Source organism: Rana temporaria, chromosome 5, assembly GCF_905171775.1.
Source record: "Rana temporaria chromosome 5, aRanTem1.1, whole genome shotgun sequence".
In the NCBI taxonomy this organism is placed as follows: Eukaryota; Metazoa; Chordata; class Amphibia; order Anura; family Ranidae; genus Rana; species Rana temporaria.
The window spans coordinates 260,339,916-260,412,004 of record NC_053493.1 but is presented as its reverse complement, the minus strand read 5'-3'; the positions used below and the strand labels follow the sequence as shown (position 1 = coordinate 260,412,004).

General features: G+C 41.6%; 1 protein-coding gene across 1 annotated transcript; it reads right to left on the bottom strand.

Moving 5' to 3' along the window:
• Positions 1 to 39,207: 39,207 nt before the first annotated feature.
• Positions 39,208 to 47,311, bottom strand: ID4 (inhibitor of DNA binding 4, HLH protein). The gene is made up of 3 exons (XM_040353781.1): positions 46,767 to 47,311; positions 43,351 to 43,411; positions 39,208 to 41,264 (listed from the first exon to the last, which is right to left on the bottom strand). The coding sequence occupies exons 1-2, from the start codon at positions 47,112 to 47,114 to the stop codon at positions 43,364 to 43,366; spliced, it is 396 nt and encodes a 131-aa protein (XP_040209715.1). The 5' UTR covers positions 47,115 to 47,311; the 3' UTR covers positions 39,208 to 41,264; positions 43,351 to 43,363.
• Between the last annotated feature and the right edge of the window lie 24,778 nt (positions 47,312 to 72,089).

The window sequence follows — 72,089 nt, the reverse complement described above, 5'->3', positions numbered from 1 at the left end:
CCCCCCCAGCAGAGGCAGCGGATGGGGATGTTTACATGCCACGACCACGATGCTTCGCACCAGTAAAGTTCACCTAACATGTAGCGATCAGCAGGCGGCAAGCATTTGTTGGTAAATATTTGGTTAACACAGGTAGTAAGGAGGCATCGCATCACTTCCTCACCATCTGTTAGTAGCCTCTGGAGCTCAATCCGAACACAGATCGAGCTTCAGAGGCAAGGGAGATTAGGACAGATGGGGTAGACTCTGCCAGTCCCCCTGCTCAGCAGAGAATCTCTGTGTTGATCCCTGCGGAGCAGGCAGATGGCTGGTCCGTGTCCGCTCCGCTTATGGGTGTTCGGATGTAAGTGGAACACCTGTCTGTTTTCACTCGACTGCCATCCGATCCAATTCGCTAGATGGATGGGGGGTGAATAAATTAACCCTAAAGGGCTTATAACCCTCCCTTACTCTATCCAAAATAAAAAAAAGTTTGTCTATAGTTCTACTTAAACCACTTCAATATAGGGCACCTTCCTAACCAGACCAATTTCCAGCTTTCAGCGCTATCACATTTGCACGGTCATGCAACACTGTACCCAAACAACATTTTTATTAAAAAAAATCCCATAAATAGAGCTTTCTTTTGGTGGTATTTGATGACCTCTGGGGTTTTTATTTTTTGTGATAAAAAAGGAGTGAAAAAAAAGTTTTTCTTTGTTTCTGTTACAAAAGTTTGTAAATAAGTCTGTGTTCCCCTTGTGGGCACTGATGAAGTGGCACTGATGAGATGGCACTTATATACAGCACTGATAGGCACTGATAGGCAGCACTGATGGGCACTGATAGGTGGCACTGATATACAGCACTAATAGATGGCACTGATGGGCATTCATAGGCGGCACTTATAGGTGGAAATGATGGACACTTATAGGAGGCACTGATGGGCACTGATATGTGGCACTGATTGGCACTCATAGGTGGCACTGATGGGCATTGATGGGCCCCGATAGGCAGCACTGGTGGGCACTGATAGGTGGCACTGATGGGCATTCATAGGTGTCACTGATAGGTGTCACTGGAGGGCACATATAGGCAGCACTGATGTCTTTCAGCACGAGTATAGGAAAAGATGATACATGGCTTTCCCTGTTTACACTGTGATCAGCTGATCAGGGTCAAATAGAATCCCAGCCTACTCATAGAATACAGTGCACACATTTGCCACAGTTCTTGCATCCACAAAATACTCACATAATATGCACATGATTCTAAAGGAAAAGCCTTCTTAAGCCAGACAGATAAATTATTATTAGCTGTGCCTCAACAACTTTATACATGGAGAAGTGTCCTAAACATTGGTGAAAAAAAAGATACAATCTTATCTTTAATAACATTAGAGCTTAAGTGGACTTAGGCTGACCATACACAGAGTGAATATCTTTCCCTTGGGTTGCAGGAAAGAAATTAGCTTGATTCCATCATCAACACAGACAGTGTTGATTTCGGAATCCCTCCTGCTGGGGGGCAGGGAAAGCCGTCCCCACTGGGAGAAGACAGTGACTGTCGGTAGCGACTATAGCAGCCACTAGCGATAATCGTAAGAGAATCCGGCAGGCTGATTCTATACAAGTTGATCGATCAACTTGGTACATTCAGGCTTCCCAATAACGTTTCGAACCATGCATGGCTGGTCGTAGTCACTGAATTTGTTAAACGGATCTGTATAGATAAGAATGAGATCATCTGTAAAAAAAAATGAATAAATGTGATAGCAAGGAAACCACAAGAATCGTAAACAAACAGCACAAGGCAAAAGACTGTGAAAGCAGTAGCTTTAAAGCTAGTGCTCGGCAGGAGGAAAGTCATGGCGATTGAGAGGCACGCCACACAAACTTAGCAATCAAACACTTCTTTGACCTTGGGATTAGGGTGAGTTTGTAGATTGAAGATACATACACATATTTCATATTAAATTATACTGTATAAGAACCATGGGCAAACTATGCTCAGATACTCCTGCACTTGGCTGACCATTTGATACCAATGTCCGCCCCCCCCCCATATTTTTTTCTCTCTCTTTCCCTTTTTCTTCTACCTCTTTTCTTTTTCCTGCCCATGCTTTGCTTTGCTTCTTTTCTCTCCTGTCCCACTTTTTACAAAACTATGGGGCAATTCTCTTTAGTTCACCAACCTAATGTGTACACAGTTGATCTCTCCAGACCATTTTAGATGTATTTTATTACCTGCTTTGGTCCCTTGGAGATGTGGTCCTTTGTGTCCTGTTAATCCTGGTATTCTTTTTTTTTTTCATTTAAAGTTTATATTTTTAGAATAATAAATAACAACAGTTAGGCCTCGTACACACGACCGTTTTCCTCGACAGAATCCATCAAAAAACTTGGTGGCAGAGCTTTTTTGCCGAGGAAAACAGTTGTGTATATGGTTTTCATCGAGAAAACTGTCGAGGAACTCGACGAGAAAACAAGAGAACAAGTTCTCTTTTTCGTCGACGGGAGTCTCAATTTCCTCGTCGTGTTCCTCGTCGGGCTGGTTTTCGACGAGAAACACGTTCGTGTGTATGCTAAGAAACCTGCGCATGCTCAGAATAAAGTATGAGACGGGAGCGCACCTTCGATAAAAGTAGCATTTGTAATGGAGATAGCACATTTGTCATGCTGTAACAGTCTGAAAAGTGCAAATCATCTCTTACCAAACTTTTACTTAACATGCAGTAACATGAGATTAGCAAAAGCAGCCCCAATGGTTGTGCCAGTGGAATCGAACTTCCCCTGCCGTTGTATGTGTTATACGTTACCGCGTTTGAGAACGAGGAGATTTGGTCTTGACAGTGTGTACGCAAAGAAAGCTTGTCAAGTTTCTTCAAAAGCCTGACAAGGAACTCGAGCAGGAAAATTATGTTTCATTTACAACGAGTTCCTCGGTCGTGTGTACGAGGCCTTATGCCCCGTACACACCATCACTTTATGTGATAAAAAAAAAAAACATTTTCTGTGAAGTAAAAAATTACGTTTTTGAAACTTCAATTTTCAAAGACGAAGTTGCCTACACACCATCGTTTTTCTCACAATGTTCTAGCAAAGCGAGGTTACGTTCACCACGTTTTTCCATTGAAGCTCACTTCATAAGTAGCTTCTAGGCATGCGCGGGTGAAAAAACGTCGTTTTAAACGACGTTTTTGCTACACACGGTCAATTTCTGTGAAGTAAAAAGTGCACTTTTGAAAAACGACACATAAAATTGAAGCATGCTTCAATTTTTTTTGGTCGTTTTTTAGAAGACATAAAACGACGTTTTCCCCCACACACGGTCAATTAAAGTGACGTTTTTAAAAACGTCATTTTTTTTCTTCACATAAAGTGATGGTGTGTACGGGGCATAAGAGTACATCTGATGTTGACAAAATACAATAATGTCATACAGATCAATATAGATATAAGTATTGTAGTATATTTTCTGTTCATGTGGAAGAACTCAATATAGAATAGGTTTTGGTCTACACCATAGAAATAAGAGAGAAGAGAGCGAATAGTACACCATGTAATATTGAGAGATAGTATAACAATAAGAGTCAAATTTATATATAATTAATAGTTGAAAAGTTTGGTTCTTCTAAAAACTAAGGATAACATGGGTCAATTGATTTGAAGATTTAGTCTATCCAGACCAAAACCCTAATTATCATATAGTAAAAACATATACTCTAATATATAAATAGAGTGAGTTAATATAGGTAGGGGTTCTTGAAAAAACAATAGGATAAAATAAAAAATAAAAAAAAGGGGGGGGAGTGGGGACTAATGGATGGAGAGGGGAGGACCACAGCGCTCCGAAGGTAGATTTCATGTATGTTATTTTCTTTGTATCCATGAAAAAGCATCAACACCATGATGAGAGAACTCGTGTATCAAAATTATCTGGCGAATAATATATGATCCATGGTTTCCATATGTTGTCAAATTTCTTCAACTTGCTTTTATCTAGTGCATCCATTTTAGCGTGTATGAAGGATTGATTCATTCTCTTTTTGGCTTCCAACAGATGTACTACAGGTGATTTCCATGCGCTAGCTATTGTCTGCTTTGTCATGAATGAAAGGAATAATTTATATTGATTCTGAGAAAGGGTTACTGGTTTATTATTGAGAAGGGCTGTCATTGGATCTGGTAAAATAATACAGTCGAATAATTTAGAGGCAATCCGGAAAATCTTTTCCCAGAATCTGCGCACGAGTGGACACTGCCACCAGATGTGCATATAGGTTCCTTTATCTGGACAACCGGGAAAACAGAGATCTGAGCTGTTTGCTGTAAATTTAGCTAACCTGGCGGGAATCAAATACAAATGAGAAAGTACTTTATATGATGCCTCCGTTGCTAATACATTTTTAGAAGAAGAGCTAGTGTTAGACGAAATATTTGTCAAAGTTTTATTATAAATTTTACAGTCGAGATCTGATTCCCACTTAGCAACATAAGAGGGTAAGATTGTATTTGATTTAGTGATAAGTTGAGAATAAATGATTGGGATGCGACCTTTAGCATGTGGTTCTTTTAGGCAAATTCTTTCAAATTGGGTAATATTGTGTAGATTAGGAGAGGATTGTAAAAAAAATTGATTTGCAAATATCTGAAAATTTCTGATTTGGGGAGTCCATAAGTCTCACATAGTTCTGGAAAAGGTTGTATTGTGGTTGTTGATGTTAAAGCGGTGGTTCACCCTGCTGAACAACATTTCAGCATACAATTCGGCATCGTAGCGCGAGCTACAGTATGCCGGTCTTACATTTTTTATCCCCGTACTCACTGTTTAATCGTACCTAGACGATTCCGTCTGCCGCGGGGAATGGGCGTTCCTAGCAAGAGGGAGGGTGATTGACGGCCGACTCTGGCACGTCACGCTCCCCGAAGACAGCCGAAGTAGGTCTCGGCTCTTCACGGCGCCTGCGCACAGGCTATGCGCAGGCGCCGTGAAGAGCCAAGCCTATTTCGGCTATTTCCAGAGAAGCGTGACGCGCCAGAGCCGGCCATCAATCACTTTCCGTCTGGATTGGAACGCCCATTCCCCGTGGGCAGTCGGAATCGTCTAGGTAGGATTAAACAGTGAGTACGGGGATAAAAAATGTAAGACCGGCATACTGTAGCTCGCGCTACGATGCCGAATTTTATGCTAGAATAAAAATTTTTTTTTTTTTTTTTTTTTAATAGGGTGAACCCCCGCTTTAAGTTATATAGACACATAATGCCAACCTTGGACCAAGCTTTGAAGGGGTTGTAAAGGTTCGTCTTTTATTTTCTAAATTGGTTCCTTTAAGCTAGTGCATTGTTGGTTCACTTACCTTTTAGTTCAATTTCCCTTCTAAATGTTTTTTTTCTTTGTTTGAATTTCTCACTTCCTGTTTCTCCTCAGTAAGCTTTCCAACATCATCCGAGCAGTGGAAAGTCATTTAGAACAGCTTACTGAACACCTTACTGAGGAGGAACAGGAAGTGAGAAATTCAGAAAAAGAAAACAAAGAAAAAAAACATTTAGAAGGGAAATCGAAGGAAAAGGTAAGTGAACCAACAATGCACTAGATTAAAGTAACCTATTTAGAAAATAAAAAAACAAACCTTTACAACCCCATTAAAAGTTCTTGGAAATATCCAAGCTGGATAAAAGGCTGGGTTTTTATGAAAGAAAAGAAGCGGGTTATGTGGAGATTGTAGACCATGTGAGCTTTTGTGCCTATCCCATAATGATAAAGAATGTTTAGAGATTGGATTCTTTAAAGTTCTACGATCTGAAGAACGTAGCCATAAAATATTATTTGTAGGAAGTGGGTCGAAATCTATTGCTTCAATAAGTACCCACAAAGGGGTCTCCGTGGTCGAGTGATATTTTGATAATTGTGCCATTTGAGCTGCTTTATAATAAGTTGCAAAGTTTGGAAATCCCAGACCACCCATCAATTTGGGTAGGATTAACGTTTTTTTGGGCAGCCAAGGTTTTTTCTTACCCCAAGTGAACGGTGTTACTTTTTGTTGGATCAATCTAAAAAAAATAAGCAGGAATATGGATTGGAAGCGTTCTAAAAAGATATAAAAACTTGGGGAGTATAGTCATTTTTATTATGTTAATTTTTCCGAACCAAGAAATCGATAGGACAGACCAGTCAGATAACAAACTTGTGATGCTTTTCAATAAAGGTGGGTAATTGGCAGCAAATATTTCTGAGGGATTGGCCGTAAGTTGAATACCTAAATATGGTAGGCTGCGATCTACCCATTAAAAGGGTAGCGAGTTCTGTATATTCTGTTTTACTGTTTCACTGAGTGCGATGTTCAATGCCAAAGATTTTTGGTTGTTAACTGTAAGTTCTGAAATATGTGAGAACTCATGTAATACCAGCATAAGATTTGGAAAAAATAGGAGTATGTCATCCGTAAATAAACATATTTTGTGATGACACCCACCTAATTCAATACCCGTGATTGTTGGTTCCATCCTTATTCTTTGAGCCAAAGGTTCAATAAGTAAAGCGAATAATAATGGCGAGAGAGGACATCCTTGACGTGTCCCTCTCTGTATATCAACTCTTCCGATTTGAAACCGGCATATTTGATGTAAGCTTTGGGTTTGTGATATAATGCAGAAATCTATCCCATAAAATGAGGACCAAAGCCCCACTTTCTGAGTGTGAAATGCATATAAGACCATGATACTGTGTCAAATGCTTTCTTAATGTCGGGAGAAAGAAAGCATGAGGGGATTCAACGCGTTTTAGCGGCATTTGTCTGTTATTGTCGCCAGGTTGTCGAATGAGGATGAAACCAGCTTGATCCCGGTGTATTAGTTTGCCTATAATCTTATTTAATCTGCTAGAACCTTGGCTAGAATTTTAACATCAATATTTAACAATGAGATGGGGCGATAGTTTGACCAAACCGAGTCATCTGTCTGCGGTTTGGGAAGCATGCAGATAATCGCAGTCAAAGTTTCCTTCCTAAAAGAGTGATTATCCAAAAGGGAATTGAAAGTATTTGTTAAAACCGGTGATAGGATATCTGCAAAAGTTTTATAATAAAGAGTAGAAAATCCATCAGGACCAGGTCGTTTGTTCACTTTCAAATTTTTAATAGCCTTGGATACCTCTTCACCAGACACCGGTTCCCCCACCACTTCCAATTGCGTCTTGGACAATGTAGGAAGGGAAATTTGAGAAAAAAAGTTATTTGCCTTAGATTGATCCAACTCGTTATTAGATTAGTATAGACTTTTTATAATAAGACTTACGTCCGGCGTAAAGTTATTCCCCATATAGGAGGCGCAACTCATGCAAAGGTATGGATCAGGGAACAGACCCGTCGTATTTTACATCGTTTATGTAGTACGTGAATAGGGCTGGGCGTAGGTTACGTTCACGTCGTAGGCAGTGATCCGTCGTATCTTAGGGAGTAGTTCCGACGTGATTCTGCGCATGCGCACTGGGATGCGTCCATGGGACGGCGCATGCGCCGTACGTTATTCGTATCTTTATGACGCTCAATCCATCATTTGCATGGGGTCACGCCTCATTAGCATGGCTCACGCCCACTTCCACCTACGCTGGCTTACGCCGAGGAAACCTAGCGTATCTTTAAGAGCGAGTGGGAGCGAGTGCTTTGTGAATCCAGTGCTTGCATCTGTGCGGTGCGTCGGCGTAGCGTATATTAGATACGCTACGCCCGCATAAATATGCGCCGATGTATGTGAATCCGGGCCAATGTATGTGTGAAACGTCGTCACCCCTTGGTCTGTTGCTTTAGTCCTGGTGGCAGTCTTTCAATAAACCTGTTGGACGGATGTTGGTGTGTAGCTAATTTCTTCCCACTTGATCCATAATAAAAGGTAGCCTTTCCTGCACATACTTCCTGCCCTCATACCCTTTACACTCCTCTCCTGCACTCCTCTTCTGCACTCCTCTCCTGAACTCTGCATTCCTCTTCTGTACATACTGCACACTGTCAATCCTTTTACATGCTAACATATCCTTTGCACTCTATTCCTGCACATACTGTCCACTGCCATACTGTCCATACTCCACTCCTACACATACTGCCGTCATCATACCCTCCAAACTGCTCTTGCTTCAGTATGCCCTATGCTCTCCTTTCCTGCACATACTGCCCATCATCATACCCTCCATACTCCATACTGCTCACTGACATACCCTTCACACTCCTCTCCTGCACATATTGCTCACTGACATACCCTTCACACTCCTCTCCTGCACATACTGCCCACTGACATACCCTCCTCACTCCTTGCAGCTTCTTGCAGCAGTGTGGTATGGCAGCACTAAGCAGAGTTCGCAAACATCTGTCAAATAAACCTTCAACTGACCACTGGAACACTCTGCAGCAACAGCAGCTCACTGGAGCATGTGGTCCTAGCAGCTTTTATCCCAGCACAGCATCAGTCTCTCCAGCTTGGGGCAGCATCTGCAGCCCAAAGACCCTTTATCCTCTGGGAGCTCAAAGGGTTTTCTCCTGAGTCGCCCTGTACTACTATGCAGGCCAGCTTCTCCCCAGCTGCACACTTTCCCAGACAAGTGTCCTAAGTGCACGAGTATGTTTATTGCTCCCATAATGTATTTCTGGAACAATGACTCCACCATATCTTCTTGTGAAGTAGCATCCGCAAACTTCCAGGTAGGTGATGGAATGCACTAAGGACAGAGTGAGGACAGGAGGAGCATGCACACTTGAGGACACACGAGGGCAAGGAAAAGTGATTTATTTTTGCTCCTAGGCAAAGCTAGGCAGTGTACCCTCGCTGGGTGTGTGCATGCAAGGATGTCTCTATTGAAAACATCAAGAGGCACAACATAAGGTAGGTTTTTACACCAGCATTAGGGTAATAAAATACATTTTAGTGTCACGTTTATTAAGTTAAAGGGTAACTCCACTCCAGATTTGTGGAAGACAATATATAGCAAATAAAAAAAAAGTCTATAGCATATAGCCATATACAATTGCTACACAAGCCAAACTGTAATTTAACCACTTGGGATCCGCGCTATGGACGAAAGACGTCCACAGCGCGGCTCTCAAGTGCCGAGTGGACATCTTTGGATGTCCTATTGTTGTCATTCCCCGTGCGCGCCGCTGGGGGCGCGCAGCGGGAAAACAACGTGCCCGGCGCATCGCTCGGGAGCCGATGCGTGTGCCTGGCGGCCGCGATGTCCTCCAGACACCCGCGATCGGCGGTGACAGCAGGGAGGTGGAGCTCTGTGTGTAGACACAGAGCTCCACGTCCTGTCAGGGAGAGAGGAGACCGATCTGTGTCCCTTGTACATAGGGACACAGCATCGGTCACCTCCCCCAGTCAGTCCTCTCCCCCCACACAGTAAGAACACACCCAGGGAATACATTTAACCCCTTCCTCACCCCCTAGTGTTAACCCCTTCACTGCCAGTCACATTTATACAGTAATCAGTGCATTTTTATAGCACTGATCACTGTATAAATGTGAATGGTCCCAAAATTGTGTCAAAAGAGTCCGATACGTCTGCCGCAATATCGCAGGCCTGACAAAAAAATCGCAAATCGCCACCATTACTATTTTGTAGGCGCTATAACTTTTGCGCAAACCAATCAATATACGCTTATTGCGGGTTTTTTTTAACAAAAATATGTAGAAGAATATGTATCGGCCTAAACCAAGGGAATTTTTTTGTTTTTTTAAATTGGGATATTATTATAACAAAAAGTAAAATATATTGTGGTTTTTTTTTCCAAATTTTCTGTCTTTTTATGTTTATAGCGCAAAAAATAAAAATCGCAGAGGTGATCAAATACCATCAAAAGAAAGCTCTATTTGTGGAAAAAAAATGATAAAAATATAATTTGGGTACAGTGTTGTATGACCGCGCAATTGTCATTCAAAATGCGTCAGCGCTGAAAGCTGAAAATTGGTCTGGGCACAAAGGGGGTATAAGTGCCCAGTAATGAAGTGGTTAATGTTAATAAAAATGATTTTTTTAAACTTCAGAAATTTTAATTTTCTGTAAAATGCAATATGTAACCTGGAGGCCTTCTGTACAAAGTTAGTGCCAGTCAATATCAGGTACCCGCTCCCTCCCTCCCAAAAAATAAATAAAAACATTCCAAATGTGGTAGAGGAGGGAGTGTTCCGCTTTAAATTCCAGTGGAGTTATGTCCTATAAAGAATAATTGAGACAGAAGATCATTTCCCTTCATAGTAAGCAGATGTGTAAGGATTATTTCTATGGGACATGCAGATCTTTACATTCTAGTTACATGAACATTGTAGCAACTGCACTTAAGCTGCACTGAATATATAATTAAATGCATTGTAAATAGTCCAGAATACATTAAAAAAAATTCCTTTAAATTGTTTTGCACATTACAATAATATCATTTTTTTTCTTTCGAATAACTGAAAGCATATATGCAGCTCAGCTCTTCCTCTATTCAGGATTCAGGATTCAATTGCAGTGAATGAAATAAGCATTGGAGAAGGGAGGTGTTCATGGAGGAATTTGAGACAGGGATCTGCTGGCATGTCTGCCTGTAATCCAGGATTGTTTTGCATCTAGGAAAGTGACAGGACTACAGGCAATTTTTATTTCAATCTATGTGTGTTGTCATTCGAAAAAAAGGAAGTGACTGGACTAGTGTGTTTCTGGCAGGATCAACAGATATGTTATGAAAAAAACTGGGAACGGAGAGGGAAATAATAATGCTCTTTGGAGACCATGGCTACATCTTTAGAAATATATCTGCCTAGAAAAATGATGACGTGTTCACTACCTATTTTACCCACTGTGTATACATAGGCGTGCACACGGGGTGTGCCTGGGCACACCCTAATCCACCTGTGCTGTCTCCCGAGATCTGCCCTGAAATGTTGCATCCAACAGTTTCACAGGCAGCAGATCGTGAGGCTTGCCATAGCCGCTGAGTGTGTGAAACTGTCATGTAATGTAACTGCATGCAGAGAGAGGGAGACCTTATGTCACAGCTCAGCAGTGATGTCGGGGGTGGGCGGGATCGAACAGCTATCAAACACCAGCCAATGGGATGGGGTCTGGGAGCACCCTTTCTTGAGCAGCCCAATCATTGGCTGGTGTTGATAGCTGTTCAGTCCTGCCCACCCCCGACATCGCAGCTGAGTTGTGACATCTGGTCTCTCTCCCTGCATGCAGTTACATTACATGACAGTGTCACACACTTAGCGGCTCTGGCAAGCCTCATGATCTGCTGAATGTGAAACCCCCCCTCTACCCTATCAGTGCCAACCAATACTGCCAATCAGTGGCACCTAACAGTGCCAATCAGTTCTGCCAATCAGTGGCCAGCAGTGCCAATCAGAGCCCATCAGTGCTGCCTATCATTGCCAATCAGTGCCCATAAGTGCTGCCTATCAGAGCCCATCAGTGCTGCCTATCAGTGCCAATCAGTGCTGACAATCAGTGCCGCCTATCAGTGCCCATCAGGGCTGCCTATCAGTGCAAGTCAGTGCCGCCTATCAGTGCCAATTAGTGCTGCCTATCAGTGCCAGCTAACAGTGCTACCAATTAGTGTCCATCAATGCTGCCAATTAGTGCAGTATATTAGTGCCCATCAGTGCTGTCAATCAGTGACACCTATCAGTACCAATCAGGGCCCATCAGTGCCCAATAGTGTGGCCTATCAGTGCTGCAAATCAGTGAACATCCGTACTGCCTATCAGTGGCAATCATTGATGTCTAACAGTGCCACCGATCAGTGCCTATCAGTGCTGCCAATCAGTGCTGCCAATCAGTGCCCATCAGTTCTGCCAATCAGTGCCACCTATCAGTGGCAATCAGGGGCACCTATTAGTGCCCATCATCATTGCTGCCAATCAGACCGATCGTTCGCGTGAACATTTAGAACCCCAATGACGTCTATGGGACTCGAACAATCGAATTCAAAAGTGCTAATTTTAAGGCCTAATATGCAAGTTATTGTCGTAAAACGTCTATGAGAACCCGGGTCTTGCCCCAGGGAACATGTATCAATGGAAAAAAAGTTTTAAAAACTGTTGTTTTTTCTGTTGCAGTGATTTTAATGATGCTTAAAGTAAAAAAAAAAATGAAAAATTCCTTTAAATATCGTACCTGCTGGATGTCTATAGTATGCCTGTGAAGTGGCACGTGTTTAGAACTGTCCCTGCATAAAATGAGATTACTATAAGAAAAAAGTAATTTAAAACTGCTTGCGGCTTTAATGTAATGTCTGGTCCCTGCAATATGGATGATAATCATTGAGAAAAATAGCACAGACACAGACAGTACCCACACCTCGTAGCTTTAGGAGCACACTGCAGAGGACACGGGCAGTACACACCACTTAGCTTTAGGTGCACACTGCAGAGGACACGGGCAGTACACACCACGTAGCTTTAGGTGCACACTGCAGAGGACACGGGCAGTACACACACCACGTAGCTTTAGGTGCACACTGCAGAGGAAACAGGCAGTACACACCACGTAGCTTTAGGTGCACACTGCAGAGGACACAGGCAGTACACACCACGTATCTTTAGGTGCACACTGCAGAGGACAGAGGCAGTACACACACCACGTAGCTTTAGGTGCACACTGCAGAGGACACAAGCAGTACACACCACATAGATTTAGGTCCACACTGCAGAGGACACGGGCAGTACACACACCACATAGCTTTAAGTGCACACTGCAGAGGACACAGGCAGTACACACCACGTAGCTTTAGGTGCACACTGCAGAGGACACGGGCAGTACACACCACGTAGCTTTAGGTGCAAACTGCAGAGGACAAAGGCAGTACACACACCACGTAGCTTTAGGTGCACATTGCAGAGGACACAGGCAGTACACCACGTGAGAACACTGCAGCTAGCACAATCACCTGCCTGCCAGTAAATTAGGAAGAGCTGATCTAGCTAAACTATACAGTGTATAAATATGTATACAACACCTGGGATGCATATATATCTTCTACACACTGTAACTTTAACTGACTAGCCTGCCTGCTCTATATACCTACTAAACATGACACCTTCTCTCTCTCTGTCTTCTCTCTTTTAACCACCGCAACACACTACACAAGGCCGACTTGCAGGCGGCCTTTTATAGTGTGGGGCATGTACTAAACCCCCTGAGCCATAATTGACCAAAGCCGCCTTGGCTTTGGCCAATTATGGCTCTCCGTTTTTTGCAAGCTGTGATTGGCCAAGCATGCGGGTCATAGTGCATGCTTGGCCAATCATCAGCCAGCAATGCACTGCGATGCCGCAGTGAATTATGGGCCGTGAAACGCAACTCGAATTTGGTGCGAACGGCCCAAAACGTTCGTAATTCGACGAACGATCAAAAATATGATATTCGAGTCGAACATGAGTTTGACTCGAATACGAAGCTCATTCCTACCTATTGCTAACAATTTTCTCATTTCATGTTTGGGACTTTGTTTTTATTTTCTCACACAGTGGTTATCTAACACACAGTTACTTTGGTAACATTTGTTTTCTTTCACTGGTTTATTTGTGCATTGTATATGCACAAACATATTGAGTCAGCTAATTTCACTTAAAGGAGTTCTGCAAGCTAAAACTTTTAACCGCCGCTGTGCCCGGGCTGTAAAACTATACAAAATAAACTTTCACTTACCTGCCTACGATCCCCCGTTGTTCCGTTATCACCGCCCGTGCTCCGGTTCCTGTCAGCTTCCTCTTCCTGCGGGTCGGTGACTCACCGTGCGCTCAGCCTATCAGCGGCCGCAGCAATGTCCCGTCGCGGCCGCTGATAGGCTGAGCGCACGGTGAGTCACCGACCCGCAGGAAGAGGAAGCTAACAGGAACCGGAGCACGGGCGGCGATAACGGAACAACGGGGGATCGTAGGCAGGTAAGTGAAAGTTTATTTTGTATAGTTTTACAGCCCGGGCACAGCGGCGGTTAAAAGTTTTAGCTTGCAGAACTCCTTTAATAATTTTTTTGGTTGCGCGCTTGTTTATTATTTGTATGTTTCTCTGGGCTTTAAGTATTTAGGCTTTCATGAGCAGCAGTACCATTTTTTGTTAGATACATTTTTTCACTCTTACTATAATTTTTATATTGTTCACCAATTTTCACTTTCACTTTTTATTAGGTTAAACGCAGAGTTCTTTTCTTTTTTTGATATTGGCTCCCACTGCTGTCAATCAAATCAATGAGGTGGCGCGCCGGGGGGTGGGGGAATTTGTATCACAGGAGCGCAAGCTAAAACCCTTGGGAGAGAGCTTTCAATGAAGGGGGTTAGCTGATGCGGGGAGGAGCCAAGACAGCTGCCGAGGGACCCCAGAAGACCAGGATCAGGACCACTCTGTGCAAAACGAGCTGCACAGTGGAGGTAAGTATGACGTTTGTTATTTAAAAAAAAAAAACGGGAACCTTTAGTGTCCCTTTTAAGAGTTTCCTTCACTGGAACTAAGAAGCCAAGACCAAACCATGAAAAACAACTTCACACCACAATCCAGTGGTCATCAACCCTGTCCTCAGGGCCCACTAACAGGCCAGGTTTTATGTATTACCTTGGGGAGATGCAGACTAGAATACTGCAATCACCGAGCAGCATATCACCTGTGATTTATTTCAGTTATCTTGCAAACCTGGCCTGCTAGTGGGCCCTGGAGACAGGGTTGATGACCACTGCCATAAAACAACCCCACACCATACATAACCCCCCTCCACCAAATAATTGGACCAGTGCACAAAGCAAGATCCATAAAGACATGGATGAGCGAGCCTGTTGAGAAGGAACTTGACTGGCCTCCACAGAGTCCTGACCTCAACCAGAAAGAACACCTTTGAGTGGAGACTGCGAGCCAGGCCTTCTCGTCCAACATCAGTGCCTGATCTCACAAATGCTTCAGGAAGAATGCTCAAACATTCCAATAGACACACTTCTAAACCTTGTGGACAGCCTTCCCAGAAGAAATATATATATATATATATATATATATATATATATATATCTGACTGACTTACCTAGTTCCTTAGATCCATCCTGTGGTTGTCCATTGTTTATACAGTACAGACAGTACAGTCATTTTACTTAGTAATGTGTAGCACATGTAAAGAATTATTCTGTGAAAAACAAATAAAATGAATATTGCACAGGCTGGAATAAACACAGCTGTCATAGCCAAGTAGCATTGCATTATTGAAGCCCAAACAATGAAACTACTAATGTTACAGAGTGTCAGTTGTATCTTACTTGACAAAGCTGATCCTATATGCAAAGTGACCTTAACAGCAATAAAAACTGTTTAACTGTTGGTTGTATTGATACGTGTACCAATGCGTGGAGATATCTTCTGCTGTGATCTGGTGCATGGTAAATATATCCAAGCGACATTGGATGACTCTCACCTGAATGAACAATGGATTCATTTCTCCGCAGACAGTTCTATCAGTATCTGGGGAAGATCCAGGCTGATCATTGGCTGATTTTTTCCTGAGATAAGGTTGGTGCCAGAAGTATCTGATTAGAGCTTTGTCATGCAAGCTTGTGGAATACTATCATGAATGCCTATGTAAAAATTTGTAGAAAGAAACAAACAAGATACATGCACATAACAAGGGACAGTCTGTGACCTCAATGTGGACCTTCACAATTTAATAAGATGGTAAAATGCGCTGCTCTGTGCAGAAAGCACAACGATGCACGAATACGCACACATGAAAGACGTGTTACAGTAGTGCAACAGAGGGCAGACTTATATCATGTGATAAGCTCATTAGACTATTAATCACTTCAATACTGGGCACTTTCACTCCCTTCAGACCAATTTTCAGCTTTCAGCGCGGTCACACTTTAAATGGCAATTGCGCGGTCATGCTTCACTGTAACCATATGACGTACATTCAGGATGGTAAAGCCACCACCTGGTCACCATGCTGCAGTAGGCCAGGTGGGAAGGTGTTAACTTGTGTTAACCAAGCAATGTACAGATCCCTTTTCAAATCATCAAAAGGGACCGTTCAGTTAAAGACTAAATTCAGTTTAGGCAAAAAAAATGCAGAAAGGATTTTCCCTGGAAGCTAGTACACATATAATGCATTATACTCACCTCCTCTCCTTAAGCCTCGTACACACGCTCGGTTTTCTTGGCAAGAAACGCTGGCAGAGCTTTCTTGCCGAGTAAACCGAGCGTGAGTACGAGGCTTTCAGGTTTCTCGTCTGGAAATCTGCCCAGAATTTTGACGAGAAAAATAGAGATCCTGCTCTCTATTTTCTCATCGAGATTCTTGTCGGCCTGTTTCCCGACGAGAAACCCGAGCGTCTGTATACTTATCTGTCGCCGTGGAAACCCGTGCATGCTCGAAATGACTTTGACGCATGTGCAGTAGCTTCCACATCATAGGTAGGGTGAAGCAAGATGGCGGCGACAGCATAGAATGTGACGAGCGCATGCTCGCCGTACGCGATGATGTCACCACGTTCTTTCGGAGCTCCGCTGCTCTCCCCTCTCTCCGGCTGGCGCCTCCATTCATAATGTGGGCACCCGGCCGTGACAGCTTTCGGTTTCACGGCCGGGCACTCACTGCGCTCTATGGCCCCGTACACACGACCAGTTTCCTCGGCAGAATTCAGCTTCCGACCGAGTTTCTGGCTGAATTCTGCCGAGGAAACTGGTCGTGTGTACACTTTCGGCCGAGGAAGCCGACGAGGAGCTCGACGAGGAAATAGAGAACATGTTCTCTATTTCCTCGTTGTTCTATGGGAGCTCTCGTCCCGCCGAGCTCCTCGGCGGCTTCAGTGCTGAACTGGCCGAGGAACTCGATGTGTTTGGCACGTCGAGTTCCTCGGCCGTGTGTACGAGGCCTATGAGTGGACAGGTGATCTCCTGGGACCTGTCACGTGTCCCTGGAGATCGCCTAAAGGGAGGGGTCGCCTAAGGCAAGGAAAGAAGTCACTGAGGCGGTCCCTGGGTGGAAGGCGGAAGTGGGACAGGAAGTCCCACTCCTACCGAAGCCCCCACTTCCCCCCCCCCCAAAAAATTACATGACAAATGTGGCATGTAAGGGGGTGAGGAGTGCTTAAAGCGGAAATTCCACTTTTGGGTGGAACTCCGCTTTAAGTGACAGAAATTGAAAACCCAAATGTTTTTATTTCATCTTGGAGAAAGCAGAGAAGGGTTAGAATCTCTGTCCGGTTTTCATTAAAATCTGTGTGCCTATTAAGCAATTTTCCCTGACTTCCTGTCAGGAAAGGAAGTCTTGGGAAATATCTCCATTGGGAACACAGATGACAATGAAACACTTTTTTTTTAAGTATTAGAATTATTTACCAATGTTTTATTAATGCTCTTCCTGTCTCAGTGACTATCACAAGGAACTGAGAGACATTTTTGCCAATGGGGTCACAGACAGAAATAAAAACCTAATAAAAACTTTCACTATTCCTCACTTTATCTAAACCTTTTAAAATAGTTTGGAGGTAAACCTAAACAGTTCCAGTGTTCGGGCTAAATAAACAAGATACAGGAAAAGCCATAAGCACCTAAAGTGTATTTAAAGCTAAAACTGTCTTCATTTTGGATACCATATGGGAGTGTTAATACCCCCAGCCATTGGCGTCTGCAGAACTTTTTACAGGGGGGGGGGGGGGGGCATCATTTTAAAGTCACCCATGCTCTGCCCCCTTTTGACAATGTCATGAAGGGGAGGTGCTTAGCCGCGACTTGCAAGTATTTATTTTTAAAGGGGAAACGGCAGCCTATGGCGGACACCTTGATGATCCCTGATTCCAGGGGGGGCGCTTTCCCCCCTTGCCCCTACCTGCGGACTCCCATGCCCCCAGCTGGTCTTTACTGCAGTCTTTGTCTCTACTAGGAAGAATCACCCCCTCTATTTGTCTTTGAAACTATTGCCTCAGAGTTGTCACAGGAAATGGGGACACCTGTTTAGGGGTCAACTGTCTAAGAGATGATATTCCCCCACTGTGGAGAGTCTATGGGGCAGGAAGTGAAGAGAATTTTTCTCTATACCTGGGACAAACAAAACAAGGGTCCTAACCCCTCCTTACTCTATCAAACGATAAAATAAAAGTTTTGGCTTTACATTCGATGTAGTGAAAAACATTAATAATAACAATTATGACAAAAGACACTAAGGTGTTCTCTTGGCAAGCCTTGGCAGATACTACTTTTTATAATACCCTGATTCCTATAGTCAGCTAATTTTGAGGTTCCATTTGTTTTAAATAGAAAACCAATATGTGGATGACAAAGTAAGGTATAAATTTATTATAGTATGTATTTTATTGGTCCATTTACGCAGTGCCTTGCAAAGAACACTGAAGCGTTTGCGTCGGTCCCTGCCCCCAATAGTGAGCATTTTCAACCACAGCTGTTCTCGGCGGATAATATCTTTCCCCCACATGTCCAAGCCAAAATCACTTAAACTGCTGATCTTTTTGAGACATAAGCAAATTGAGCTGTCTTCAGCACTCCTGATAAATGAGTCCCTTTCCTTGTGCATTTGATGTCCCATTTCTGGTCATGGCAGATAAAATATCAAGCAGCAGGGCCAGCAATGCATTTATACGTTACTCTAAATATGATTGCTTAATTCAGGTATCACACCCATGTGGCACTTCCTAATAGAAAACACGAACAGAATACGATGAACCGAAAATTATTTTCTCCACCAGCTGCATTCTGCTCAAGTTTTTATTCTTCTTCACGGTCTTAACGGTAAAGTATTTTGTATTTAAAATGAGTGCATGCTCTGAATTACTGTTACAGTTTTTACCTTAAAAAGACACTGTCAGCTTCCTAATTTAAGACAAAGCTGCAGCATCTGTGCAAAGCCCACCCTTCAAAAATGTTAACTCCTATCCAGCATTCCCCCACTGTTCCTTTTTGAGGAATATGTGACCTGAAGAAAGGGTTAATTCTCGAAACATGTAGTCCCCCATTGTTCAAGCCCCTGGCAACATGTTAAAGTCTTCTCCGTGTTCCTCCTTCTCCTCCTTCTGCCCCTGTGTTACATGACTCATCGCCACCATCCATGATGACACTACAATTGAGGTTCAAAAATGAGATCCCATTGGACGTGGCTGGTCAGGAGCTCTGGTCCACGGAGACTTGGACGTTGCTGCGCCCAGTAGTGTATTTAGGTTTTGTGCTGCCCAGTAGTGTATTTAGGTTTTGTGCTGCCCTAGGCCTGACTAAACTCATACACCCCCTAATTTAAAGATGACCCACCCCTTCCTGTCAAGGCCACACCCCTTTCTGACCCACCCTGAAATTTTTCGAGGGGGGGCACTAGTTCTTAGGGCCTGGGGGGGGTGGCAATGGATTCCTTTAATTTGCATAGATTTCCTCTCACTTCCTGTTTGGCTATGGGGCAGGAAGTGAAGGGAAATCTCTGCAATGGGACAGGGATGGTAAAAAAATAAACTGACAGCGGCTATATAATACTCTATCCAAAATGAAAAAAAAAGTGTTGCCTATAGTTCTACTTTAAGCACAAATTTCTGATCATTTTATGGAGAGGACTAAGAAGATATAACCAGGGCTCAAGTCCTGTGGGAACGCGTGGCAATTGAGTCCCTGCACTTTTTTCACAGCAGGAACTCAGTTCCCTTTGCAGGACTAGAGCAGCCGAGCCGCCCGAGCCAATCCTTCACTAAGCGGCGATGCCCAGCTCGAGTCACTGTCAGGGGCAGGCGAACCTTAGTAATCCTTTATGTTACTGGCCGCTTCCTGTATATGGATTCATCACGTAGTGTGCGGGTATTCCGTCACTTCCTCGATGCCGCAATGTCTCCTGGGAGCTTTTGTCATTGTTCCCAGGAGACATTGCGGAGGTCTGCCGCGAGTTATGGCGGGATTTAGAAAGAACTTGCATGTGGTTTAGTAATTATGTATATGAGCGTATCATTTTTTTTTTGGTGGGGGAGTGGATCTTGGTTGGGAGTTCCCACACTTTTTTCCCCAGGACTTGACCCTTGGATATAACTGTGCCAATGGTACAGCAAAAAAAAATATAGCACAGTAAGGAAGGTTTGTGGTCCAGGCTGATAGAAAATTAGTGTAGCAGAAGCCGGCAGGGACTCTTTCCGTGCTGCCCCCCTGCGAAGTGCTGCCCTAGGCCTGGGCCTTGTTGGCCTATGCCAGGATACAGCGTTGGCTGTGCCTGCCAGTTCCCCTGCTTTACTGGTTTGATCACCAGCATCGCCCCATTGCTCAGATCATCTGCTAACGGAGCTGACATTGTCCTCTTTCCCTCTGGCCTGCCTTGATCCAGAGACCTTGGGCTCATGAGCTGTCCCCCTCCTGCTGTTGTTGGAGAGGAAGTCAGGAGGAACAAGGTTCCTCCATGGTTTCCTGTGTCACTGAGCTATTGGATGCTGTTACTCCATGTGACTCAAGCTGGTATCTTGGGTCAGCCAGAGCCTATAGCAACGTATCAACATCGAAGAAGAGAAGAGGGAAGAAGACAACAGAAGACCGGGACCCCCGCTGGTAAAAGAGCTGCAAGAAGACAGCGGGGGCCCTGGGAGAACAGAACAAGACATCGGCGAAGACCGGGCCCCCCCCAGCAGAAGAGAACAGAGAAGACGGTGGTGAAGACCGGGTCCCCCCGCTTGTAAAAGAGCTTAAAAGAAGAAAGCGGGGGCTCCGGCAGAACGCCCCCCGAAAGAGCGGAGAAGTCGGAAGAAGACTCCCAGAGCTGACTAATAAATTACTTTAAAAACCTGTGTAGCGTGTTTTTTTGACATTGTTTTTCCTCCGGGTGAATGGGTAGGGGTACCCCCTACTCATTCACCTAGGGCGGGGGGTCGGGATCTGGGGGCCCCCTTATTAAATGGGGCTCCCGGATTCCGATAAGCTCGAGTGTGAGCCTCCCTTAGATCAGAGTCTCCCTTAAATCAGAGACCTCCTTAGATGAGGAGTCCCCCTGAGATCAGAGTCCCTCACCTTAGTTGGGGGGCAGGCAGCTAGAACATGGAAGTGGAGCAGCTCTACATAGAGGAAGCTATATCCAACTCTGCATGCTGAGGTGTGTGTCAATGGTTGCCAGGATGCTGGCGGGCCTACCAACCAATGACGGTAAAGATGGCAGTGGTGGCAGAGGGTACCTGTACTGGAGTCTTCAATCTGTGTAGTGTATAAGAGCTTAGTGGACCCCATCACCCTTGGGTCCCATATGCCTAGAACACACTGCACAAATTGAGGAAATACCACTAGGCTGTGCTAATAATCTGATAAGGTTAATCAAATAAAACACTGAAAAGACTATGCAATTCTTTTAAATACCAAAACGATTTAATATATTATACTATAGGTGGTTAAATAGAGCCAGTCTGTTTACATTTTGGATAAGCAATACTGCGGTCGGTTCCAGTGACTTTTAAAATCTTAATACCCTGATGAAAGTTGCTGGGTCAGCTTAAACATTGGCAAAAGCTGATTTCATTAAAAGATTATTTGGCAAGTCTGCAACTAAGACTGGCATACATATCTGTCTCCAAAATCCATTTAGCCATACACTAGTTTGCTTGGCTTAAAAAAAAAAGTCACACACCCTGTACTCTGTCTTTGTATGTATATGTATATATATACATATACAGTATATATATACACAATTTACTGATATTTGCACACAATTTATTCAGTGTTTTAGCACAGCCTGCTTTTAATATTAAATATAAAAAAAATCTCTCAGCCACTTAGACTGTTAGCACTTCACAGACTGACTGTGACAATTTCACACTCAATGTGCAAACATTTTATAAATGAAAAATGTATTTTCTGAATCTTTTTAATGGAATAATGTATTTCATTATAATGTTTGGTTCTAACTGAAATAGTACTATAGTTTTTAGTAAATTGGCCCACTGTAACGCAATGGCTTAGTGGTTAGCATTTCGCCCTTGCAGCACTAGGCTTCTCGGTTCAGATCAGAACCAAAACACTGCTTGCATGGAGTTTGCACGTTCTCTCTGTGCTTGTATGGGTGTACTCTAGCTTACTCCCAAACTACATAGACATGCTGTTCATGGCCATCTTTAAGGCAGGGCAAAAGGGGAAGCTGCCTTGGGCTCTGTCATTGTTGTGGGGCCCAAAGAAGATGCCTCATACTTGCCAATATCCCAGTTAAAATCCCCTTGTCCCTTGAAGTTTTAGTTTTAGTGCTGTGTCCCAATATCTCAGTGTGAAGCGCTGATACTAATGCTGCCCAGGTATGCCCTATTGTTGTGTACAGATGACTTACCCACAGACCCTGGGTTTACATATAAATAACCAGCATTTATACGTAAATAGCTGCGGCATTCATGTGTATATCATGCCCCCCTGCAGTGAGGAGATGATGTGCTGTAATCTCTAGCAACTAATCAGTGAGCAGTATTACTGTACAGTAATCTCTAGCAACCAATTAACAAGCAGAAATCCTGTGCTGTAACCTCTAGCAACTAACCATTGAGCCGTAATGTGTGCTGTAACCTCAACAACCAGTCAGTAAGCAGTAATGATATGCTGTTACCCCTGGCAACCAATCGCAATTGCTGCCTGGTCTGATACAGTAAACTGATTTTAAGTCTAGCTGCTATTTATTGTATGTCTCAGAGCAGGTGTAGCGATAAATTGCATGGGGGGGCCCAAGAAAAGTTTTGCAGAGGGTCCAATCAATATTAAAGATGGCTCTGATGTTGTTAATTCATTTATTGTCTCCTGTCTAACTTTGTCCAATTATGTGTCTGTATGTATTAGGCTTCATGATCACTACAGCTGCTAAACTTGAGTTTAGGAGCATTTGGCGATTTTTTTTTTTTTTTTGGCCAAAAATACAAATGTTTTGCATTTTCCCATGGCTGCCGGTCATAATATACTATGGAGTAGATTCAGGTAAGAGATACGACGGCGTATCTCCAGATACGCCGTCGTATCTCTGAGTGCGCGGTGTTGTATCTATGCGCCTGATTCATAGAATCAGTTACGCATAGATTTGACTAAGATCCGACCGGCGTAAGTCTCTTACGCCATCGTATTTTAGTTGCAATTGTAGGCTGGCCGCTAGGTGGCGCTTCTGTATATTTACGCGATGAATATGCAAATTATGTAGATATTCCAATTCAGAAACGTACGTTTGCCCGGCGCTTTTTTTTACATTGTTTACGTTAGGCTTTTTCCGGCGTATAGTTACCCCTGCTATATGAGGCGTATCCTATGTTAAGTATGGACGTCGTTCCCGCGTCGAGTTTTGAAAAATGTACGTCGTTTGCGTATGTCGTTCGCGAATAGGGCTGGACGTAATTTACGTTCACGGCGAAAGCAATGACTAATTGCGGCGGAATTTGGAGCATGCGCACTGGGATTTTTTTAAGAACGGCGCATGCGCCATTCGTAAAATACATCAAATACGTGGGGTCACAGTAAATTTGAATAAAACACGCCCACACCATCCACATTTAAATTACGCGGGCTTACGCCGGACCACATACGTTACGCCGCCGTAACATAGGGCGCAAGTTCTTTCTGAATACAGAACTTGCGCCCTAAATTACGGCGGCGTAACATATCTGAGATACGTTACGCCGCGCGGAGAGATACACCAATGTATCTGAATCCGGCCCTATGTGTACATGAAGCCTAATGCCACGTACACATGATCGGAAATTCCGACAAGAAAAATCCGATGTGAGCTTTTGGTCAGAAATTCCGACCGTGTGTAGGCTCCATCAGACTTTTGCTGTCGGAGGGCTTAACAAAAAACACCTGACACCTCAGGAGGATCCGATGTACTAACTTTTCAATGCTAGTACAGCAATCACCCCTGCTGTGCTATTGTGTTCTTACAGGGTGACACCCCGCCCCCCCCCCCCCCCCCTCGGCAAGAACACTCCAGTCAATACTCTCAACCATTAGATTAGAGCGCTGATCAGGAGTCGATCGGCAAACCTTTTTTAGTCCTGCCTCATGCCCTAGACCAGCTGCAGTACACACGGGCCGAATGTCGCCCGACATTTGGTCGGTGTGTACTAGGCTTAAAGTGGCTGTATACCCGAATTTTACCTACAGGTAAGCCTATAATAAGGCTTACCTGTAGGTAAAATTAACCACTTGTTGACCGCCGCATGCAGATGTACGTCGACACAATGGCACGGGCAGGCAAAGGGGCGTACCTGTACGTCCCTTTAAATATGCCAGGTGCTTGCGTGTGCTTGCGGTTCCTGGGAACTCGATGTTCCCGGGCAGCCCGTGATTCCGGTTGGCAAAGGCAGAACAGGGGGATGCCTTTGTAAACAAGGCATTCCCCTATTCCCCTATTATCACTGATGGCTTTTCCCCCGTGATTGGTCATCAGTGACGTGTCACTCGTAGCCACACCCCCTAACAGTAAGAATCACTCCCTAGTACTGACTTAACCCCTCCAGCGCCACCTAGTGGTTAACTCCTTCACTGCCAGTGGCATTTTTTACAGTAATCAGTGCATTTTTATAGCACTGATCGCTGTAAAAATGGCAATGGCCCCAAAAATGTGTCAAAAGTGTCCGATGTATCCGCCATAAAGTCACAGTCACAATAAAAATCGCAGATCACCGCCATTACTAGTAAAAAAAAAATATTAATAAAAATGCCATAAAACTATTCCCTATTTTACATAGACGCTATAACTTTTGCGCAAACCAATCAATATACGCTTATTGCGATCCTTTTTACCAAAAATATGTAGAAGAATAGGTATCGGCCTAAACTATATATTTTTGGGGATATTTATTATAGCAAAAAGTTTAAAAATATAGAATTTTTTTCAAAATTGTCGCTCTATTTTTGTTTATAACACAAAAAATAAAAACCGCAGAGGTGATCAAATACCACCAAAAGAAAGCTCTATTTGTCTGTTAAAGCGACGCAGTGCCGAATCGCAAAAAATGGCCCGTTCTTTGGCCAGGGAAATGGTCCGGGGCTGAAGCGGTTAATATCTCCTAAACCTGCACTGTTTAGGAGATATTCACCTTGCATGCAGCCGCTGACGTCAGGAGCACATGCACTCTGAAGGTCCAGTGGATGCTGCCTGACCTTGCCGGAAAAAAGACTCCCGCGCGCATGGTGACGTCACCATGAATCTGGCCGCTAACAGCGCCAGAGCCACGAACACGGAAGGCACGCAGAGGGAAAAATGTCAGCTCCCTCAGCGGTGACCGGGATCCAATGACGACGCCTCGATGGAAGGTAAGTATTTCATAATGAGCTAGTATGAGGTGCACACTAGCTCATTATGCCTTTGCCTTACAGTTTTTTTTGTGCGGGTATACAACAGCTTTAAGTGTACTTTCAGTTCTAAAAGGGTGTACTATGAACACACAGGCAGCAGCATCCACAGTGTAAGAACTGTCGTTTATTTAGTGCCCTTTTAGATATACATTTGATAAAGCTTGAATTGAGGTAAATTATATTTTTGCATGTCCTGAGCAAATACATGTATTTCTACGTGCAGTTTGTAATTACACATATAAACTCTCCGCTTCCTGCTTTGCTGTGCTATTTAGTTTTCCGTTTTTCCTGCTCTTATCTCTCAAAACAAGTCAGTGGCTGATTTACTAAAGGAGCCCAGTGAACCTGTGTTGAATCATGCGCAGGGAAATAATATTTTTTTTTAAATAAAACTGCTTTATTGGCCTAAATGAAAAATAGGATATTCTATCTCAATAAATTTTAGGCAGGCTGTGATTGCAGTGAAATACAGATCTCCTTCTAGTGGCTAATATGCAGATCTATATATTTAATACAATAACAAAAAAAGGAATAATGGAACTGTTACAAAGTAATTGTATATTTAAGATTTAATAACTCACATATATGATATATGGTTAAATTAAGAGAGTTCTATTGTCCAGAGCAAAAGCTTTAACATAACACACATTTATTAGAGAAAAAGATATTAGTCTATCTAACACACAGAACCTATCTATAGTCTCAAACAAGACCGTAGGTTAAAATACATACATTTACATGAAGGAATCTAGAGTATATTCCTCTAAAACATTTGATTACAAGCGTGTGCAGTTGCTACATGTCATTAAAAACATGCCTATACCATAGTTGACCTTTTAACCACTTAACCCCCGGACCATATTGCTGCCCAAAGACCAGAGGACTTTTTGCGATTCGGGACTGCGCCGCTTTAACTGACAATTGCGCGGTCGTGCGACATGGCTCCCAAACAAAATTGGCGTCCTTTTTTTCCCACAAATAGAGCTTTCTTTTGGTGGTATTTGATCACCTCTGCGGTTTTTATTTTTTGCGCTATAAACAAAAATAGAGCGACAATTTTTAAAAAAATGAATATTTTTTACTTTTTGCTATAATAAATATCCCCCAAAAATATATAAAAAAATATTTTTTTTCCTCAGTTTAGGCCGATAAGTATTCGTCTACATATTTTTCGTAAAAAAAAATCGCAATAAGCGTTTATTGATTGGTTTGCGCAAAAGTTATAGCGTTTACAAAATAGGGGGTATTTTTATGGTATTTTTATTAATATATTTTTTTACTAGTAATGGCGGCGATCAGCGATTTTTTTCCGGTACTGCGACATTATGGCGGACACTTCGGACACTTTTGACACATTTTTGGGACCATTGGCATTTTTATAGCGATCCGTGCTATAAAAATGCATTGGATTACTATAAAAATGCCACTGGCAGTGAAGGGGTTAACACTAGGGGGCGGGGAAGGGGTTAAGTATGTTCCCTGGGTGTGTTCTTACTGTGGGGGGGGTGGCCTCACTAGGGGAAACACTGATCCTCTGTTCATGTTTACACACACAGCTCCCGGTCCCCGCTCTGTAACGAGCGATCGTGTGTGCCCGGCGGCGATCGCGCCCGCCGGGCACAGGTACGGGAGTCGGGGGCGAGCGGGGGCGCGCGCACGCGCCCCCTAGTGGCGGCTCAAAGAGCCGCCGTATAGCTACGGGCTCTCGCCCAGGAGAGCCGACCTGCCGCTGTATAATGACGGTGCGCGGTCGGCTAGTGGTTAAGACCCATGCTTTTAGGCCATCTCTCCATCAAGTCATCCTTTCATAAAGTGATGCTTCCATAAAAGTGAATTCCCTTTCCCTCTGCAGTCGAGTATATCTCTCTATGCTGACGTCCCATTGGTTGGCCTAGCTAGGATCATGATTGGAGGCCTGACTACATAAGTCAGCCCCCTTTCATGCAAATCCTGGTGACTATATCCGGCAGCAGAGTAAAGTGAACTTTCCCAGGTTTAAAAAGGGTGGGGCTGTCTTGATTGAACATCCCAGCATGGGGTCCATCGCATAAGGTGGTTTAATTCACTGACTCCGAAATGTCTGGTAACAAACAAAGAACTTTGCTATGTGCTAAATGCCATGAATTATCATGCTAAATGAACAATATACTATGTACTCTGACTGAAATGTCTTCAGCCACTACTAAGAGAAATATATTCATAATTACAATATATATATCTATATTCATACACAGACACAGCCATATATATATATATATATATATATATATATATATATATATATATATATATATATATATATATATATATATATATATACCCACATATCTCTATTGAATCTAGATTACCCAAAAAACATATGGCAACAGAACACATAAAAAGCTCAAAAATATAGTCTACAGTACAATGTTGACTCAAAATATGTGCTCATTAAACATACACTACAGCTTCTCTTTAGGATTTCTGATGTCTTCACCACTGGTCTTGTAGTAGGGCAATGGGGCTCACCTAGTCATGCATCCTTTAGCCCACCCTGCAACCCTTTAAACTCTACTAATGCATTAAAAGAGGGATAAGATTCCAGCGTTGCATAAAAATGCACAGTCCCCATGTTGTTTAGCAGCCATGTTTGTTTGTTACAATACAGTTCAGAACAGAATAGACACTTTCAGCAACACAATCATGTATTCATTTAATGCCAAGAACTCATTCTGACTTCTGAAAAACAGATGCAAAGTTTCCAGTGTGTATTTTCTCAATACCTGTCATATTTGTACTGTTTGATTCTTGTAATATATTAAAGTAGTTGTAAAGTAGAGGTGCCCAACCAGTGGCTCAGGGACCACATGGGGGCCTCTGATGTGGCCCGCGACCTCCTGCTATGGGATGGCTGGTTGGCAAGCCCAGATCGAGGATCGCCGATCCTTCATTCCAGAGCATCAGTGTTGTGAATGAAGCCGATGGTAGAGAAAGCAAGCGGTTGCGGAGCAGAGCCGCATAAGCTGATGCTTCCTGTATAGCACCGGCTCCTGTCACAAGCGGAGTGATACCAAATATGGGCTTATCTGTTCTGCAGTGGTTACTGGACTGCTTCAAAATCTGCTGGTGCACCGCCTACCACCTATCGGATCTGCTATGCAAACCAGAAGGGGATCCATACCCTTCCACCTGGGTGGATCGGATGGCCCATAAAGTAGAGTCGCAGAGTGGACACAGACCTGTCATCTGCCCGCTCCACTCATTGTGGCTCGCGACCGACTGCCAAGTCACTTAAGTGACCCTCGCTCTTAAAAAGGTTAGGCATCCCTGTTGTAAAGACTTGTGTTTTTTTCACCTTAATGCATCCTATGCATTAAGGTGACAAAACACCTGGCAGTGATTGGCCCCCCAATTTTACTTACCCGAGCCCCGTATTTTGCTAGGCGAGGACACGATGTCTCCTCTCTCCACAGGGTCCTGGCTCTTGATTGTATAGATTGATAGCAGCGCAGCCATTGGCTCTTGCTGCTGTCAATCAAATCTAATGACGCAGCGCCAGGGGGCATGGCCAAGTCCGGCATTCGTGTCTATAGATGCAGAATGATGGACTCGGGAGTGCGCCCGCAAGGTAACCCCCCCCCCCAGGAGAGCGCTTCTCCTAGGGAGTTATCTGATGCGGGGAGGAGCCGCTAGAGTAGCCGAGGGACCACAGAAGAGGATGTTCAGGGCTACTCTATGGAAAACAGCCTGCACAGTTGAGGTAAGTATGACATGTTTATTATTTAAAAAAAAAAAAAAACATGCCTTTACAATCACTTTAAAATTGCAGATAAAAAACTGCTATTTATGCTTCTTTACAATGCAAGCTAACAATAGTACTAATATAATAACACCCCCAAGTGACCCATATCCCTTATACTTAAAGAAAAATTCCAGGTATGGCTATTTTATACATAGTTACATCTAGGTTACATCCACGTCCAGCTTATCCAATGTAACAATGCATATACCATACCTGGCCAATCCCGCTGTAGACAACACTACCCCATTGTTCTGGGTCCATGCTAAGCAGCTGCCCAGCTGTATTCTGAACCGGGCACCAGCCAGAGAATGCTTTGCAAGAATGAAATCTAAGTGTTCTCTGATTGGACAAGATGTAGAGATTGGGAAGTAGAACTATGCTCTCCTCCTTGCATTCTTTGAATGGTGCCCATGCCGATTGGCCAACTACCTGTGTTCAGAATGCAGCTGCTTGGCACAGTACTTGGAAACTGGAGATCACTGGAGTGCTCAAAATTTTTGGGGGGGGCGCAAACGAAAAAAAACAAACAATTGCAGCCTCACTGTGCCCATCAAATGCAGCCACTGTGCCCATCAAATGCAGCCGCTGTGCCCATCAAATACAGCCACTAGGCCCATCAAATGCAGCCACTGTGCCATCAATTGTGACCACTGTGCCATGCCATCAAACGCAGCCACTGTGCCATGCCATCAAACGCAGCCACTGTGCCATCAATTGTCACCACTGTGCCATGCCATCAAACGCAGCCACTGTGCCATCAATTGTCACCACTGTGCCATGCCATCAAACGCAGCCACTGTGCCATCAATTGTCACCACTGTGCCATACCATCAAACGCAGCCACTGTGCCATCAATTGTCACCACTGCGCCATGTCATCAAATGCAGTCACTGTGCCATGCCATCAAACGCAGCCACTGTGCCATCAATTGTCACCACTGTGCCATGCCATCAAACGCAGCCACTGTGCCATCAATTGTCACCACTGTGCCATGCCATCAAACGCAGCCACTGTGCCATCAATTGTCACCACTGTGCCATACCATCAAACGCAGCCACTGTGCCATCAATTGTCACCACTGCGCCTTGTCATCAAATGCAGTCACTATGCCATGCCATCAAACGCAGCCACTGTGCCATCAATTGTCACCACTGTGCCATGCCATCAAACGCGCTGGCTCTGATAGGCACTTCCACACAGCCAACCAGCTGCCGCTATTCAGGTGGCCGACGCTCACCATCCGGCCATCTGAATAGTCGGCGGCAGCGGCAACAATTACATAGATTCATGCAATGCATGAATCTATGTTATTGTAATCAGTGGCGGTGCGAGAGCCAGAGGGGGCGGCGCTCTGGCACCCTCTATAAACGCACCGCCACTGTATGGTAGATGTATAGTTTCACTGGTACAAGGTGGATCAATGTAGCTACTGTAAGTATAAAATATCCATACCTGGAATTCTTCTTTACATGCTCCTTACACTTAACCCAACACTTAAAGCAGAACTAAACTCTCCTATCTTTTACAGTCAAGGAAACTTAGACACTGATTTTCAATTGCGATGATGCTGCTGCACATGTGATCAAGTATGACATCAGCCATTCGATAGCTTGGCAGTTCGGATGAGCACTAACATGAGCACACTACTAAGTATAACGATTATCATTCAAGGTGTACCAGTCATCACTTATCTAAACGGAACTGATCCTAGCCTCATGCAGACTGGGTTAATGGAACTAGCTCAGTTTCCTATTTTGTGCTTTCTTTTTAACCCTTTAGGATCCTTTCTGAGTAAGTATTCAAAGCAATCCAGTGCCAGTGTTGTCATCAAAATGAAAGAAAGGTAAAAGAAGTAAAGAACTTCAGCTTCTTCATCCTTATAAAAATGAATGAACCCACACCAGCAGCATAGCCACCAGTGACAGATACCTCACTGCCATGGTGCCAGGCTAATGCTGCCACACATAATAAATATTTGATCCTATATTCAACTGAAAGAAAAAAAAATAGCAATGTACCCCTAGAAAAACCACACTTTTACTTCTATAATATTTCCATGGATTTAAACTTAGGTTGATGGCCTGCCATCTCTCAGGCCTCGTACACACAACCGTTTTCCTCGACAGAATCCATCAAGAAACTTGGTGGCAGAGCTTTTTTGCCGAGGAAAACGGTCGTGTGTATGTTTTTCATCGAGGAATCTGTCGAGGAACTCAACGAGAAAAAAGTAGAACAAATTCTCTTTTTCCTCGACGGGAGTCTCAATTTCCTCGTTGTGTTCCTCGTCGGGCTGGTTTTCGACTAGAAACGCGTTCGTGTGTATGCTAAGAAACCCGCGCATGCTCAGAATAAAGTATGAGATGGGTAAAAGTAGCGTTTGTAATGGAGATAGCACATTTGTCACGCTGTAACAGACTGAAAAGTGCAAATTGTCTCTTACCAAACTTTTACTTAACACGCAGTAACATGAGATTAGCAAAAGCAGCCCCAAGGGTTGTGCCAGTGGAATCGAACTTCCCCTGCCGTCGTATGTGTTGTACGTCACCGCGTTTGAGAACGAGGAGGTTTGGTCTTGACTGTGTGTACGCAAAGAAAGCTTGTCGAGTTTCTCGACAAGTCTAACAAGGAACTTGTCGAGGAAAACGATGTGTCTTTTCCTACGAGTTCCTCAGTCGTGTGTACGAGGCCTGAGTCCCTTCCAAAAAACGAAGTAAAGCTCATAGTGTGTTATCAGTACATGTGGTGATATTATTATCCACTACCAAAAGAATTGCAGAGTGAAACTGAGCCAGTTGGATGCACCGTAAATTTTGCAAGGGTTTTCTTAGCTCAAATAGTGATTACCAATTCACTTCGTTCAAGGAGAGTTATTCATATTTTATCAGTGTGGCAGAAAATAAGAAGGGATCCAGTCCACCACTAATTTGCCAGCTGGTAGATATTCCAGAACCTTTTCCACCTGCTCAATTTGTCTTTAATTAAAGATTATTTAATGGCACAATAAATGGTTATTTAAATAGACGTGCATTTACCCCTAAGCAAGAAATGTGTGTATAATAGATATATCTATATCTATAGATATATATATATCTATATCTATATATATATATATATATATATACACATATCTATATATACACATTTACCCCTAAGCAAGAAATGTGTGTATAATAGATATATCTTTAGATATATATATATATATCTATAGATATATATCTATACATATAGATATATACATATCTATGTATACACATTTACCCCTAAGCAAGAAATGAGTGTATAATATATATATAGATATATACATATCTATATATACACACACACATATATATATATATATATATATATATATATATATATATATATATATATATATATATATATATATATATATATATATATATATATATATGAGTGTAATGTTTATAAATTTAAATATATCACCTCTTCAAAGTCAATGGGGCTGTGGAGGCAATTTGTCAATCGCTTCTGGTTGAGTGAACAAATATCCGCACGTGCCAGAGAGCCGATTGTCATGGATTTATTTTTATTTTATTTATAGCGCTGTCAATTTACGCAGCCCTTTACACGTATTTATTATACATTCATATCATTCCCTGCCCTCAAAGAGCTTACAATCTACGGTCTCTAACTCACATTCATACATATACTAGGGTCAATTTAGACAGGAGCCAATTAACCTAACGCTCATAGGCGCCAGTCTTCCAGTCCTCCTGACAGCCCCCTACACAGAGCCTTGCAAGCGACCAAGGAACTATTGATGTGCCTGTTATTCACCTCCTTTTGTGAGTGCATTTTAACCCTTTGTGTTATCTCACATGTTATTAAATTGATACATCTACATGGTGGCGACCTTCTGTGTCTTCTTGTATAACCTTTGAACAAGTGATCTCCCTACATCCCGGATTTCCTTTTTGGGACTTTTTGCCATTTTTCTCTGTTTGCACCAGTTAGCATTTTTTTTTTCTTCGTCAATTAACCTGCCAGCATGTCTTTGGAGAGTGGAAGTAGATGAGTGTACCCAGAGAAAACCCACGTCGGCAAAGTCAGAACATGCAAACTCAATGTATGTCTGATAGATAGTATTTTTAACAATTGTTTCAGTCAATCGCAAAGTTGGAGACAAGACTCTGGGGATGATTTACTAAAACTAGAACACATAGAACCTGGTGTAGCTGTGCAAAGTCACCAATCAGCTTCTAGCTTGTTTAATTAGGCCTTGGCAATAAAACCTGGAAGCTGTTTGGTTAATAGCATGCACAGCTGCACCAAAATTTGTTTGCACCAGTCTTAGTAAATCTCCCCATGTGTGTTGTAACATTAGGTATTTTGATGCAATATTAGGTATTAGATGATGAATATCCTTCTTTGAGATCAATTGCATCTAGATTAATCAAAAATCACTAGGTGTATGACTACCATAAGACCTAGAGATAACCGTGCTAGCATATCCTGAACCAAAGCCTTGATATGCTACAGTTAGGCCCCTTTCACATTGAGGCGTTTTTCATGCCCTGCAGGCTTCAACGTGAAAGCCCAAAGGCTTTCACACTGAAGCGGTGCGGTAGCATGACCGCTCCAAAAGTCCTGCTAGCCGCATCTTTGGAGCGGTATAGGAGCGGGGTATTAACCCTTTTTCAGCCGCTAGCGGGGGTTAATACCGCACCGCTAGCGCCCGAATATCGCGGTAAATACGACAGTATATCGACGCTACAAATAGCGTGGCTATACCGTCAAAGCGGCTCCACTGCCCAATGTGAAAGCAGCCTTAATGATAACACTGGGAATATTTTGATGTTTTATTATTCGTTTTTTATTTATTTTTTAAGAGAGTGGGGTTCAGGCTATGTAAGCTGAGAATTATAATAAACGTATCTATTTTTTTACATTAGGTGATTATAGTTTATTCATTCTGATGTAATTTAGGGTTTCTTTTCACCCGAACACAATAATGCACAATGCAATAACATGTTTTGAGTGGCATTCCATTAAAAAAAAAAAAAAAAAACCTTCTCTGGACTTCCTTTACATTGTACTGTGAAGCCTCGTACACACGACCGAGAAACTCGACGGGCGAAACACATAATTTTGCTCGTCGAGTTCCTTGTTAGGCTGTCGAGGATCTCGGCGAGCCAAATTTCCCCATTCTCGTTGAGGAAATAGAGAACATGCTCTCTTTTTGGCTCGACGAGATCCTCGACAGTTTCCCCGCCGAAAAGTGTACACACGACCGGTTTCCTCGGCAAAAAAAAACCCAGCAAGTTTCTTGCTGGTTTTTGCCGAGAAACTCGGTCGTGTGTACGAGGCCTGACACAGACAACTGGTATGAACAGAGTCTATTAGAAATAAAAGATTTATTCATTTTTATATGCTGTACTTGCACTAGATGGTGCAAGATGCATGGCGATGCATTTGGTGTGCACTGGCCTTTATAGCACCTGTAACATTACATGCTCAAGGACACCTATGTGCAATGATCACAATGAGCATCTCTTATAACTGTATATATAGCCGTAGCAATAAACCTTACCATAAATGATGTTATCCCTGATAAACAAACAGTCCACCCTGGGGTTGGGACTGTTCACATATTATGTTATATTCACTCTGAAAAGTAAATGTTTACTGAGTTTAATAAATAAAGTGAAGCAAAGTGTTCACTATCAATACCCCATCACATGTAAAAAAAAAAAAATTTGTTCTTGCATGTGACTGAAGTGAACACAGCTTTGTCTCATTTACAATGCATATTCACTTTGGTCAATGGGCAGCCTCTATTTCTTTAGTATATTAACCCCATAGAAGTAATCATGTTAATTTTTTAGCTACGGTAACAGAAAAATATTATTTGTTGAAAAGTCATTTAGTGAAGCAATAGCGTTAATAATATAGTTAAAAATATTTACTTGGTAAGTAAATGTTCACCCTGCTCAGTGATTAAGGTAATTCTATGTTCACTAAGCTAAGGGAACAGTTAATTTGCTAAGTGAACACTTTCTACCAGCAAATTAACCCAAATACATTCCCTGTATGTTAAACATGCACAGTCGTGTTGGAACAAGAAAGTGCCATCCCCAAACTATTCCCACAAAGTTGGGAGCATAAAATTGTCCAAACATGTCTTGGTATACTGACGCCTAATGCCGCGTACACGCGACCATTTTTAATGATCTAGAAAAAACAAAGTTTTTGTTCACGTGATTCTTGTCAAGCCTGCCTTGCCTACACACGATCGTGAAAAAAAATGCTCGAGCAAAGCGCGGTGACGTACAACGGCACTATAAAGGGGAAGTTCCATTCGGATGGCGCCACCCTTTGGGCTGCTTTTGCTGATTTCGTGTTAGTAAAAGTTTGGTGAGAGACGATTCGCGCTTTTCAGTCTTCGTGCTTTTCTGTCTGTTACAGCGTGACGAATGTGCTATCTCCATTACGAACGCTAGTTTTACCAGAACGAGCGCTCCCGTCTCATAACTTGCTTCTGAGAATGTGCATTTTTTTCACGTCGTTAAAGCCTACACACGACCACTTTTTACGACGTGAAAAACGCCAATGTGAAAAACGACGTGAAAAAATAGAGCATGCTCTAAATTTGTAATGCCCATTTTTCACGTCATGAAAAATGCTCTGGAGACCACACACGATCGTTTTTAATGACATTAAAAAAAAATTAATTTTTCACGTCAAGAAAAACAGTCATGTGTCCGCGGCATAAGAGTTCCCTTCACTGGAACTAAGGGGCCAAGCCCAACCCCTGAAAAACAACCCCACACCATAGAACCCCCCCCCCCCGCCTCCAAATGATTTGGACCAGTGCACAAAGCAAGGTCTTTAAAGACATGGATGAGTGAGTTTGGGGTGAGAGGAACTTGACTGGTCTCCACGGAGTCCTGACCTCAACCTGATAGAACACTTTTGGAATGAATTCGAGCGGAGACTTTGAGCCAGGCCTTCTCGTCCAACATGAGTGCCTGACCTCACAAATGCACTTCTAGAAGAATATTTAAACATTCCCATAGACACACTCCTAAACCTTGTGGACAGCCTTCTCAGAAGAGTTGAAGCTGTTATAGCTGAAAAGGGTAGGCCAACTCAATATTGAACCCTACGGACTAAGACTGGGATGCCATTAAAGGTCATGTGCGTGTAAAGGCAGGTGTCCCACTATTTTTGACCATATAGTATATGCATAAATTGACAACGCTACGGAGTACCTGTAATGAATGAATATAATATTGGGAAGAGTCACTGGATTGCTAACCATTGTGCAAGGCTTTTTTTTTGTTCTATACAAAAAAAGTTTGTTTCTTAGGATAAAAATATGATGACTTTAAATTGAGATGTGTTGCAGCATTCTGGAAAATGTATGACACGAGTATGAAATATTTTTAAAAAAATTACAATAGCATGGATTAAAAAAAAAAAAAACATACTTCATCTACTACATGAAGTATAAGTACTAGGCGTTGAATAATATGCTACTCACATCTAAAAGACCTTTAACAATACTAAAGAGTTGCTTTTATTAAGGCCAACATTAGGATGGCCATATACATCAGCTTAATGTTCTTTTACCGTGCAAAATAACCATCTTTAATCATCTTGGTTTATGGAAATTTTAAACCAAATTCTAACTTTTGAAGTATGTTGCTGTGATATATTCCGACTTTACTACTATGTGCTTTTTATAAAGAATAGGAGTGAGTGCTTTGGATATGTTAAACAACACTACCGCTGTGATTACTGTTAAGTGACCAGACTGGAGCCAAGCGATGCTGTATTATGCTTAATGGTGGAAGATTTTCTGCAAAGGATGGATAATGTTTTTTTTTCATTTGATATATGTAATGTAACTGCTGACTTTTTCCACAAACTCTTAATTATAGAAAAACTCAACCTAGCATCCTTTATTTCTACATTTCCCACATAATATAGACCCAATGCCATTCCAGAAATACAGCACAACATTTTCTTTGTAAAATCCCTGGGGCTATATGGGTACCCAAAGACAGATCAGGGAATGTTAATATACCTGTGGGCTGTTTCAAAGCTATGTGGACATCATTAGATCTGCTGATTCTGGGGTAAAAGTCCATTGTCCAGGATGGATTTTCCCTGATCATGTATATGTTTCTCAAGAAAAAAGGGTGTCTTGTGGCTATCTGCACAGGGCATAAAAATACAGATATGATGTGTGTTTATTCTATAGAATGAACGTATGGTTGTATTTTCTGCGTTGGATTTCTTGCCTATACATTTGGAAGAATTAAATATTACCACCACTGTTCCTCCTCAGCTTGCCAGACCTAACCAAATCTGAATCGAGAACAAAAAAAAGGTTCTGCTTCCGTGAACCAATAGTAGACCTCCTTCTTGTGTCCCATTTATCAGTCATGATGATGCAACGATAGAGGTGATCTCAGACACAGCATGCCACCCACTGACTCCCAAACGGTGTAAAACAGGCTAACTGGGGCAACAGAATTTTAGGTCTTTGGTTTTCGGCATCAACTAATTTGCTTATTACAAGCAACCCCTGGTAAATTGTTAATAAGATGTATGCAGCGTTGTAAGCAACTTTGTCATTAGAAACAATTAAAACGTTAAGCGCTAGAATTTTTTTAATGTTTATAATTATATGTAATTAACACCTCTTGAAGTAGGCCATAATCCATTTTTTATGGCTATGTTGGACAGAAATATTATCATTATATGGCACGTTAAAGGAGCATAGACTGAAAAGAAAAAAAAAAAGCTATTGTAATTGACACTTACACCTATTAAAACTGTGGGTAATGCAGCGTTTCATAGACCATTGGCATACATTGTCAGTTAGGAATCAAACTTGCAGGTTGCTTTAAAGGTATTGTATAACATGATAGAAAAATGGACTAGGGAATATATTAACAATACCATTTTCTTCCCTACATGAAATAGATACATGAATTATTGATACAGGTATGGAATACTAATAGACCAAAAATGGTCTGTCTACTCCATCCTCTTTCCATAGGATATTTTAGGCTTGCCCATGTTTGGTTACTCTGATTTTCTTCTTACACCTGCTAGCAATTGCTTTTAAAAATCTATTATACTTATAGTATCTGCTGCTTATATATATTTTTTTTTTAACAGGTCACCTTTGTATATAATTTCCACAAATCATTGCAAAAGATTGTTGAATTTGCCTACAATATGGACATGATCCATCACTAATTAAATTCCATTCATGTATATTTTGTGATGGAGGAATGACGGTGATCATTTGCTTTAAATAGTAGCACAAAGTATCCATATTCTATAAACTATGTATAGTTTATAGTTGTTCAGTAGCAACTGGGTTATTGTAACAAAGAAGCGAATCAATAACCATAATTAATAGCACAGTAGTGATGTTTCAAATGTCGCAATTATAAACCGTTTACTGACACAGCTGCTTTTTTTTCTTCTTCACCTGAACCCTGCGGCACAGTTTTATTGATTGGATTCCATTTTAACTACATATAAATGTAATTTGTATCATATATATATATATATACATATACATACACACACACACACACACATATATATATATATATATATATATATATATATATATATATATATATATATATATATATATATATATATATATATATATAATTTTTTATACACGTCTTCTTATATTAATTTTGGTACTCTTAGTTTGACTTGTAGCCCTTTCAAGAATCAGGCCTCGTACACACGACCGAGTTTCTCGGCAAAAAATAGCAAGAAACTGGGAGATATTTTTTTGCCGAGGAAACCGGTCGTGTGTACATTTTCGTCGAGGAAACTGTCAAGAAACTCGACGAGCCAAAAAGAGAGCATGTTCTCTATTTCCTTGACAGGAATGGAGAAAATTGGCTTGTCGAGTTCCTTGACAGCCTAACAAGGAACTCGACGAGGAAAACGATGTGTTTTGCCCGTCGAGATCCTCGGTCGTGTGTACGAGGCTTCAGATGTTACACATGAAAAAATTTAAATGGATTGCGTTTCAAGGGCAATGTAGAAAGAATATAACTTCTATAAATGTGAAAAAGAAATCGCCTTCACTTCACAACGCCCCAAAAAAAATAAAAGCATTAAAGAAATGGTGTTTGCAAAATAAATACACAAGATGACAGTTTTGAGACCATTAAAAATGTCCTTTTAATACTCATGTGTAAAAAAAGACATAGGAGAAATTACAGTAGTAACTGTGATAAAATTAGACATTATATCATTATTAACAATTTGTTTACTGTTCTTTCTTTACCCACAAAAAAACAGAAAGTGGTAATTTAGACAGATACAGTTGTAGGTAACAGGTAAGAGTTCCTTTGGTTGCAAGCATAAAGTATCTGCTTACTTAGCACAGAATCCACTGAGATGACCGACTCGACTCGTACGAGAGGCTAAAATGCTTTTTTTATTCATAAAAAAAAAAGAAAAAATCAAGATAAAATATTATGTGACAGCACCAGAATTTATGGGAAATCTCCTTTTCAAGGGTGATTATACTTTCTGGCTTGAATTAAAACCAGACACTGCTTCTGTAGAAATAGAACTGAACGAGTGGTAGTAAATGACCATAATTGGCCATATTCATAAGCTAATTGAATACATGCAAACCAAAGAATGAGCAAGGAAGCAGAGACTAATGGGACGATGAAGAACAGGGCTGCATATTACTGGGCATTTTTTCCCCATTACTAATTATGTATACAAAAAGGGCACGTCACATCTCTTTACACTGAACTGTAGACAGATCAAAATGTCAAAATGTAAAATCTTAAGAACCTGCTGCAAACATTTTTTTTTTTTTAATGAAGATTAAATCGATAGAAAATGTTGCTTATTTGCAGAGGCCTTTGGATATTATTTATAGAGTATGTGTGCTCTAATCTGAGCTATGCTACATTTTATTATAAAGTACCCCAAGAATACCATGTGTCACAGTGCAATCTGTCATACATTGTTGAAGTGGGTGTTGGAACAGGTGTTTGCAGAAAGGTAAGGTCAAGATGATCTGTATAAAGCATATAAAAATGATATTTATTTTGATTTTTTTTTTTTTTAAACACTGTTTTTTCCCCCAAAAAAGAAGAAAAAAAACACTCAATATACTTTCACTGGCCTATGAAAAATCCCTGTGAGACACAAACTTTTGTGGGGAAAAAAAAAAAATCTAAGAGTGTACATTGGTTAATGTAACTCAAATATAGCTTAGTGTGATGCTACACCCACTAAATACTGTTTGTGTAGCCAGCATCTGAACCACATAAAACAATCATCATTTGAAAACAAGCAGAGTATATAGTCAGCTTCAACAATGTAAAAATGAAGCAAGACTATAATACTGTCTTTTACAAATTCTCCTAAAGCCATTTTAACTATAGCTTATACATTCCATGCCATCATGCAGGCAACCAAATAGCAGATCCAAGTTAGTGTCGTTTACCATTTTAACATCTTTTTTAATCTATAATTTAAAATTATTATTTTATTATTATTATTATTTATTTTCCATATACAGACAGAAATCAATTTCCCCAGGGATGAAACAAAAAGCACACATTGCTATTTACAGAAAATATTTAATTAAAAATACTTCATAATTACAGTAGTCTATTAAAGCATATACTTTTTATCACTTACACTTATAGAACATCTCTATATATACAGTATGAAATGTCACTCATTTTTTTTTTTAATTCTCTATACAATATGTAACATTCCTGCAGGGAGAAGAAAATTCCCTTGCCCGATAAAATCATCTATTTTAAACAATAGATGTAAAAAAAAAAAAAAAAAAAGGACAAAATATCTACAATACTCTGGTAGATTAGTAAAGCTTGAGATTTCAGTTGTCCGTTGGATAGTGTATGCTTTTTATAAGCTGCACCCCCCCACCCCCCCGCCCCCATCACCCCCATATTCCATCAGTTCAGGGACTTCCACAGTGCAAGGACAATTCACGTCTGTTGTTACAAGATGAGAAGGACAGTGTTAAGTGGCATGAGCGTGCACAAATGGCGGACAGCTATATTCTTCGTGTGTAGAAGCGATGTGTAGATTGCTTTTCCCTCTTTTGTCTGGTGACTGTTTTTTTTTTTTTTTTCCTTTCCCCTCCCTTATTTTCTAATTTGTTTCTCTCTTTCTCTCTGTGCTCCTCCTGGCTCTGGATTTGCCTGCTGCACACCTGTGGAAGAGGAATGAATAGAGGGGGTGTGTGAACCATTCTGCTCCAGACTGACTGGCGCCACCAACAAAACACAAGACATGCTTGATCAACAACCCAAAACAAACCAGGTCAAACTACAAGCACAGCTCCCAAGCCAGCCCAGAGCATAGGAACGCAGCTGCAAACGGACTGCTCAGTCCATGCTGTGTGTCTCTGCTATTGGGGCTGTGTCCTATCTACTCTGACCCCCCCACCCAGGGCTGGATTTAAACATCACGCTGCTCTAGGCACACCTGAAAGATGAAGCCTCTTGCGTCGTGTGATTATTTTACTGAAAACTAATGCTATGATATGCTACTGGAGGCAGCATGTAGGCTTTGTTATATAAAAGACTTCTTTATAACAGCAGTGACCAAAAAAAAAGGAGAAATCATAGGGTTGATTTACTAAAACTGGAGAGGGCAAAAATTGGTGCAGCTGTGCATGGTAGCCAATCACCTTCTCCCATTAAGCTTTGAGGAAAAAAAAAACTGGAAGCTGGTTTCTATGCACAGCTGCACCAGATTTTGCACCCTCCAGGTTTAGTAAATCAACCCTATTGCATATTTAACTATAAAAATTAAATAAAATATAAAAAAAAATAATCTGTCCCCCTGTAATATCCTGCACTGTGATTTTACTATAAAGCTGGATACACACTATACAATTTTCTTTCGATTTTTTTTCCCCCCTTTAGATTTACCAAATCAATATAATATGAGATCAAACCTTAAAGTGGAGGTTCACCCGAAAAGTAAATTTTTAACATTAGATTGATGCTCATTTTGTCAAGGGGAATCGGGTGTTTTTTTTAAACTCGAAGCAGTACTTACCGTTTTAGAGATAGATCTTCTCCGCCGCTTCCGGGTATGGGCTGCGGGACTGGGCGTTCCTATTTGATTGACAGGCTTCCGACAGGCTTCCGACGGTCGCATACATCACGTCGCGATTTTCCAAAAGTAGCCGAACGTCGGTGCGCAGGCGCCGTATAGAGCAGCACCGACGTTCGGCTTCTTTCGGCTACTCGTGACGCGATGTATGCGACCGTCGGAAGCCTGCCAATCAAATAGGAATGCCCAGTCCCGAAGACCGTACCCGGAAGCGGCGGAGAAGATCTATCTCTAAAACGGTAAGTACTGCTTCGATTTAAAAAAAAAACACCCGATTCCCCTTGACAAAATGAGCATCAATCTAATGTTAAAAAAAAAAAATTTCGGGTGAACTCCCGCTTTAAGAGTTTAAATTTGTATGCAATCAGGCAGGCCCTTGCACTACATGTTTTTGATAAATCTAAAGGAAAATCAGACAAAAAAAAGTTTTATAGTGTGGATGGGGTCTTAAGAGTTCTCCTGAATTTGACATATGCTCAGAATTTTTTTTAAATAATATCAAAATTAATCAAAAAAATCTAAATAAACCATAAAAAGTTTGTAAATATTAAGACCAGATTAAGGCATATTAAGGCCAGAAAAAAAAAACACAAAAAGTTACATGGGATAAAAATTTGTAAATATTAAGGCCAGAAAAAAACAAAACAAAAAGTTACATGGGATGAAAATTTGTAAATATTAAGGCCAGAAAAAAACAAAACAAAAAGTTACATGGGATGAAAATTTGTAAATATTAAGGCCAGAAAAAAAAAACACAAAAATGTTTAAATATTAAGAAAATAAAAATATTTGTAAATATAAAGGCTCAGATGTAAGCAAAAAAAAATCATACACGTCACAATTTATTACTAAATCTGAGTGCTCCCCCCCCCCCCCCCCAACCTTACTTCCCTAGGCACTGGTCCACGAGTGCCATTATAGCAAGTACAGCCCTACCCCACCCCAGGGAAAAAGCATATCTCCTCTAATACAATCTACAAAGGAATGGGGGGGGGGGGCACAAATCAAGAACTGCCTTTACATTCAACCTAAATCTGCCAGATTAAACATTAACTATTGTCTGGGCTGCTATTCTGACTTTCAGTCAATCAATGACAGGAGATGGATATCTCGGGTAGACTGCTAGCAACGATCCATAATAATCACTGGAGAGGAAGCAAAAGTTCAAGACTCACCTTAAAAGACATCCTAGCGACACAGTATACTGTCCCCGTGTTTGTTCACAACTGACGCAGCCTGCAATTGAAAAAAAAAAATGTTATAGATAGGTTGAAATAGAGCAAGACAATCAGACATGGATCATAGCATGGACACTGGCAGCCTAGGCTGTGACAGGTCACACTCCAGCGATCACAGCATCACACAGAAGGCACAAATCACAAAGATAAAACCAGGATAGGGATCCTTGTATTAAAAAAAGTGACAGTTATTTCATATGATAACCAATGACATATGAAATGTACAGTCAGCGATGGATCATAGAATGGCTACTGGCTGCCTGGGCTGTGACAGGTCACAGTCCAGTGATCAGAGCATCACACAAAAGGCTCAAATCAAAAATAAAACCAGGATAAGGATCCATGTATTAAAAAAAAGTGACAGTTATTTTCATATGAATCCAATGACATATGAAACATAAGTCAGCGAGGGATCACACCATGGGTACTGGCTGCCTCGCCTGTGACAGGTCACACTCCAGCGAACAGAGCATCACACAAAAGGCACAATTCACAAAGCTAACACCAGGATAGGGATCCTTTTAATTAAAAATGTGAGTTATTTTCAGCTGAGCCTAGTGACATTTTAAAAGTCCAATCAGTGATGGGTTTACAGCATGGGCACTGGCTGCCTAGGTGGCTGTGACAGGTCCAAGGAGCATAGCATCCCACAAAAGACTCAATTCACAAAGATAACACCAGGATAGGAATCCTTGTAAGAAAACGTGAGTTATTTTCTGTTAAGCCTAATGAGCATTAAAAAAAAAAAAAAAACAGTCAGGGATGGATCATGGCATGGGCACTGGCCGCTTAGGTTGTTACAGGTCCAGGAATCAGAGCACCACACAAAAGGCTCAATTCACAAAGCTAACACCAGGAATAATATTATTACACAGGATGTATAAAGCGCCAACAGTTTGCACAGCGATCTTTATATTTTTAAAATAATTGTTATTTTCAGCTAAGCCTAATAATGACATAAAAAAGTACAGTCAGGGGTGGATCATAGCATGGCACTGGTTTCCAAGACTGTGAAAGGTACAAGGATAAGATCATCCCACAAATGGCTAATTTCACAAAGCTAACACCAGGATAAGGAACCTTCTATTAAATATTCTAAAAAAGTAGCAGTTATTTTCAGTTGAGATCAGGCTGAAAGTAAAGACCTTTATCCTGGCCATCACCTTCTGCTTGTCTGCTTCTCATGACATTGTGACATGATCCAGGCATGTAGGGATTTCATAGCTAGGGCTCAGGATGACAGGACCTCATAGCTGGGGCTCAGGATGACAGCACCTCATAGCTGGGGCTCAGGATGGCAGGACCCCATAGCTGGGGCTCAGGATGGCAGGACCTCTTAGCTGAGGCTCAGGGTGACAGGACCTCATAGCTGGGGCTCAGGATGGCAGGACCTCATAGCTGGGGCCCAGGATGGCAGGATCTTATAGCTGGGGCTCAGGATGGCAGGACCTCATAGCTGGGGCACAGGATGACAGGACCTCATAGCTGGGGCTCAGGATGGCAGGACCTCATAGCTGGGGCTCAGGATGGCAGGACCTCATAGCTGGGGCTCAGGTTGGCAGGACCTCATAGCTGGGGCTACGGTTGACAGGACCTCATAGCTGAGGCTAGGGTTGACAGGACCTCATAGCTGGGGCTCAGGATGGCAAGATCTCATAGCTGGGGCTCAGGATGACAGGACCTCATACCTGGGGCTCAGGATGACAGGACTTCATAGCTGGGGCTCAGGATGACAGGACCTCATAGCTGGGGCTAGGGTTGACAGGACCTCATAGCTGGGGCTACAGTTGACAGGACCTCATAGCTGGGGCTAGGGTTGACATGACCTTATAGCTGGGGCTAGGGTTGACAGGACCTCATAGCTGGGGCTCAGAATGACAGGGCATTATAGCTGGGGCTCAGGATGACAGGACCTCATAGCTGGGGCTCAGGATGCCAGGACCTTATAGCTGGGGGTCAGGATGACAGAACTTTGTATCTGGGGGTCAGGATGACAGAACTTCATAGCTGGGGCTCAGAATGAAAGGACCTTATAGCTGGGGCATAGGATGACATGACCTCCTAGCTGGGGCTCAAGATGACAGGGCCTCCTAGCTGGGGCTCAGGATGACAGAACTTCATAGCTGGGGCTCAGGATGACAGCACCTCATAGCTGGGGTTCAGGACCTCACAGCTGGGGCTCAGGATGACAGAACCTCATAGCTGGGGCTCAAGATGACAGGACCACATAGCCGGGGCTCAGGATGACAGGACTTCATAGCGGGGGGGTTCAGGATGACAGGACTTCATAGCTGGGGCTCAGGATGACAGGACCTCATAGCTGGGGCTCAGGATGACAGGACCTCATAGCTGGGGCTCAGGATGTCAGGACCTCATAGTTGGGCATCAGGATTACAGAACTTCGTAGCTGGGGGTCAGGATGACAGAACTTCAAAGCTGGGGCTCAGAATGTCAGGACCTCACAGCTGGGGTTCAGGAGGACAGGACCTCATAGCTGGGGCTCAGGATGACAGGACCTCATAGCCAGGGCTCAGGATGACAGGACCTCACAGCTGGGGCTCAGGATGACAGGACTTCATAGCTGGGGCTCAGGATGACAGGACTTCATAGCTGGGGCTCAGGGTGACAGGACCTCATAGCTGGGGCTCAGGGTGACAGGACCTCATAGCTGGGGCTCAGGGTGACAGGACCTCATAGCTGGGGCTCAGGGTGACAGGACCTCATAGCTGGGGCTCAGGATGACAGGACTTCATAGCTGGGGCTCTGGATGACAGGACCTCATGGCTGGGGCTCTGGATGACAGGACCTCATGGCTGGGGCTCTGGATGACAGGACCTCATAGCTGGGGCTCAGGATGTCAGGACCTCATAGCTGGGGCTCTGGATGGACCTCATAGCTGGGGCTCTGGATGTCAGGACCTCATATCTGGGGCTCTGGATGTCAGGACCTCATAGCTGGGGCTCTGGATGGACCTCATAGCTGGGGCTCAGGATGACAGAAAGGAGAGCCATCTTAAGCAATGAAGATGCTGAAATCACTATATTTGGTGATTGCAACACATTTTATAGAGAAAAAAACCTCTGTATAATTCAAGGAGAGCCAGCTGCTTTCCACTCATCGTGGCCACAACTACTGTTTTCTGTTGCAAGAGGAAGTTCCAGGAATAAAGCTAGTGCCTGGGACTGATGGATCACAGGGAGCCTTGTCAGGTGGATCTGCCTTTTCTCACATGCCAGAGCTGTCATGAGCCTCCGAGAGTGAGCGCTGTAGCGGCACCACAGCAGTAGCGCAGCCTGTGACAAAGCAGCGATGCGGTGGGTAGGTGGATGGGTGGCTAGGTGGGCATTTCTTACCGGGTCTGTATTGAGGTCCGTTAGCGGGCTCCTGGCTGGGGGTTGCTGTCTGAGCAGTACAGGGTGTGTGTCCAGGGCCAGCTGAAGGTCCAGGATGTAGTCAATGACATGCTGCAGGATCTCCACTTTGCTGACTTTCTTGTTGGGCGGAATGGTGGGCACCAGCCTCTTGAGCCGGCTGTAACAGTCATTCATGTCATACTGCAGACACAGGGGCTCCTCTTCTTCCATCTTATAACGAGCCACACTCAGGCTATGATCAGACAGACAATGCAGGGCCAGCTCCCCACACACACCCGGTACCGGGGCTTTCCTAGTATGGGGGCGGACGGGGCTCACCGCTTTCATGGCACGTTCTGCACAGGGCACCGGGGATCTCTGCCTCAACACAGGTGGGGCATGCAAGGGATTAATCCGGGGCAAGGGTGGCTTCTTCCTAGGCAGGTGACGGCGTATGACAGCGCGATGGACGGCGGACAGACACGAAACACAACGATCTTTCCTGGCTCCCTGCTCTGCAGATTGCGAGCTGACTCTCTGCTGCCTTATTTATGGGATGGGAGCGGGCGGGGAGGAGGGAGGAGTACAAGGGGGAGGAGGAGACCAGTTCTCACCCATGTCTCCCTATACCCCCCCATGCCTCCCTATGCCTCCTGTCATTCAAAGACAAGCATCCATTCAACTTTTGGGGGCAGGAAAAAGAAATAGAAAGGTAAGAGGACAGTTATAGGAGATGATAGGGACATGGAGAATGAATGACACAAGGATCGGAGAGGTGATCACAGCTGGGACGTATAATGTCACCTTCGTGGCTAAAATATATCACCTTGTGTGATCCATAATACACTTACCTTATATATTCACACACTGTGACATCACTGAGGATTACCTGGACACATACCATGCCCATTGTAATTATATATGGAAGCATCTCTCTAAGATACCTATTAATATTTTGTGATGAATATTTTGTAAATAAAGATACATTTAGATACACTTTCCAATTTCTTTACACATTGTGACTTTTGAGACACCCTGTATAATTATTTTATAGGCATCTCTCTTTCTCTTCCACCCCTTCCTCTTCTCTCTCCCCTCTTTCTTTCTTTTCTCTTTTCCCCTCTACTCTCTACATATAATTATTCTATAGATACACTCCTTACAGGCACATCGCTCATTCTCCCCCTTCCTCTTCTCTCTCCCCTCTTTCTATCTTTTCTCTTTTTCCTTTTCCATCTTCTCTCTACACATAATTATTCTATAGATATATTCCCTACAAGCACATATCTACCTTTCTCTTTCACCCCTTCCTCTTCTTCCCTGTCTTCTCTCTCTCCCCTCTCTCTCTCTCTCCACTCTCTCTCTCTTCCCTCTCTCTCTCTCTCTCCCTTCTCTCTCTTCCCTCTCCCTTCTCTCTCTTCCCTCTCTCTCCTCCCTCTCTCTCTCCCCTCTCTCTCTTCCCTTTCTCTCTCTTCCCTCTCTCTCTTCCCCCTCTCTCTCCCCTCTCTCTTCCCTCTCTCTCCCCTCTCTCTCTTCCCTCTCTCTCTCTTCCCTCTCTCTCTTTTCCCTCTCTCTCTCTCCCCTCTCTCTCTTCCCTCTCTCTCTTCCCTCTATCTCTTCCCTCTCTCTCCCCTCCCTCTCTTCCCTCTCTCTCTCTCTTCCCTCTCTCTCTTCCCTCTCTCTCTTCCCTCTCTCTCTTCTCTCTCTCTCTCTCTCTCTCTCTCTCTCTCTCTCTCTCTTCCCTCTCTCTCTTCCCTCTATATCTTCCCTCTCCCTTCTTTTCTATTTCTCCTTTCCCTGTCTACTCTCTACATATAATTATTCTATAGATACACTCCTTACAGGCACATCTCTCTTTCTCCTCCACCCCCTTCCTCTTCTTCCCTGTCTTCTCCCTCTTCTCTCTCTCTCTCTCTCTCTCTCTCTCTCTCTCTCTTCTCTCCCCCTTATTTTCTATTTCTCCTTTTCCTGTCTACTCTCTACACATAATTATTCTATAGATATATTCCCTACAAGCACATATCTACCTTTCTCTTTCACCCCTTCCTCTTCTTCCCTGTCTTCTCTCTCTTCCCTCTCTCTCTTCTCTCCCCCTTCTTTTCTATTTCTCCTTTTCCTTTCTACTCTCTACATATAATTATTCTATAGGTACACTCCTTACAGGCACATCTCTCTTTCTCCTCCACCCCCTTCCTCTTCTTCCCTGTCTTCTCTCTCCTCCCCCTCCCCCCACCTTATTTTCTCTTTTTTCATTTTCTACTCTCTGTAATTATTCTATAGATATATTCTGTACAAGCACATCTCTCCCTTTCTCTTCCACCCCTTTCTCTTCTCTCATGGCTTCACTCTCCTCCACACCCCTTTCTTTATTTTCTCTTTTTCCTTCTACTCTACATATAATGATTCTATAGATGTGCTCCCTACAAGCACATCTCTCACATTCACTTCCACCCCCATCCCCTCTTCTGCTGTCTTCGCTCCTCTCTCTCTCTCTCTCTCTCTCTCTCACTCCCCCCTTTTTTTCTCTTTTTAATTTTCCTGTCTACTCTCTACATAGAATTATTCTAAAGATATACTCTGTATATGCACATCTCCCCTTTTCTTGTCCATCCCTTTTCTCTTCTCTCCTGTCTTCTCTCTCTCTTCCCTATCCCTCTTCTCTTTCTTCCACCTCTCTCTCCTTTGCCTCTCCTCTCTCTCTCTCTCTCTCTCTCTCTCTCTCTCTCTCTCTCTATCTTCTCGCTTCTCCCCCCCCCTCTTCTCTCTCTTTCTTTCTCCCCCCTTGTTTTGCTCTTTTTCACTCTCTGCATATACATATTCTAAAGATATACTCTGTATATGCACATCTCTCCCTTTTTCTTCCACCCCTTTCCCTTTCTCTCCTGTCTTCTCTCTCTTCTCTCTCTCTCTCTTCTCTTTCTTTCCACCTCTCTCCTCTCTCTCTTCTCTTTCTTTCCACCTCTCTCCTCTGCTTCTCTCTTCTCATTTCCCTCTCTCTTCTCCTTCCCCTCACTCTTTTATCTGTCCCCCCCCTTTCTTTTCTCTTTTTAATTTTTCTGTCTACTCTCTACATATAATTATTCTAAAGATATACTCTGTATATGCACACCTCTCATTTTCTCTTCCACCCCTTTCCTCCTCTCTCCTGTCTTCTCCCTCTCTCCCCCTTGCTCTCCTCTCTTTCTTCCACCTCTCTCTCCTATCTCTCTCTCTTCTCTCTTCTCCATTCCCTCTCTCTCTCCTCCCTCTTCCATCCCTCTCTCTTCTCCTTTCCCGGTTTCTCTTCTCTCTCTCTTCCCTCTCTCTCCCTTCTCATTTACCTCTCTCTCTACTCCCCCACCTCTCTCCCCCTTTATTTTCATTTTTTCATTTTCCTGTCTACTCTCTACATATAATTATTCTAAAGATATACTCTGTACATGCACATCTCTCTTTTTTTCTTCCACCGCTTTCCTCTTCTCTCCTCTCTTCTCTCTCTTCCCTCTCTCTCTCTCTCTCTCTCTCTCTCTCTCTCTCTCTCTCCACTCCTTTCCCTCTCTCTCTTCCCTCTTTCTCCTCCCTTCTCCTTCCCCCTCTCTTCCCTCTCTCTCTCTTTCTCATCTCTCTTTCCTCTCTCTCATCTCTTTCTCCCCTTTTTTCTTTTCTTTTTTTCCTTTTCCCCATCTACTCTCCGCATATAACTATTTTATAGGTATACTTCATACAAGTATATCTCTCCCTTTCTCTTCCACCCCTTTCTTCTTCTTTCTTTTCTGTCTTCCCTCTCTCTCCCCTTCTACTTTATTTTCCCCTCCCCATCTTCTTTTTTTTATTATGCCCTCTTTTCTGTTTACCTCTCCCCTTCTTTCCTCCCAGTCTTCTTTTTCTCCCTCTCTTCTCTCCTGTCATTTTTTATTTCTCTCGTGTCTTTTCTCTTTTTCTTTTTCTACCCTGTCTTCTCTCCTTCTCCTGTATCTGTTCTTTTAACCTCTCTCCTTTCTTTTATCCTTTTTTCTGACTTCCGTCTTCTTCTTCATCATCCTATCTCTCTCCTTCTTCCCTTTATTCTTTTCACCCCTCATTCTCTTCGCTAAAGCTGGCCATACATGGATCGAAATTTGGCCTTACTGTTCTCCTCCTTTCTTTCCTTCTCTTCTGTCCCCCCCTTTTTTTTTCCTTTTTTCTCTATTTTTTGTCTTCTTTCATTCTCTCGTCTCCTGCTGTGTCTTCTCTCCCTTCTCCCCCGTCTTTTTAAACTCTCTTCTCTCTCTCTCTCTCCTGTCTTATCTTCTCACTCCCCTGTCTTCTCTCCACCTCCTTTTCCACCATTTTTACCTTTCTCTCTCTTTGCTGTCTTATCTCTTTAAGTTGTCTCTCTCCCCTCTGTGTTCTATCTCTTCTCTGTCTTCTATCTCCAATTTTTCCTCTCTATCTCCCACTTTTCTTTCTTTTATCCTATCTCTATCTATCTATCTATCTATCTATCTATCTATCTATCTATCTATCTATCTATCTATCTATCTGTCTGTCTGTCTGTCTGTCTGTCTGTTTGTCTATCTATCTATCTATCTATCTATCTATCTATCTATCTATCTATCTATCTATCTATCTATCTATCTATCACTTTCTTTCTTTCTTTTCTATTCTCTCTCTCAACATCTAAATAGGTCTTGATTCAACACTAAATTTAATGCTAGCTGTTCACACATAGATTTCTCTTGTTCAGCTCTAGAGAAACGGAATAGATTCCTCCACTCATGCTAAACAGCATGGATGAAGGAATCTCATTTTCCGGCTATTTTATTAAAGCAGCAGCACCCTCCAAGGCCATCGGAATACCTGAACAGTGACCGCATCTGATTGGATGTAGTCACAGTTCAGCCGACAATTTTTCACCCAGCTCCTTTGTTTTTTAAACAAACTTGTCAAGCTGGGATGATGCCAACAAAGCCACCCATGACTTTTGGCTGATTCAGCTATAATTAACTGACATTAAGCATATATATCAAGTTTGGGCATGGATATCCATGATCCTTTTGCTATTTTTTTTTTCCATTTTTCAATTTCTGCGTCTGTCTTTACATCCAATGCAATCATTTATTTATAAAATGTGAAGAATTCTAGACAAAAAGACAATCAGGATGATAGCTACAGGGTTATCTTTTAAACCATGTCATTAAAACATGCCAAAGGGAACACAGTGATAGATGTGCCTGTTGTCAAGTAGATATCGCTAAGCTGAAACTATAGTGTTTGGTGTGCAGGTGAAACGTAATTACATAGTAATGAGACATTACCCTCCAAGGAGCAGGATGGCCTGCTCGCCACCATTTGCAGTGACACAAATGTCGATGACAAGGTTTATTTGCAAAATGGTTTTTATGACCAAGAAAGCACCTGCCTCTTGAATGCATTGTGTCATACAAGAGATCCCATGTTATTGTTCATTGTCTTTACTCAATGCACGTGAATGGTTGGACTTGTGTCTTTTTTTCAACCTCACCTACTATGTAACTATGTAATGATCTCTGTTATATGTAAAACAATACTTATATTTTATAATTTACATTTCTATTCATTATTATGTTTGATTAGTTATAGTTTATAAAATCACTTGTAAAAAATATTGAACTACGTTAGTACTAGTGTGATAGCCAGCTAAAATTCATATGTCCAACCAAAACATTTCTTTTGATAGATTGAGAAATGGTTAGACCCATCTGTGTTTTTACTGTTATTTGGTGCTTTGTTAGGAATCACAGAGATTTATCCTCACTTCCTGTTCTGCTAACAATGTTTTACCAGAGAGGTAGTGTGGGGAAATCTTCTACAGCTACACAGACAGAAATACAAATGCTTTCCTTAAAGGGGTTGTAAAGGTTCATTTTTTTATTTTCTAAATAGGTTCCTTTAAGCTAGTGCATTGTTGGTGACCATTTCCTTCGATTTCCCTTCTAAATGTTTTTTTTCTTAGTTTTCTTTGTCTGAATTCCTCACTTCCTGTTCCTCCTCAGTAAGCTGTTCTGGCTGACTAACCCCCATCATGGATGATGGGGGCAAGCTTACTGAGGAGAAATAGAAAGTGAGAAATTCAGACAAAGAAAAAAAACATTTAGAAGAGAAATTGAAGGGAAAGGTAAGTGAACCAACAATGCACTAGCTTAAAGGAACCTATTTAGAAAATAAAAAACAAACCTTTACAACCCCTTTAATGCATAACTAATGTTTTTTTTTTTTAGTTTTGGAAACAGTGGAGAGGTATTAGAACAGTTGTCAAGTTTGTATAGCTTACTGAGCCCACATTAGAGACATTCAACTTCTGTATCCCTCCTGTATACCATTATCATTTTTCTTTCTTTCTTTTCTTCTTTTCTTTTACCATTATCATAGAAAGTAAAAGAAAATCCCAATATTAATAGAGGGGAAACATTCCAATAAGAACACTGTTGCCCCCGGTGACAACCCTCGCATTTAGGGATTTCTTCTCACTTCCTGATTTGTCTATAAGGACATAGCAATAAAAGAAAAACAAAAGATAAAAACAGGGGGCCAGATCCACGAAGCAGTTACGCTGGCGTATCTATTGATACGCCGCGTAACTGCTAGGATGCTCCGGCGTATCTTTGTTTTGTATCCACAAAACAAGATACGCCTGAAGCTGGGCTAGATCCGACTGGCATACTTCTTAGTACGCCGTCGGATCTAAGGTGCATATTTACGCTGGCCGCTAGGAGGCGCTTCCGTCGATTTCCGCGTTGAGTATGCAAATTAGCTAGATACGCGAATCCACAAACGTACGTCTGTGCGGCGCATTTTTTTACGTAGTTTCCGTAAGGCTTTTTTCGGCGTAAAGTTACCCCTGCTATATGAGGCGTACTCAATGTTAAGTATGGACGTCGTTCACGCGTTGAATTTTGAAAATTTGACGTCGTTTGCGTAAGTCGTTCGCGAATAGGGCTTTGCGTAGAATTAAGTTCACGTCGAAAGCATTGGCTTGTTGCGGGTTAATTTGGAGCATGCGCACTGGGATACCCCCACGAACGGCGCATGCGCCGTTAAAAAAATACGTAATTTACGTCGGGTCAAGACGTATTAACATAAAACACACCCCCATCTCATCCATTTGAATTGCGCGCCCTTACGCCGACAAAGTTACACTACGCCAATTCTTTCAGGATACAGAAAATACGCTGTAAGTTACGGCGGCGTAGTGTATCAGAGATACGCTACGCCGGACGGAAAGATGCGCTGAGGTACGTGGATCTGGCCCAGGGTTTATAACTTTCCATTATTCTATCCAAAAAGTTTTGCCTTTAATTTTACTTTTACGCGTAGTGGGGGAAGTCTTGAACCTGTATAGGGTTTCTATTTCTGTATGTGGCCCCGTTGTAGATTTTTCCTCACTTCCTGCCTTGTGAAAAGCATTGTCAGCAGGAAAAGAAGTAAGGGTAAATCTCTCTAAGGAGCCCTTGATAGCAATAAAAAACCAACAGATGTAATCCTTGTCCATCAAATCTAGAAAAAAAAATTTGATGGACACTTGGTACAGACAGATACCTTAACCACCCTGGCGGCATGATTGTGTCAGATTTTTGCGTCTCAAAGCAGTACATTGTTTTGCATAGAAATTTGGCATTTTTTATTGTAGGCCTGTAATTCTTAGGAATAATAGACTTAAATCTGTCCAAACAACAGTCTAGTAGAAATCCTGGGTATGATAAAGTTTGAAACACAAAATCATAAATTATAATATAAAAAATAACTATAAATAATTATAAAAAAATTATAATATAATAATAATAAAATAAATTTCCCCACGATTCACTATCGCTCAATTCTGCAAGTGTTCTAATTTACTATCGCTTTTTCTAGCTGGTCTAAAATCACTTTTGACGTAAAGGGACACTTTTTGTTTGCCACGGACAATCTCAAGTTTTCAGGCAGAAAGAACAGTATATATAATATAAAACTGCATGCAGGGCACTAGACAAAGCATTAGGGACAAAGGGGATGTGAAATGATTAAATACAGTATGTAATCTGTAAGATTACAGTGTACTGTATGTGTTATGTTTTGTGTACTTTTTGAATTTGCCACCGGGCTCCGCCCCCATGCTTCACGACGCTCGCAGGGAACAGAGCCTGCCACACAGAGCATCTGGCGGAGGACACAGCCCGCTGACACACATCGCAGGATCCTGGTGACAAAGGTAAGTAACCTGGACCAGGATTCTGCAATGCAATCCCGAGTGTGGCTCGGGGACTACCCCTAATGGTATTGAAATTTAACCCCCGACCCACACTCATGATTACTGCCAGGGAGGATAAAGTGATTGTAAACCACTTTCTGAAATTTTAAATTTCATGAAATTTGATCTAAGCACACATATATCTGTAGTGTTTTACTTGTCACTCTCCAAAGCTCTAAGTGCCATTTCTCTCTGGAGCTCTGTTCCTCTGGTATCAGCATGAGTCACTTCTGACAAGCTCTCCAACACACGAGATAACAGTAGCTGAAAATTTGTGTTGGGGAGGGAGTTTAGAGGTAGATAGGGAGCTTGTTTATTCAGACTACTGCTCTGCATGTTCTTTCATTTCTCTGCCTATGTGGAGGGGGGGTGTCCCTTTCTTCCAATCAGCTCTCACACAGTGTAATCCCAAACTCCCCATCCACCCCTATGTGCTGCTGGAAGGGAAGGAAAGATTTTTAACATAATGTGCACTTTTCAAAGTGTGTAGAAAGCTGAAGACAACAGCTATACATGTACAACTTATATAGGAGGATTTGTTTAATCTCTGAGTATCATCTGAGGCTGTTCACTTTCCTGGGTATATGTGAGGGTTTACAACCACTTTAATTTACATTCTGTAGCAAACTATGACTGTCAGGGGAGTTAAACAATAAATATAAAAAACTTTATAACCTTCCCTTACTCTATCCAAGATGAAAAAAATTGCTCTAGTCCCTCTTTTATAAGGGCACTTGTGCAGGCCTAATGAATAGGTTATATTCATGAAAGAGGGACTATAGGTACTTTTTCTTCCATCTTGGATAGAGTAATGGAGGGTTATAACCCCTGTCAGTTTTTTTGCCATCTGTGTCCTATTGGATAGATTTGTCTTCACTTCCTATCCCATAGCCAAACCAGGAAGTGAAATCCCTGCAAATTAAGGGAATCCATTGGGGACCACTATGTCATTAGAACTAGTGTCAGTGTTGCCAACCTACCAGATTGAAATTTACTTTCACGACACCTGAAATTTACTGGCGCAGCCAAGTTTTTACTGGCATTTCACAAAAGTTACTAAATTAAATTTAATTTCAGTATTTAGGCTACAAACAAGTACGCTAGGCAAATAGCAATGTGATTTAGATATTAAGGTAAAAAACATATTTTTGTTATTTTCGATATAATAAGGGCAAATTATTTAGTCACATCACCCCCTGCCTCCATCCCCCTCTGCCACCAACACCCCCTGCCTTCACCCCCTCTGCGGTGCCACAATTTCCCCCTGCTCTCCCTCTGCCTCCAATCTCCCCCAGGCCCCCTGCCTCTATCCCCCACCCTCTGCGGTGCCACCGTCCCCCTCTGCGGTGCCAATAACACCCCCTGCCTCCAATCTCCCCTGCCTCCATTGCCCCCTGCCTCCATCCCCCTCTGCAGTGCCACCCCAGCCACCATCACCCCCTACCTCCAATCACCCCTGCCTCCAATCTCCATGCACAGTTCCAAGCCGAACTGATCTCGGCTATTTTTACTGGCACATTCCCGCAACCACAGACATTTACAAATGGGGGAAAAAGTGCCCGTTTTTACAAACTGTCCGTAAAAATACGGACGGTTGGCAACACTGACTGGTGTCCCCATTGGGAAATTTCTACTTGATTACTGTTCTGTTATAGTGACAACCCAAAATTTGGGATTTTCTTTTACTTTCAATGATAATGACAGCAATAAAAACTGACAAGTGTTGTAATCCATTTCCACTCTGTCCAGAACTAAAACAAATGCTTTGCCTTTAGTTACACTTTAAGATTGATGTGTTATTTCTCTAATGTCAAATATTCCCATTAAATGTACATGTCATATAGCTGAAAATGTCAGATTAAACTTTTCTCATCCAATTAAATCTTAAAAAGGAAACCTTTAATAAGTGGAATATACAGGCTTCCATTGCTAATGACCTGGCTGTTATGTTAATCATCTATCTTTCTGAGTCACTGACCTGGAACAAATATAAGATCAGAAATTCTGTCTTCATATGCTGTACACTTATTTTAGGTCAGTGATTCCAAAAATATTGAGGACAGCCAAGCAACTAGCATTTAGCGGTCTAGAGGTCAACAATAGGTGCTCCAGCACTGCACTCATGACAGTTTACCTTTAAGACTTATTGTAAGATTTATTACCTGTGGGTTAAGCTATGCTGAAATCTCATTGCACGTTGAACATATAAGGCAAAAAACAACAACATATGGACCAGTTTTCCATTTAGAAAATCTTTATATCTTCTCCACTGCCAATCTGGAAGTGTATGGAGTGCAAATGAATCTTTTTCTTGGTCATTATCCACTTTTATGATTATGTGTGGTCACTGGGTGGCTATTCCTATTGTTTCCAAATTACTCCATCACATATGGAAAATGTGCCAGCGGGATCATAACGTAGACTGTGTGCTAAGCCAAATCTTCTAGAGGCAAGGTTGTATACTGTACTGCCAAGTTGAAGCTGGATTTGAGGCTCCATATGTAGCCAACATAAGATATACCACAAATTAAAATACCACACAAAGCTGAAAAACAAGCAAAAACATTATTTATTATAAGCAACTGAATATTCTGAGAGCTGCACAATAATACCAGGGGTCCTATGTGTTAGCCATATGAAGTTTATACTGTAAATCCTTCCACATATGTTGTGTTGGAAATCAGACTTCCACAAAGGAAGATCCATTGTCGTAGATCTTGCAATCTATTGATAATGAGAATTTTTTTCTTCATGCAGGACCCATCACTGTGCTAACCATCAGTATTCTTTTTAGGTAAAACATAATGTTAGAAATAAAGGGGTGCTTCTGCCATGAAGTAAGATGAGAATACAAGTGACAGTGTTCCCTCGGAGGCTAGACATCATTGTCTTCTCAGGCCTCGTACATATGACCGGGTTTCTCTTCAAAAACCAGCAAGAAACTTGCTGTGAGAATTTTTGCAGAGGAAACCGGTTGTGTGTATATTTTCGTTGAGGAAACTGTCGAGAAACTCGACAAGCCAAAAAGAGAGCAAGTTCTCTATTTCCTTGACGGGAATGGAGAAAATTGGCTTGTCGAGTTCCTCGACAGCCTAACAAGGAACTCGACGAGGAAAACTATGTGTTTCGCCTGTCGAGTTTCTCGGTCGTGTGTACGAGGCTTCAGAAGTTCCTCACTGGATGGAGTAGTTGTTGAGCTGGGTTAAGCCATGAAGGGACAGCAGCGCAACGGCCTCTGCTACAGAGAAGACATCAATGTTAGGTGTTTTCCATGTTATAATGGGCAACTACGTAAGAACACTTGTAAAATACACCATGGTTGGTCCACATATGCCTCGTTTCCACTGAGCGGATCGGTTCGGTACGGTTCGGTACGGTTCGGTATTTTGGGTGTTTCCATGATGAAAGTGTGCCATTAAACCGAACCGTACCGGACCATTCTGGGTCCTGCTTCAGATGTGGGGCCATAGGAAATGGAACGGTTCCATTAGGGTGGAGATACAATACATTCCACTGATTGGTGGACGCGCTAGGCATTTTTCTAAACCCTGAATGGTCCCTGACGGTACGATTTGCAGTGGAAACGCTCACGCTCACGAGAATAGACCGATCCCACTCAGGATTACCGCCAGGGAGGTTGTAAAACACTTTCTGAAACTTGAAATTTCATGAAATTTGATCAAAGCACATATATATCTGTAGTGTTTACTTGTCTCTCTTCAAAGCTCTAAGTGACACTTCTCTCTGGTGCTCTGTTCCTCTGGTATCAGCATGAGTCAGATCTGACAAGCTTTCCGACACATAAGATAACAGTAGCTGAAAATTTGTGTCAAGGAGGGAGTTTAGAGGTAGATAAACAGGGGGCTTATCTATTCAGACTATAGCTCTGCAAAGTGCAATTGCTCCAGAGCTTAGTAAATGAGGTAAAGTGTTGCTTTACAAAGAATACTCAACAGATGCAAGGAAAAAAAAAAGCATTTTTGCTTTTGCTTACACATGATTTGATTATGGATGTCATCCGAACTTCTGCTTATTTACTAAGCTGTGGCGCAACTGCACTTGCTGTAGCAAGTCTATTTTCCGTTAGTAAATCAACCCCATAGTATTTAATTTTTGGTTTAGTCCACAGATGTTCAGGTCATATGTAGGCTTCAGACACTGTGGTTGGGTAATAGCTCATTTGAACTTTCAGGTTAAATCAGCTAAATACATTACAGGTGAGTCTAAACAAATGGTGTAAAAGTCCTACAATGTGTTTCCTTTAGAAAGCAGTCGCAGCCTAAAAAAGCCTGTGGAGAAGGATTCTTGCTCATTGTGGGGAAGTTGTGGTCACTATGTAGAAGTAAGACACGCCCCCTGCTGAGCCAGACCTGTAGCTCTCCAATCGCCAGGGAGTATGAGGTAAGTTAATTGGAGAGCTCTAGCTCTTCAGAAACAAATGGGTCTATCCCTATCCTACTTTGTCCAAGAGAAAACAATTCATATGGACTGGAATTAGGCATTACAATTAATGACATTATTGTAGTTTGTCAAGACAATACTAGGCAGGGCTGGCAACCCTGAGGCCCCGTACACACGACCGAGTTTCTCGGCAGAATTCCGCCAGAAACTCGATCGGAGCTGGATTCTGCCAAGAAACTCGGTCGTGTGTACACTTTTCACCGAGGAAGCCGACGAGGAACTCGTCGGGCCAAATAGAGAACGTGTTCTCTATTTCCTCGTTGTTCAATGAGGAAAGTTGGCTCGCTGAGATCCTCGGCAGCTTCAACACAGAACTCGATGAGGAACTCGATGTGTTTGGCACGTCGAGTTCCTCGGACGTGTGTACGGGGCCTCAGTCCACAAAAATGTTGCGTTTTTTTTTCTGTCCACATAATGACAGATAAGTACATTTCCGGCACGTCAATGGGTATTCTGTACTTGTAGGGTTTTTACATGGGTAAAGCTTTGGGTGGAATTGCAGAGATGTACTGCTAGTTTGTTATGTTTTAAAGTGGATCTAAACCCCCCAAACAAAAAATAATAATTTCCAGCTTACCAATTAGATGTGGTGGCTGTATTTGCTATTTTTAGGCTTTTTTTCTTTTTAACTGGTGATCCAACCAGTAAGTCTGTTATTTTTAAACTTTCGTTTGCAAACCAAATTGTCCAGACAAAGTGGAAGTTTGAGGACGGAGACAAACCTATAACTGATAGAGGTGCTTTCAATAGAACTTTCAATATTATTATACAGGATTTATATAGCTCCAACAGTTTGCACAGTTCCTTACAAAGTAAAGGGAGACAGTACAGTTACAATACAATACAAAAGGGGAAACAAAAACTTTTTCTGTAAGTACTGGCTTTAATTTGTTAGTTAAGTCTATTTAAATCTGCTAATCCATAAAATACTACTTCGACCTGGATAGAAAATTCCACTGTCCATAGTATCTCTACTGCTACTCCATTGAGTGGAGACACCATAAGACAGGAAATGTGTGAAAGAGGACTCCAGTGGCAACCTGTGAATCTCTTGTGAACGCCATGCCCAAGAGGGTTAAGGCAGTGCTAGAAAATAATGGTGGCCACACAAAATAATTGACACTTTGGGCCCAATTTGGACATTTTTACTTTCACACTGGGGCGGTTTGCAGGCGCTATTGTGCAAAAATAGCGCCTGCAAACCGACCTGAAACAGCGGCTGCTGTTTCTCCAGTGTTACAGCCCGAGGACCAGCGCTAGCAGGACCGCTCCAAAAGTCCTGCTAGCCGTATCTTTGGAGCGGTAAAGGAGTGGGGTGTTTACCGCTCCTCCACCGCTTTTTCCCATTGAAAGCAATGGGAAACCGCGGATATACCGTGGGCAATGCGCCTCTGCAATGTGCCTCTATACCGCCATTATTCCGATGGCAATGCACCGCTAAAAATAGCGACGCTTTACCGTTACCTCACGCCCCAGTGTGAAAGGGGCCTTAGGGGTGTACTCACTTTTGTTGCCAGCGGTAAAAGACATTAATGGCATTAATGACTGTGTGTTGAGTTATTTTGAGGGACAGCAAATTTACACTGTTATACAAGCTGTACACTCACTACTTTACATTATTGCAAAGTGTAATTTCTTCGGTGTTGTCACAGGAAAAGATATAATAAAATATTTACAAAAATGTGAGATACTGTATATAATTTTTTCAGGTTTAATACTATATAAAGTTTTGGAAAAATGCCATTATGTTGGATTTCTGCCTTGTTTCTGCTCTGCTTTGTTTCTCAGGTCACTTTCCATCTCACGCCACCATTTCGATGGAGCATTATCTTACAGGCCAGATTTGCTAAAGTGTGACATAAACCTGGTCATTTGCAAGACAATTTGAAAAAAGAAAACATCTTGTTTACTTGATAGAATGTTTGAAGGTTCACAATACCATACTGTACACATCACTAAATGTCTTTATTTTACATTTTAGAATACGAAACAGGAAGATTGAAGAAAAATAAATTGGCGCAATATAATGGGAATAATTAAATGTGAATAATTAATGTGAATAATTAATTAATAATAATTACTAAAGTAGCTGCTGTCACTAAAAGTGATTTCACTTCCACCTGTAAAGAAATGTTGTGCCAAAAAACAATGCTGCCCTACTTGATAACTTTTAACATGACTGAAACCATGCATAATATAATCCTTGAATAATAACTGTTGCAGTATGCACAAACAACTTGTATGTGCACCTACTTACCTTTATATTATAAAAACTCTTTGGAAACAGGGAGCACTAGACGTTACCTTTCTTTTACATATAATATCCCATCTGGCAAGACAATCAAAGTCTTGGAACCCTATTTAGGAGCCATTTATCCAAGGAGGTCTGTGATCCATGGTATGCCAGGTGTCATCATATCCCCAGAGGGGATAACTGTTGATTTTTCTCTGATATGAGAGATATGGTGGAGAGCACTCATCCTTTTTTGCACTTTCTGGTGAATTGATTTGTGGCAGGATTTTCTTCACTCAAACATTATTCACACAAACTTTTGATACAAGATTTTTTGCAGTAGTGAATTTGATCAATGTTATTGATGTTGTACACGTTTTGATATATATTTAGTAGAGCAGCATTCAATCAGTCATCACAATTTTGGATGATATATATTTATTCCTTTTGTACAGTTATTATTCACGGATTATGTTATGCATGGTTTTAGTCATGTGAAGCCTCGTACACACGACCGAGGAACTCGACGGGCGAAACACATAGTTTTCCTTCTCGAGTTCCTTGTTAGGCTAGTTTCTCCATTCCCGTCGAGGAAAAAGAAGACATGCTCTCTTTTTGGCTCGATGGGATCCTCGACAGTTTCCTCGTCGAAAAATGTACACACGACCGGTTTCCTTGGCAAAAAAAAAAAAATCACAGCAAGTTTCTTGCTGTTTTTTGCTGAGAAACTCGATCGTGTGTACAAGGCCTTAAAAGTCATCAAGCAGCGCAGCACTGTTTTTTGGCACCAAACAGGAAAATTTAGATTTTTTCAATAGGAAAAAAGAACAACACTCACTTTAGGGAGGACAACCTGCAAACATCAACTGACATATCTCATCATTGCATTTCCTGAGAGATGCCAGAAGCCAATGAGTAATTCAGACCATTTGAAACCACCCATACCTGAAGTATACATTTTAGATAGATTTGCTTTTCATTGAGGTGCCCACAAATGGTTGGCAATCAGCTGTAATCCTGCAAAATGTTATTTTTAATGATCAAAAGTATAATGCCGCGTGCACACGACCGTTTTTCGGGTTCTAAAAAATGACGTTTTTTTTTTAATGTCATTAAAAATGATCGTGTGTGGGCTTCAGAGCATTTTTCGGGTTCTGAAAAACGGGCAAATTTTTTTTTCGAACATGCTCTATTTTTTTACGATGTTTTTAACGTTGTCGTTTTTCGGGTTGTAAAAAGTGGTCGAGTGTGAGCTTTAACGACATGAAAAATCTGCGCATGCTCAGAAGCAAGTTATGAGATGGGAGTGATCGTTCTGGTAAAACTACCATTCGTAATGGAGTAAGCACATTCATCAGGCTGTAACAGACTGAAAAGCGTGAATCGTCTTTTACTAACACGAAATCAGCTAAAGCAGCCCCAAGGGTGGCGTCATCCGAATGGAGCTCCCCCTTTATAGTGCCGTTGTACGTGTTGTACATCACCGCGCTTTGCTAGAGCATTTTTTTTTCCACGATCGTGTGTAGGCAAGACTGTTTTAATGATCAAGTTGAAAAAAACGTTGTTTTTTCTAGAGCCTGAAAAACGTCGTTTTTTACAACCCGAAAAACTATTGTGTGTACGTGGCATAAGGCCCCATAATTGGTGTAAAAATTGGACACCAGGTGCTACATGGATCTATAGTCAAAATAGCCAAAACTTTTTTTGTTTTGTTTTGGGTGGAGTAGGGAGGGGTTAAAGCTCCTGTTAGTGGTCCACTGAAGAAATCTCACTTCACTTCCTGTCCCAGAGATGCAACAGGAAGTTCAAAGAAATCTCTCAAAGGTTGTCCTGTTAACTAGTGTCCCCATTAGATGATTTCCCTTCACCGCTTGTGCCAGGAACAACTATGGTCACCACTTTAAGGCGGGGTTCCACCCACAATTTTTTTTTAAAAGTCAGCAGTTACAAACACAGTAGCTGCTGACTTTTAATAAAGACACTTACCTGTCCTAGGCATCCGCGATGTCAGCCCCCCGGAGGCCGATCCCTCCATCGTGGCAGGTCCCGGGGCCGCCATCCTCACTAAGGGAAACGTTTCCTACTGCTCATGCACAAGTCTTGCGGCGCTGTATAAATGGGCGGCTGCTCTCTGGGATACACACAGTTGCCAGAAGGCAGCGCGCCCCATTCTCCAGAAGACAACACGAGGATTAAGACCAGCCGCAGACTAGGAAGAGGCAGATTAGGAAGAAAAAGATTAGAAAGGAAGTTTGAAACAAACACAAAATCATTAATTATAATATAATACATAACTATAAATAATTATAACAAATAATAATATAATAATAATAAAAATTATTCAATAATGTAATCAAATCAAAAACACTGACATTTTCTCAGTTGCAGAATTGTCGCTGTCATTACTTTCAGTGTTTGAAGATGAATTTCCCCACAAATCACTATCTCTCAATTCTGCAAGTGATTCTAATTTATTATCGCTGTTTTCTAGCTGGTCTAAAACCACTTTTGACATAAAGGGACACTTTTTGGTTGCTATAGACAATCTACAGTTTCCAGGCAGAAAGAACAGTATTTATAATATAAAAATGCATGCAGGTCACTGGACAGACCACTAGGGACAAAGGGGATGTGTAATTATTTTATACAGTACTGTAATCTGTAAGATTACAGTATACTGTATGTGTACTGTGTTTTTATTTTTTTTAATTTAGCGACGATCTCCGCCCCCGTGCATCGTAGCGTCGCAGGGAACGGAGCTCAGCGGCAATCGGCACTGTGTGAATCGAGCGAGGAGACAGCTCGCTAACACAGCGGGGAGACATCGCAGGATCCAGGGACAAGTTAAGTAACTCTGCCTGGATACTGCGATGCGATCCTGAGTCGGGCTCGGGGTTACCGCTATTAGTACTGAAATTTAACCCCGAGCCTGACTTGGGATTATCGCCAGGGAGGTTAAAGTGATTCTAAACCTTCTTTAAAAAAATACAAATTACAATAGTAAACATATAAGCAATAATAAACGTATAATTTGCTGCTTTGTGCAATGTTTTTTATGTGAAAAGCTCCTCTTCTGGGATCCCCCACCCGCGCTCCTGGCTCCTCCTCTTTGGCAAGTGCCCCCCCAAAGGAAGTTGCTTTCTAAGGGGGCACTCGTGCAGGCTCAATCCCACACCACACTGCCTACATCCATAGACAGAGACAACGCGACTCAACCCTGCCCCCTGCTCCCTTGTCACAGGATTCGATTGACTTTAACAGGAGCCAATAGCTCCCACTGCTGTCTCCATGTCCTGTGAGGAGGGAGGGAGCGAGGAAACCTGCTGCTCTCGGGCACAGCACTGGATCGAGATCGGGCTTAGGTAATTATTTATGGGGGCTGGTTACAGAAGGATTTTTTACCTTAATGCAGGGAATGCATTAAGGTAAAAAAAAAACGTAACCCTTTTTAACTACTTTAGCTACTTTGTAAATCAAAATGTAGTTCTTCAAATACACACTATATCCTCAGCCAAAGTGATACATTTACAAAAAAAAAAAAACCTCCTTATATTCAAACACACTTTCTACAATAACATTGTATGTCAATAAACTGTATCATTCAGTCCTTCAGCACCAGGTCCACTGTTCTGTTTATTATATTCATAATATATTTGAACTTTTTTCAAATCTGGTATGTGCGCCCACGATTCCTCACGCATAGCCAACAGCAACAAGTTGAGCCAGCAGACAAGTGAAATCATGGGGCCACTAAATGTTATCTGTAGCAGACTACTAAGTGCACAGAACAGGCACAAATGTCAAAATAGGCAGGGAAGGAACATGGTAACAAAACCCAGACATGTTCTAGCGGAAAAAATCTATTTAGAGGTTCAATCCCATATCTAGAATATAACGAAACCAATTGTCTGGTTTTGCCAGTACAACATCCTTTGATTGTCTTCTTCTAACTAAGTGCTGAGAGCATTTGCCTTCCCTGGTTAATGAACTCTGCCCCATGAAAGTGAGCAGCTGACCCATTTTTAGAATGTTACCTTTGTCTTGGTGATCCAGAGATCTGGTGTCTTTACAAAGGACCAGCTATAATCCTCACAATGAAATGAATATGTTTTCTACAAGTCAGGAGAAAAACAATTCTTATTGCTGCACAGTAGTTAAATTAAAGTAATAATTCAAATTCAGCGAATTATCCGGCTAAAACATTTATCATATCTTTTTCCTGTGGATAATTTTATGGAAGTATAATAAGCATGTGAACCAAGGCCATCTGTCTAACCCCCCTATCTGCCTGTCTGGTCACCCTCCTGTCAATTTCTGTGACAAATATTGCTTACAATTGGAATAAATAGCAAATCAAAAGTTAGAGATTTCTTAGGTATGTTTAATAAAAGATATATATAAATGGCAGCACATTAGTGAGCACTTAAGAATTCCTTAGAAATAATGCTACAACATTCTCATTGAAAACCTATATCTAATAGCAGAGACTATGGATCTGATGATTAGCGAGAGCTTGCTTGTGGTCGGATGCATATATAAATATTTCATATAGTAATTTGAATAATTGGAGTGGTTTGCATATACGGCATCTAAATATAGATCAAGTAAATTATATGCAGTATTGGCTGGGGGAACAAGGATCAGGCGTTTGTTACAGATTACTAATTGCATTCTCCTTTCTATTCGTTACAATGACAGGTGTATATTTTTTTTTTTAGAGGAGGCAATAATTGCCACCAAAGCAGTCATGCACTTTCCGCTTTGTACCACAGGAATCTATCACAGAAAAAAAAAAATCATTAGTGCATTGTAATGCAGAACAGCCTCTTTTATGAGTTTAATATATAATTTTCATCATAGGTTAAAAGAAAACACTGTTATTCTTATAACATGTCAAATATGATAAGATCTGAATACATGTAATAGCTCATCAATTGTATAAATGACTTCCCATAATTCTGAAAATTCCCTTTCATATGATCATACCTAACCTTTAAATTTGCAGTTTAATTTTTATTTTCTGACATTTGTTAGACTAGAAAAATCTATAAAAAAAGATCATTCCATTTACAAAACTATAATAATCCTTGCCTGTAACGTAATAATATATACAATCTGAACTCAAATCTATTATATGATAGCATCCTATTAGCATATTTTTTTAAGTAAATCAGGCAGATAACACATATTCCATCATATTTAACATGAAGTGTCACTGAATTTGCTGGCACTTAAATTATTACTAAAATTAAGCGGTGAACTTTTTTCTATTTTTGTTTTATATATACAGAAATAATTCACCTAACCTACTGATAGAGCTATTGTCTTAAGTTCACACGCAATTAAAGATTTCAAAAGTATTGTAACAACTTGATTGCTCCTAATAGCATGTCATAATAAGCACCCTCTCAATCTCTTGCAAAAAAGAGGCTTGCTACGCGAAATATCGCCAAGATCTACACAATCAAAATCTCCATGGCATTTTTAAGTCATTAAAACGCTAATGTGCTATGAGAAGGTATCATAGCTCACGCACATGGATTGGACATATAGAAATAATATCTGCAAATCTGGAATTTTTTATAATTATGTGTATGTTATATTACTTATCGGCCTCAACTGAGAACATTTATTTTTTTCTTAAAAAATAGGATATTTATTATAGCAAAAAGTTAAAAATATTGTGTTTTTTTCAAAATTGTCGCTCTTTTTTTGTTTAAAGCACAAAAAATAAAAACCGCAGAGGTGATCAAATACCTCTGCGGTTTTTGTGGGGGAAAAAGGACATCTATTTTGTTTGGGAGCCACATCGCACGACCGCGCAATTGTCAGTTAAAGCGACGTAGTGCCGTAAGCTGAAGTGTATTTTTATAAGAAACAATGATGGTTTGGTGTCAATTTTTTTTTTAATTTACAAGTAAACTCGTGTTTTGTATAATTTTTGATTTACTTAAAATGTTTATTTATCAAATAGACATATGGTTGCAGGTAAACATATGACTCTGGTTTTGTAGAACATACAAGGTTTCCAAAGAGAGAGCACAGGAGTAGCCTTTCTCTTTGTAACCCTACAGCCCCATACACACTATCAGTTTTCCTGTAGGTTTTTGTCTTCAGGTTTACCAAAACCATGTAGTGCAAGGGACTGCCCGATTGCATACGAATTGAAACTCTTAACCACTTGCTTACTGGGCACATATACCCCCTTCCTGGCCAGGCGAAATGTCAGCTTACGGCACTGCGTCGCTTTAACTGACAATTGCGATGTGGCTCCCAAACAAAATTGACGTCCTTTTTCCCCCACAAATAGAGATTTCTTTTGGTGGTATTTGATCACCTCCACGGTTTTTATTTTTTGTGCTATAAACAAAAAAAGAGCGACAATTTTTAAAATAACACAATATTTTTTACTTTTTGATATAATAAATATCACAATTTACAAATATATATATATATTTTTTTCTCAGTTTAGGCCAATACGTATTCTTCTACATATTTTTGATAAAAAAAAATAAAAAAATTGCAATAAGCGTATAGTGACTGAAAATAGGAGACATAATTATGATTTTTTTAATTTTTTTAATTTTCTTACTAGTAACGGCGGCGATCTGCGATTTTTTTTGGGACTGCGACATTATGGCGGACACATCGGACACTTTTGACACATTTTTGTGACCATTCACATTTATACAGCGACTAGTGCTATAAATATGCACTGATTACTGTATAAATGTGACTGGCAGGGAAGGGGTTAACACTAGGGGGCGAGGAAGGGGTTAAATGTGTTCCCTACTAGTGATTCTAACTGTGGGGGACGGGGACTGACTGGAGGAGGGGACCGATCTGTGTCCCTATGTACAAGGGACACAGCACCGGTCTCCTCTCCCTGACAGGACGTGGATCTCTGTGTTTACACACAGAGATCCACAGTCCTACTCAGCTACTGGGCAATCGCGGGTGCCCAGCGGCCGCCGGGCACACGCATCGGGTTCCCAGAAACGTGGCGGGTGTGCGCGTGCGCCCCCTAGTGGCTCTGAAAGACGAGGAGGTCATATGACGTCCTCTGAGGCCCCGTACACACGACCAGTTTCCTCGGCAGAATTCAGCTTCCGACCGAGTTTCTGGCTGAATTCTGCCGAGGAAACTGGTCGTGTGTACACTTTCGGCCGAGGAAGCCGACGAGGAGCTCGACGAGGAAATAGAGAACATGTTCTCTATTTCCTCGTTGTTCTATGGGAGCTCTCGTCCCGCCGAGCTCCTCGGCGGCTTCAGGGCTGAACTGGCCGAGGAACTCGATGTGTTTGGCACGTCGAGTTCCTCGGCCGTGTGTACGAGGCTTCAGAACAAGAGAGCTCTTGTGCCGCCGGTAGTAAGGAGGTTAAGGTTTGACCTCATATTAGATGGTTTTGGTAAACCTGAAGACAAAAACCTACAGGAAAACTGATAGTGTGTATGGGGCTTAACTGGATTTTAACACCACTCCTTAAAGTGGTTGTAAACCCACTTTTGGAAAAAAAATAACACCTGCAAGACAAAGGCATAATGAGCTAGTATGCATAGCATACTAGGTCATTATGTAATACTCACCAGGGAACGTAGACCCTGCTTCGGGAGACACCAGTCACGGCATGACCTCCTTTAGAAATGGCACGATCGCCGTTTCTAAAGTGCGCCTGCGCTGTTGTCTACGCACACGTCTCTATTGTAAATATCTCCTAAACCATGGAGGTTTAGGAGATATTTCGAGCACCTACGGGTAAGCCTTAATCTAGGCTTATCTGTATGTAAAAGTGGTTGCACAGGATGTACAACCACTTTAAGCAGGGTATACGTGTATCGAACTTTGACTGGTTCAGCAGGGACCGGCTGAATTTCGGTCCTTGTGTACTTCTGTCTGAATAACAGAAAGCGGGCTAATGACCATCTTCTGTTGAACTGTTATGATGGAAAAACAACATTTGATCAGAGCTTGAGGCCGATGGCTACAGTGCTGATCAGTAAATTCTGATGGGGGGGGGGGGGGGGCCCCCACTGTCAGAATACAAAGACACAACGGGAGATATCCCTGCTTCAACATTGCTTGTGTTGATGCAGGGATCTATAAGTTTTTTTTATATTCAACTCGCTGGTTGAACAAAATAAAACTCAATGTGTATACCTTGCTTTAGGAATGGATAAGGGATGTGATGAGCCACTCTTCTGGCTCATTCACTTTTGTGTGTAAATCAGCTCTGTAAAGATCAGGCTTTTTTTAAAGGGGTGGTTCACCCTAAAAACTACTTTTTTTTATTACACTGGCCCCCCACATTACAATACGATTAAGGCTATTATTATTTTTTTTCATGCTGTACATACCTTTGTACAGCATATTCACCTGTGGCTTCCGGCTTGTAAGTCCCGCGGGAGTGGGCGTTCCTAACATGTCTGTGATTGACATTTTGACCAAAAACGAGCTACCCCCCGTCACGTAAGCCGCGTCACGGTTGGCGAAAGGAGCCGAACGGCGAGTCGGCGCTATACTGCGCATGCGCATCGCCGTTCGGCTCCTTTCGCCAATCGTGACGCGGCTTATGCGACGGGGGGAGCTCGTTTTTGGTCAAAACGTCAATCACAGACATGTTAGGAATGCCCACTCCCGCGGGACTCGCAAGCCGGAAGCCACGGGTGAATATGCTGTACAAAGGTATGTACAGCATCAAAAAAAAAAATAATAGCCTTAATCGTATTGTAATGTGGGGGGCCAATGTAATAAAAAAAAGTAGTTTTTAGGGTGAACCACCCCTTTAAGCAAAACAGTTAAAGCTAGCCTGGTAAACATGTGAATCGGTATCTAGAGCTCCACCAAGAAAATTGCACAATAAATAAAAGCTCTGTGCAAACTCTTGGAGCTAAATAAATTCTGTATAATATTAATAATATTTATATGCAATACTTTATATTTACCCAGTCATTTTTTTCCTTTGCATTTTTTTAAACCAATCAATTAATAATAATAATAAAAAAATAAAGAAAATATACGGTAAAAATGCATTCCCATAACATGCACAGATATTGAAATTCTATTTAAGGGTTTGTCCCTTAATGTATTGTCAACAGCATTAGTGTTTCAATTAGCAAAACGTGACTTTAATAAGGAAAACAGAAATGTGCAAACTGAAATAGTCATTGCTAACCAATTATACATTTTCTTTTATTGTTCTCATCGCTTTGAACTGGTGAAAGCCGAGATGCGATTGGTCATCATGGTTACAACATATCTGTTCTGTGCATCATATATACCCTATCTCCATTGTCAGATTTTGGCAAGCAAAGGACTGTACTAAACTGCTCTGTGCTGGCAGCTAATTAAGTGCAAGTAAATACACATGAGGAATAATAAATGTTGAAGGAAATCAAGTGGTTGCCTATTTCCTTTCTTTAATATGCATGAGAAGTGAATAAATATTGTACTTATTAAGGACTTATTGTCATATGTGTACCCTCAAAATATAGGGGGGCAAGTGATTATCATAAATGACGCAATGAGAAAGTTTGAACTACATTTAGTTTTATATCTATATTGATATATATCTATCTATATATATATATATATATATATATATATATATATATATATATATATATATATATATCTATCTATATATATATATATATATATATATCTATATCTATATATCTATCTATCTATCTATCTATCTATCTATCTATCTATCTATATCTATATCTATATATATATATATATATATATATATATATATATATATATATGTATGTATCTATCTATCTATATATATCTATATATATATATATATATATATAGATATATATAGATATATATCTATATAGATAGATACATCTATCTATCTATCTATCTATCTATCTATTTATCTATCTATCTATCTATCTATCTATCTATCTATCTATCTATCTATCTATCTATCTATCTATCTATCTGTCATATATATCTATATATATATATATATATATATATATATATATATATAAATATATATATATATATATATATATATATATATATATATATATATATATATATATTATTATTATTTTTTTTTTTTAAATACCCTCAAAATATAGGGGGACAAGTGATTATCATAAATGACGCAATGAGAAAGTTTGAACTACATTTAGTTTTATATCTATATTGATATATATATACCTATCTATATATCTATATCTATATCTATATATATATATATATATATATATATGTATATATATACATTCTTTTTTTTTGTACAATACATGTGATAGGACGGTCAGTTTTTAAAGCTGCACAGGATTACATAATCCAGCAATAAATGCTTTCTCTTTGCGCAGCACTCACTTGTACAAGAATTAAAATGATAATGTATGAAGTGCTCAGACTAAAAAGAGTTCT

Coding starts and splice junctions, on each gene's coding strand:
- ID4 (XM_040353781.1), bottom strand. CDS start 47,114: ATGAAAGCGGTGAGCCCCGTCCGCCCCCATACTAGGAAAGCCCCGGTA. Junction 43,412..46,766: donor CGGACCTCAATACAGACCCG/GTAAGAAATGCC, acceptor TTTCAATTGCAG/GCTGCGTCAGTTGTGAACAA.